The sequence below is a fragment of the Macrobrachium rosenbergii genome, chromosome 13 (assembly GCF_040412425.1).
Source record: "Macrobrachium rosenbergii isolate ZJJX-2024 chromosome 13, ASM4041242v1, whole genome shotgun sequence".
Lineage (NCBI taxonomy): Eukaryota > Metazoa > Arthropoda > Malacostraca > Decapoda > Palaemonidae > Macrobrachium > Macrobrachium rosenbergii.
In genome coordinates, this window is record NC_089753.1 from 27,982,969 (window position 1) to 28,055,057 (window position 72,089).

The window sequence follows — 72,089 nt, forward strand, 5'->3', positions numbered from 1 at the left end:
TGCCTTCATAATCATGGACTCCAGCAGAGGACAAAGACTGACACTTCCTCAGACGAATTTCTGTGAGAAGACTACTTTTAACTAACACATAAACTCCAAGTCCTCTAGCCCAAGGCATGAAGAGAAAGTGTTGTTTAAATCTGAGTTTTTTTCCTCGATTTACTTCTGCCATTTTGCTTTACTGCTTTTTCTTGGTTTTTTAAAAGCGGTCAGCTCAAAATGCTCGTTCGGGAAGATTGGGAATGGGAATACTTGAGGAATGGAATGGAATATAAAATTTAGGCCATGGGCCAAGAGCTGGGACCAATGGTGAGGTTATTCAGCGCTGAAAGGGGAGTTGAGAGTAAAGAATGTTTTGAAGGTGTAACAGGACGAAAATCTTGCAGGTGCACTATGAAACAGTTGTTAGGAGAGGGTTGAGGAAAGTAAGATGGAAGGAAGAGAATATGAACGGAGGTACAGTAATAGCAATGAAAGGGGTTGCAACTAGGGGATGAAAGGATGCTGCGAAGTAATGCCTTCAGTGCTCCCTGTGAGGTGCACTGAACAACAATAAATGTAATGGCAAATGATGAAGAGGTCATGCACAGTAGTAAACAAAGATACTAATAAAGATAAGTTTTCTAACGAGAAAGCAGCCCTGTGTCGATGGAGCGAGTATTCCGAAAAATGGCAGTGACAATGTAACAGTGTCTGACCAGGAAGTGTAAGGTACTTCTTGAACATGGAAAGGTTACATAAGAATTTGAGAGGGGAAATATTATTGTTATTAACTTGTGTTTAGATCTTTTCAATGGAATATTTAGAAAATGGCAGTGACAGAGTAACAGAGTGTCTGACCAGGGAGCGTAAGGTACTTCCTGATCATGGAGACGTTCCAAAGGAATATGAAAAAATGAAATCTGTTTTTAAATTGTTAGCATTCATACTTTTTGGTGAAGAAGCATGCTTATGCTGGCATGTATAGACAGGAGAGTGACTGGTTTGTGTAAATTTGGGGTTATTAGGTAAGAGAATGCTGCCTCCAAGGCTGTTTGATATACTGTATGAATAGAATGGTGGGAGAATTTAGTAAATGGATTAGAAAATGGGGTTTCAAATTTTCTGAAAGCAGCAAGGAGCAGCTGATGTTTGCAGGGGATACAAATAATGAGTGATGATCGTAAGGAAAAACTGCAAAGACTGGCAAGTGTGTCTATAAGTAATTGTAAAGGGAGAAGAAATTATGAAATCATCATGGTACATGAAAGCCAAAAACATGTACCAGTGAAATTCTGATACCAAAGGAGGATATGTGGAAGTGGTAGTAGGTATTAGTAGGTACATTCTGACAACATGCATTTTGAGTAAGGAAGGTAACAAGGCAACAGGTCCGCAAGAGAAAACTGCACACCTATGGAAGCATAAACTGGTACGTAAGAATAGGTTGCTGAGCCATGTCTCCTGTATAGGAGAAATGTGTGGATGGAGATTATTGAAGAAAAACGATATAAGATGGTGAAAGGAGTAATGGCTTGGGAACTACTGGCTCGATGGCATCAGCCTGCTGTTGGAGGGAAGGGACCCCAGTGGTTCTCAACCTTTTCATTACTACGCCCCCTTCAAGTTTCCTTCCCTCCACGGCCCCCTTGCATCTATGAATAAAATTCCCTCCCAGATTTAAAAGAAAATGAAAAGAGAGAGAGAGAGAGAGAGAGAGAGAGAGAGAGAGAGAGAGAGAGAGAGAGAGAGAGAGAGAACGGGGTGTTTTTATTCTTCTGGGAATGAATTAGTGAGCTACTTGACACTGCTTCTTAGCGAATCTTGTTAAAGAGAATAACGAATATAATTAGAGAATTTTTTTTATTTTTCATTAGGGCTCGCGTCCCCCGTGGAAACTGCTGACGCCCCCAGGTTGAGAACCACTGTTAAAAAGCTCCAGGGAGCACCGAGAAGAGGTGGAAAGCAGAGTCAACATGGTGGGGTAGGGGTCGACAAGTTGCTGGGTGATGCAAGCCATTAGGTAAATAAAGCAACTGACGGCGTTTGAGATGTAACAATGGTTTCAAACTCTCACGACTTGGAATTTTAGAGAGATGAAACCAGCAGTTTTTGAAAACATATCACAGGAAAATCGTTTTATGGCTTTTGATAACATTGACAGACTGGCAACAATACCAGACGCACATAAACGAAAACTTTTTGAAGCAAATCTTTATTCAAAAGTATAAAAGAATTTATTTTTGTCGCTGCCAAGAATAAAGCGGCCCGCGCAGTGTTGTTGCTGAAAGACGTACACAATACCCCCAGATTTTTTGTTTGTTTCATTCAAGACTAAGAAAGGAATTTTGTTGTTTCTCTTTTTGTTAAAATTTTTTTTTGTGCACCTCTTTTAAAAATTTCTAATCAGTCGTATTCGGAGGAGAAAGGGAGATGGTTCCTAAGAAAGAGAAATGAATTTAATTTTCGGGACTTTGTGGCTTCTACTAAATCTCGCATACACAGAAAACGCGTAGTTTATGAAATAAACATAGGTTTGCGTGTTAGTGTATTCTAAGTGCACCCACTGGCACACAGAATATGTATATATGTGTGTGCGTGTGTGTGTATTTGTGTGCATTACAGGCGTACCCACTGGCACATAGGGACGCATTGCAAGCGTGCTCCCCTGGGGGTGAACAAACAAAATTGCACAAAACATTATCCTAACTTGGGAAGCCCGTAACGCATCAACCTCGGCAAAAAGTTGCCCTACGGGATAAAGCGAGGGTTTTGACCTCTATCCGTTTCTTACGAAGCTCGAGATTAAAAAAAAATCCTCTCGTTGGCAGTTCTTTCTCCAGAGGCGAGGCACGCAGGAACGAATAAAAAATATCATTCAACAAGGAAGTCTTTCGAAAGGATAACTCGACAGGATTCTTGTAGCCATTATTGCCCACCAAACGCAGCCGTGATCAGTCTTTTGAGAGACGGAGGCGAAAGAAAGTAGGGCGGAGGAGGTCGGTCCTGGAATGACCTCAATTGGCAACCGGAGCCCAAAGGAACGGCCCGAGTATAAATACCGGCAGCTTCGGAGTCCCGGACAAGCTGAGTTCTGTGCCCTCGTCGTCCCAAGAAGCAGCAAACGACTCTCTCCTGGTTGTTCATCATGAAGCCGGTGAGTTGCAGGTGGCGTTAGTGGAACCTCGTTGATTTATACACAAGAGTCTCCTTGAACAGTTTTCACAGACTCTGAAACAACTAGATTTCTCTACAGGGAATACTGTAGTCTCTTTGTCCCACAGTAGTCAGATTCAGTCTTTGCAGTTTTTCGAAAATTCAACTCCCCTTACCCCAAATTCACACAGGCAAATTTATATACAAGCACACACACACGCATACACATACAGTATATGGCTGTGTGGTTTAAGGCGTCACTGTAGTCCTGAGTTCTTGTTCTTCCGTGGTTCGAGCCGGGTGTTAAAGGACATTTGTAGTTTAATGCTTGTATGTGAATCACGGTGATGTGATAAAATTCATTCACATATATATATATGTGTGTATATATATCCATACAAGAAATCTGAGGTCCTATAAAAACACAGTTCATATAAGAAATACTACATTTCTTCCATCCTGACCACTTGTCAATCCACAGATGATCAAGACAGAGGAATCAGCCTTAACATTTTTCTTTCAATTTTTGCTTCTCCTTGACTTGTCCATCAGAAATATTCTTATACATGGGGCGACAAAGGTTCCTCACCTCTCTCCAAATCCTCCCTGAGGGGAATATTTTATTTTCCCTTATTGTCGAGTCATCTCAGATTCCTGAAGGGAATGGAGGTGTCCTGATTCAGAGAGAGAGAGAGAGAGAGAGAGAGAGTGTTTTGAGGAGCTGGACTGGATCAAATTATTTTGCCCAGACGTTTAATGGAATTTACTGTAAGTTCACCAACTCACTTCAAAGTGGCGTTGTAAGGATTTAATATTTTGTTCATTTTGTGCTTTTTCTGTTAATTTCAGGAGTTCGTTTCCACTTCTAGGAGTCATCCTCAATAGCAAATTCATTTTTGAGAAACATATCCTATCTACACATCTTTAGGTCGCACAAAAAAATCTTGTGTACTAAAAAATAATATTATACTACTTCGGGAGACATACAGGTGTTCGCCACTACCTTCCTAAATAATGATATCAAAACCTGGTTGAATACAAGCCACGACTCACTCGCTGGCTGGCACTTTGCCAGTCATCGTAAGGGTACCAAGCACTGGCCGAAGATGCATTTTCCACTCACGGTTGTCGACTTGTTTTCCTCTCGTTTGTGACATGTATGCAACAGACTACTGGCGTGTTTACATGTTTCGCCGTAGAGTGGACGCATCCTAACTCTCATGAGGAAATGTTTTTGTTCCTTTGTACTGACATATTTCGAATATTATTTCCCAGTTTGAACATCGGCAGATAATCTTAGTATTAATTTCTGGCAGTGACATTCAGTTAGTTCTTTGCAGTTGCCGCAAAATATCCTGATAATTTTGATCATCCTTTGCATTTCTCTGTGAGATTCATTCCTGCTAAGACCAATTTGTGGAATACTGAACTTCCTCAACTTTCAGCTGGATTGTCAGAATTCCAAAGTTTTTCACTTCATACTTTATTTATCTTGTATACATAGTAGTTGGGTTTATTATCTAATTTGTTTTTCCTTTATTTCTCTTTCTGAACCACAAATTAACGATTAGAGATGATTTTCCATTCAGTCTTGAGGCAAGATCTTATCCTGAAAGATGGCAAAGAGATTTTAACATTTGAGTCGCGGTTTAGCATGAAATGAATGCATGTCATCTCTGTTGTTTACATTCGCGAGACGAGGCTTTCTTCTTCTTCTGTGGTAAACTAATGATTCATTGTCTCATCGGCAGGTCGTCTTCGCCCTCCTGCTCCTGATGGCTCTCTTCGCCATGATGGAAGTGGCTCAAGCCATGCCGGAGCCAGAGCCGGTGCCAGATCCCCACCGTGGGTTTTATGGATACCGCCCCTGGGGCTTCGGTGGCTACGGATACAGGCCATATGGCGGCTTTTGGGGTTGATCCACTTGCCTGACGAAGAAGGTCACGGAAGGTGCTCTGTCGTTGCCGACGATCGCAAGTTCCTTCCTCTGGAAAAATCAATCGGTTTTTGGAAACTCCAGCAAACAAAGTCTTCTCTCGAAATCCAAACACTGTATTGTCTCTCGTCTCTTCTAATAAACGCTCATGCTTCTCACTGCCAATTTTAATACAATGATCCTTTTTGTAAATATGTAGTGCGCGACTAATTTATATATATTTATATGTAAAACCTATCACCTTCCAGAAGGTTTATTGCAGGAAATGATAGAAGCACAGAAACTGGAAAAAGAAGAAGAAAATAAGCAAAGAGGAATAGAGTAAACAAGAGAAGTAAAAGGAATAAGTAAAGTGTAGCAAATAAGGACTGCTGACAACTGTCTCACATGAATTTGTCCATCAGAATGGGATACACTGGGATTAACTGAACATATACAAGAGAAAATAAGAAGCTGTTATGTAAATAAGAAAAACCATCGTATTGTTTTCGATAAAAATGAGCCAATGTTGCAAGGGAATTGTTTGTGGTGATTATATAATATATATATATATATATATATATATATATATATATATATATATATATATATATATATATATATATATATAATATATATATATATATTCAGAGGAAGACGGACAAAAACCACACATCACTAGGCTGTCTTTTTTATTTTGTAGCCAACGTTTCGTAATTATCTGCAGAATTACATCCTCAGGGCCGTGCATAAGTTAAGTATAGCTTAGTTTTACCAGACCACTGAGCTGATTAACAGCCCTCCTAGGGCTGGCCCGAAGGAAAAGATAAAAAAACAATTATAACTACAGTCTTAGAATACATTTAAAATATTACAGAGTAAGAATGAAATAAACAAAAATAAAAACACAACCAACCTAGAGGTGAGACAGCAAGGAACTAAATGGAAAGAAACCATTAGCAGATGTGTGAGTATTTAAGGATGGTACGAGTTGTTTTATAAATAACGACTCTAAGATTGTAAATCTTGAGGGTGGCAGTATAACCGATGACACTCAACTCTTTGTTCTCAATGGAGGTTTCACATTGTTTTGAACGGTTACTGATATCTGAGTGCTCTGGGTTCGAGATTCTGCTACCTGTGCGGAAACTAACTCCCCGATGTGAGTCAAGGCGCACCTTAAGAAGCCTACTGGTGGATCCCACGTAAATCCCTGAAATACATTTAGGGCAAATATATTTATAGATGACATCAGAGGACGTATAAGGACACAGCTGATCCTTTATTTTAAACAAAGAGCCAATGCTTAGAAGATTTTCGGGAATTAATTTGGGTGATATGGCTGGGAAATGCTCTTGGATAATTTTCGTAAACCTTTTTTGACGGGTTAAGTCACTGATGTATGGGAAGGTCGCACAGAAATCAATTTTTTGCACCGTAAGGACTTCAGGTCTTCTAGAGAAATGTTTATTTTGTAATTGACTTAACTTTCTTCATACTAGCCTGGGTGGAAAACAGTTGCCTTTAAAGAAGTTAACTGGAAATAAAAATTATTGTGAAAGGCATTCCAGATATATATATATATATATATATATATATATATATATATATATATATATATATATATATATATATATATATATATATATATATATATATATATATTGTGTGTGTGTGTATAGTCTGTGCATGTATGTGTATTTTTTTTTCTCATCTGGAGAACTTTCTTTGGAAGTACACGAAGGGAAACATAAAACCTTGCGAAGCAAAACAAAGACGTAATTGAGAAAATATTGTGAAGAAAAGAAAAAACCACTGTATCATTTTTATTTTCTGAGATATGTCCTAATCGAAGGTCAGGGTAAGGTCAGGCAGTTAAGGCTTGTCGATAACAGCAGCTACGGTCTGTGAAGGGCTTTGGTGCCCTTGATGGAATATTCTCCTCACGCCTGATAAAAGAGATGTGCAGAGAGGAGTGTTAAATATACTGTTATTATTATCATTATTATTATTCAGAAGATAAACACTATTCATATGGAACAAGCCCACCAAAGGAGCTACTGACTTGAAATTCAAGTTCCCAAAGAATATTAGGGTGTTCATTTGAAATAAGTAACAGAAGGTAATAGGAACTACAGAGAGAAGAGATCAGTTATTAGAAAGGGAAAAAAGATATTAACTGATTAATGAAATAAACAGATAAAATACTGAGTAAAATACAAGGAGAGTTGGTTTCGATTAGTAATACATTGCCTCTTTGCTTGAACTTTCGAGGTTGACCATCGAATTCAGCCGGGTAGTAATTAGACGGGGTCACCAGGTGCCCTCTTTGATGAAGGGGGCCCAACAGGTTGAAGGGCGCGGTCCAAGAGGTGGCAGTTGTGGTCTGCTATGTTGTGTGGACCAGAAGCAAAATGAAGAGATTCAGAGTGGCGAGAAGAGATAGGAAGTGATGACAAGAGGATGCTGTAAAGATCTGGATAGACCAGAGATACTGGAAAGCGCTGGAAAGACCAGTGGGTAATGGAAAGCACTGGATAGATCAAAGGGTGCTGGAAATCCCTGGATAAACCAGAGGACGCTGTAAACATCTGGATAGACCAGAGGGCGACTGAACATTCTGGAAAGACCAAATGGTGCTGGAAATCCCTGGAAAGACCAGAGGGTGCTGGAAAGCGCTGGATAGCTCAGAGGTCGCTGGAAAGCGCTGGATAGACCAAAGAGTGTTGGAAAACGCTGGATAAACCAGAGGATGCTGTAAAGGTCAGGATAGAACAGTGTGTGATGTAAAATACTGGAAAGCGCAGGATAAACCAGATGGTGATGTAAAACGCTGGATGGACCAGAGGGTGCTGGAAAGTACTGGCTAGATCAGAGGATGCTGGAAAGCGCAGGACAGACCAGATGGTGATGTAAAACGCTGGATGGACCAGAGGGTGCTGGAAAGTACTGGCTAGATCAGAGGATGCTGGAAAGCGCAGGACAGACCAGGTGGTGATGGAATACGCTGGATAGACCAGAGGGTGCTGGAAAGTACTGGCTATATCAGAGGGTGCTGGAAAGCGACTGATAGGCCAGACGGTGATAGAAAATGCTGGATAAACCAGAGAGGGTGGTGGAAAGCTCTGGATAGACCAGAGGGTGCTGAAAAGTGCTGGATAGAACAAAAGGGTGCTGAAAAGTGCTGGATAGACCAAAAGGGTGCTGAAAAGTGCTGGATAGACCAGAGAGTGATGGAAAGCTCTGGATAAACGAGAGGGTGCTTCAAAATGCTGAGCAAACCAGAGGGTGCTGGGAAGCACTGCTGGATAGCCTAGAGGGTGCTGGAAAGTGCTGGGTAGACCAGAGAGTGTTGGAAAACGCTGGATAAACCAAAGGATGCTGTAAAGGTCAGGATAGAACAGTGTGTGATGTAAAATGCTGGAAAGCACAGGATAGACCAGATGGTGATGTAAAACGCTGGATGGACCAGAGGGTGCTGGAAAGTACTGGCTAGATCAGAGGATGCTGGACAGCGACTGATAGGCCAGACGGTGATAGAAAATGCTGGATAAACCAGAGAGGGTGATGGAAAACACTGGATAAACCAGAGGGTGCTGATAAGTATTGGATAGACCAAAAGGTGCTGAAAAGTGCTGGATAGAACAAAAGGGTGCTGAAAAGTGCTGGATAGACCAAAAGGGTGCTGAAAAGTGCTGGATAGACCAGAGAGTGATGGAAAGCTCTGGATAAACGAAATGGTGCTTCAAAATGCTGAGCAAACAAGAGGGTGCTGGGAAGCACTGCTGGATAGCCTAGAGGGTGCTGGAAAGTGCTGGGTAGACCAGAGACTGCTGGAAAGTACTGGGTAGACCAGAGAATGCTGGAAAGTGCTGGACAGACAAGAGAGTGCTGGAAAGCACTAGGTAGACCAGAGGGTGGTGGAAAGCGCTAGATAGAACAGAGGGAGCTGGAAAGCGCTGGATAGACCAGATGGTGATGGAGAGCTCTGGATAGGCAAGAGGGTGCTTTAAAATGCTGGACAGACCAGAGGGTGCTGGGAAACACTGCTGGATAGCCTAGATAGTACTGGAAAGTGCTGGGTAGACCAGAGGGTGATGGAAAGCACTGGATAGACCAGAGGATGATGGAAAGTGCTGGATAGACAAGAGGATGATGGAAAAACACTGGATAAACCAGAGGGTGCTGATGGAAAACACTGGATAAACCAGGGTGAGGGTGCTGATAAGTATTAGATAGACCAGAAGGTGCTGAAAAGTGCTGGATAGAACAAAAGGGTGCTAAAAAGTGCTGGATAGACCAAAGGGTGATGAAAAGAGCTGAATAGACCAGAGAATGATGGAAAGCTCTGGATAAACCAGAGATGGTGCTGGATCAAATGATGGAAAGAGCTGCTGAACAAACAAGAGGGATGCTGGGAAGCACTGATGGATAGCCTAGGATAGACCAGGGGTGCTGGAAAGTGCTGGGATGAGACCAGAGGGTGCTGGAAAGTACTGGGTAGACCAGAGGACCAGAGAATGATGGAAAATGCTGGACAGAGGGTGATGGAAAGAGCTGATAGACCAGAGTGCTGGAAAGCGCTGGATAGACCAGAGGAGATGGTGGTGGAAATGATGGAAAGTGCTGGATAGACCAGGGATAGATGATGAAAGCCCTGGATAGACCAGGGAGCTGGAAAGCGCTGGATAGACCAGATGGTGATGGAGAGCCTGGATGATGGAAAGCGCTGAGAGGGTGGAAAGAGCTTTAAAATGCTGGACAGACCAGAGGGTGATGGAAAGAGCACTGCTGGATAGCCTATAGTGTTGGAAAGTGCTGGATAGACCAGAGGGTGATGGAAAGCACTGGATAGACCAGAGGATGATGGAAAGTGCTGGATAGACAAGAGGATGATGGAAAGCGCTGGATAGACCAGAGGATGATGGAAAACACTGGATAAACCAGAGGGTGCTGATAAGTATTGGATAGACCAGAAGGTGCTGGAAAGTGCTGGTTAAATTACAGGGTGATGGAGACCACTGGATAAACATGAGAGTGCTGGAAAACACCGGATGGACCAGATGGTGATGGAAAGCGCTGGATAGACCAGAGGGTGATGGAAAGCACTGGATAGACCAGAGAGTGCTGGAAAGCGCTAGGTAGACCAGAAGGTGATGGAAAGAGCAGAATAGACCAGAGGGTGATGGAAAGTGCTGGATAGACCAGAGGATGATGGAAATTGCTGGATAGACCAGAGAATGATGGAAAGAGCTGGGTAGATCAAAGAGTGATGGAAAGTGCTGGATAGACCAGAGGGTGATGGAAAGCGCCGGATAGACCAGAGGGTGATGGAAAGCGATGGACAGACCAGAAGGTGATGGAAAGCACTGGATACACCTGAGGATGATGGAAAGTGCTGGATAGACCAGAGGATGATGGAAATTGCTGGATAGACCAGGGGATGATGGAAAGAGCTGGGTAGACCAAAGGGTGATGGAAAGTGCTGGATAGACCAGAGGGTGATGGAAAGCGCCGGATAGACCAGGATGAGAGCTGGGGGGTGATGGAAAATGCTGGACAGATGGATGATGAAAAGACAAGAGGGTGATGGAAAGCACTGGATAGACCAAAGGATGATGGAAAGCGCTGGGTAGACCACAGGGTGATGGAAAGGGCTGGATAGACCAGAGGGTGATGGAAAGCAATGGATAGACCAGAGGATGATGGAAAGCCCTGGATAGACAAGAGGATGATGGAAATTGCTGGATAGACCAGGGGATGATGGAAAGCGATGGATAGACCAGGGGATGATGGAAAGAGCTGGGTACACCAAAGGGTGATGGAAAGCGCTGGATAGACCAGAGGATGATGGAAAGCCCTGGATAGACAAGATGATGATGGAAAGCGCTGGATAGACCAGAGGATGATGGAAATTGCTGGATAGACCAGGGGATGATGGAAAGAGCTGGGTACACCAAAGGGTGATGGAAAGCACTGGATAGACCAGAGGGTGATGGAAAGCGCTGGATAGACCAGAGGGTGATGGAAAGCCCTGGATAGACAAGAGGATGATGGAAAGAGCTGAAGAGACCAGAGGATGATGGAAATTGCTGGATAGACCAGACGATGATGGAAAGCGCTGGATAGACCAGACGATGATGGAAAGCGCTGGATAGAACAGAGGATGATGAAAAGAGCTGGGTAGACTAAAGGGTGATGGAAAGCTCTGGATAGACCAGAGGGTGATGGAAAACGTTGGACAGACCAGAGGATGATGGAAAGTGCTGGATAGACAAGAGGATGATGGAAAGCGCTGGATAGAACAGAGGATGATGAAAAGAGCTGGGTAGACAAGAGGATGATGGAAAGTGCTCGATAGACCAGAGGGTGATGGAAAGCGCTGGATAGACCAGAGGATGATGGAAATTGCTGGATAGACCAGGGGATAATGGAAAGAGCTGGGTAGATTAAAAGGTGATGGAAAATGCCCGATAGGCCAGAGGGTGATGGAAAGTGCTGGATAGACCAGAGGGTGCTGGAAAGCACTCGATAGAACAGAGGGTGCTGGGGAGTACTGTTGGATAGAATAGAGGGTGCTGGAAAGTGCTGGATGGACCAGAGGGTGCTGGAAAGAGCTGGGTAGACCAGAGGGTGCTGGAAAGCACTGGATAGACCAGAGGGTGCTGGAAAGTGCTGGATAGACCAAAGGGCGCTGAAAAGTGCTGGATAGACCAGAGGGTGGTGGAAAGCGCTGGATAGACCAGAGGGTGCTGGAAAGCACTGGATAGACCAGAGGGTGCTGGAAAGCACTGGATAGACCAGAGGGTGCTGGAAAGAGCTGGATTGACCAAAAGGTGCTGAAAAGTGCTGGATAGACCAGAGGGTGATGGAAAACGCTGGATAGACCAGAGGGTGCAGGGAAGCGCTGGATAGACCAGAGGGTGCTGCAAAGTGCTGGATAGACCAGAGGGGGATGGAAAGCTCTGGATAGACCAGAGGGTGCTGGAAAGCGCTGGATAGACCAGAGGGAGATGGAAAGCTCTGGATAGACCAGAGGGTGAAGGAAAGCTCTGGATAGGCTAGAGGGTGCTGGAAAGGGCTGGATAGACCAGAGGGTGCTGGAAAGCGCTGGATAGACCAGATGGAGATGGAATGCTCTGGATAGACCAGAGGGAGATGGGAAGCACTGGACAAACCAGAGGGTTCTGGAAAGCACTCGGTAGACCAAAGAGTTCTGGGAAGCACTGCTGGATAGACTAGAGGGTGCTAGAAAGCGCTGGATAGACCAGACAGTGCTGGAAAGCGCTGGATGAACCAGAGGGTGCTGGAAAGTGTTGGGTAGACCAGAGGGTAATGGATGGACCTGAGGGTACTGGAAAGCGCTGAATAGACCAGAGAGTGCTGGAAAGTGCTGGATAGACCAGAGAGTGCTGGAAAGCGCTGGGTACACTAGAGGGTGATGGATAGACCAGATGTTGCTGGAAAGCGCTGGATGGACCAGAGGGTGCTGGAAAGTGCTAGATAGACCAGACGGTGATGGAAAGTGCTGGATAGACTAGAGTGTGCTGGAAAGCGCTGGGTAGACCAGCGAGTGATGGATAGACCAGAGGGTGCTGGAAAGTGCTGGATAGACCAGAGAGTGCTGGATAGACCAAAGAATGCTGGAAAGTGCTGGGTAGACCAGAGGGTGCTGGAAAGTGCTGGATAAACCAGAGGATGATGAAAAGCACTGGATAGACCAGAGGGTGCTGGAAAGCGCTGGATAGACCAGAGGATGCTGAAAAGCGCTGGAGAGACCAGAGGGTGCTGAATAGCGCTGGATAAACCAGAGAGTGCTGGAAATCGCTGGATAAACCAGAGGGAACTGGAAAGCGCTGGATAGACCAGAGGGTGATGGAAAGTGCTGGATAGACCAGAGGGTGATGGAAAGCAATGGATAGACCAGAGAGTGTTGGAAAGAGTTGGACAGACCACGAGGTGACGGAAAGCGCTGGATAGACCAGAGGATGCTGAAAAGCACTGGATAGACCAGAGGGTGCTGGAAAGCGCTGGATAGACCAGAGGATGATGAAAAGCGCTGGAGAGACCAGAGGGTGCTGGATAGCGCTGGATAAACCAGAGAGTGCTGGAAATCGCTGGATAGACCAGAAGGAACTGGAAAGTGCTGGATAGGCCAGAGGGTGATGGAAAGTGCTGGATAGACCAGAGGGTGAAGGAAAGCAATGGATAGACCAGAGAGTGTTGGAAAGAGTTGGACAGACCACGAGGTGACGGAAAGCGCTGGATAGACCAGAGGGTGCAGAAGGCATTTGATAGATGGCGTCAGTGAGGTGCTGGAAGAGAGGGGCTTGGTACACAGGAAGCTCCAGAGAGCACAGAGCAGAGCTGAAAAGGTGTCATCAGATGATGATGATGATTTAGTGTTATTATTATCCAGCCTTAACTTGGCATTTGAAAGATAAATCTGACAGTGACTTGTTTTGTTTTTCTCTGGAACCACGCCCATGCAAGGTAGAGGGGAATGGCACAGTATGTGTGTGTGTGTGAGAGAGAGAGAGGGCCAAAGTGCAGCTGATGAGACTATCCTGTAGATATGCCTGCATGAGCAGAAGACCCTCATTTCAGATTTACTATTTAAAGAGTTAATTTGGCCGCCAAAGTTATTTACTATCCTTCTCACTTTAATATATATCAATGATACATACACAAATTTATATATATATATATATATATATATATATATATATATATATATATATATATATATATATATGTGTGTGTGTGTGTATATATATATATATATGTATATATATATATATATATATATATATATATATATATATATATATACATATCTATATATTTATGTCTGTATGTGTCTGTGTGTATACGCATTACAGGCGCATGAACTAGTTTACAAAAATGTAACTACAAGAGGCGTTCTTCGAGAAAAAAAAAAAGCAAACCAGCGCAAAACATAACCTGGGAAGCCCCTGTTGCTTCAGCCTTTGGAAAAAAGTTGTCCTACAGGATAAGCCAAGGTTTTTGACCTGTTTCTCTCTCCAGAGGCACATAATAACGAATTAAATATTATTTAACAAAATGCCGTCGTTAGCAGGATTAGTAAATAAGATTCTTGTGGCCATTATTGCCCGCCAAACGCAACTGTGATCAGGCTTGTGAGACGCGAGGGGAGAGGAAGAAAGTAGGGCGGAGAGAGATCGGTTCTGGAGCGACGTCGATTGGCAACCACAGGGCAGAGGAACGGCCCGAGTATAAATGCAGGCGGCTTCCGAGTCCCAGACAAGCTGAGTTCTGTGCCTTCGTCGTCTCAAGACGCAGCAAACGATTCTCTCCTGATTGTTCATCATGAAATCGGTGAGTTTGACTCTGTTGCAGTCACTTGCACCACATGGCGTCAGTGGGACCTCGTTGACTGATGCACGAAAGTCTCCCAAAACAGTTCTCATAGATTCTGAACCGACTAGATTACTCTACAGGGAATATTGTTATTACTCTCAACTTGTGATATATGTATGCAACAGACTACTAGTGACTTCTTTAGGCCAGGTTTTAGTGTAGTGTTGACTTACCCTAACTCTCCTGAGGAATTTTTTATCCCTTTTCCCTGACTTATTTCGAATATGTCTCCCTGTTTGGTCATCAGCTTGTGATCTCAGTATTCCTCTCTGACACCGTCGTTCAATGAGCTCTTTGTACAGACTGCAAAATATTCTAATAATTCTTCTTTTCATTTGCATTCAGACCTTCCAAGACCATGTTTTCTGTGAGGTCTATTGCTGCTGTGACCAAACTGTGGAAGAATGATCATCCTAATCTTGTAGCAGAATCGCTGGAACTTCAAAAGTCAAAGCTTGGTCCTAAATCCTTTTCTTGTTGAAAAAGTTAACATGAGTTTCACTTTACAGTTTATTAGTTATTTATTTTATTTATAATACTTTACGATGTTGTTCGTTTAACTATTATATCCCTTCCTACACCAAAAATTAACGCTAAGCGACAATTTTCCTTCAGTCATGAGGCTCAATTTCATCCTAAAAATAGCTGCTTAAATTTTGAAAACGTAGTCTCAGTTTAGCATGAATTCAATATATATCATCTCAGTTGTTTACATTCGCGAGACGAGGCTTTCTTCTTCTTCTCCTTTGGTGAATTGATGAACGTTTGTCTCATCTGCAGGTCGCCTTCGCCCTCCTGCTCCTAGTGGCTCTCTTCGCCGTCATGGAAGTGGCTGAAGCCATGCCGGAGCCAGAGCCGGTGCCAGGTCCTCATGGGTTTTACCGCCCATGGGGCTTCGGTGGCTTCGGATACAGGCCATATGGCGGCTATTGGGGTTGATCCACTTGCCTGACGAAGGAGGTCACGGAAGGTGCTCTGACGTTGCCGACGATCGCAAGTTCCTTCCTCTGGAGAAATCAATCGGTTTTTGGACACTCGAACAAAGTATTCTCTCGGAATCCAACATTGTATTGCCTCTCGTCTCTTCTAATAAATGCTCATGTTTCTCGTTGCTAGTTTTAATACAATGCTCCTTTTTAGTAAGTATGTAGTACCTGACTAATTTATAAGTATATATATATACACATACACACATATATATTATATATATATATATACGTATATACATAAATTTCTGACTCACATCAGGATCGAACCCACGTCTTTCAATTGAAAGGCAAGACTTGTATGACCTAGAGGGCAGCGCCCTTGCCTTTCAATTGAAAGCCCTGGGCTCGATCCTGACGTGAGTCAGAAATTTATTTCTATTCCACACGTGACCGTGTGTTGATTATTTCTATACACACACACATGTATATATATATATATATATATATATATATATATATATATATATATATATATATATATATATATATATATATACATATATATATATTATATATATATATATATATATATATATATATATATCCATTTAACAATATATATATATATAGGCTAAAAAAGTGATATATATTATATATATATATATAAAAGCACTATATATATTTAAAGAAAAAGCATTTATATATAAAGAGCGGAACAGAAGAAGGAGGTCAGGGCCAACATATATATAGATACCTATAACACCCGGATATATATAAACTATATATATTATAAACAAAGCAAATTGGAAGTAACTGGTGCAAGGTTAATTCTTCTACGTATCAGGTTCTCCACTTTCTTCATCCATTTAACAATAGGCCGGTGTTTCGTATCTGTCGATAAATTTTCCAGGCTGAAAAAGTGATGAACTTAAACAGTAACTGTGTATAAACAGTAAGAGGTATACACATATACTTAAAGCCATGTTAAAGGACAATTTAAAACAAAAAATCACGAGCTATAAAAATTTGTTCAAGGAAAAAATATTTAAAAAATGGAAGCCATTTCATCCTTAGTTAAAGAGTTACCAGGAAGGAAGGAGAGAATTATCGGTTTCAATCTCAATGGTAAATTTATCAGTTCTGGTGCTGTGTAGAAATGTTCCAAAAATGCGTCAGCATGGTAGTCAAATCTAAAAGGGCAAATGTATCATCAACGAGGGTGCTGGACGCTTATAAAAGAGATGGACGGAAATCAGAGGGTGATTCATCGATAGCTAGCTCCTCCAGGAGTTCATAAGAGGTTGGCAACCCAAAGGACTGCCCCAGGGTGCCATCCTGATAGGCTCTTTTGTTTAAAAACAGTACCATTAAAAGCGCTATGAAGGCTGTGTCCAGCACACAGCCAATTCTAGGAGTGATTTAAACTGAGTTTAAAATTGATTAAAATAGGAAAACGCGGGAATATATTAGTTGGAAATAACTTTTTAAAATTATGTCGATAGTCTCAGCTACAGGAACATTTGAACAACGATTCTACGTAAAACAACCATGAACAAATCAGGGTCTTGCCTAATGATGCTGGCTGAAGGTGGTCGAAGAGTCAAAGACTTATTATTGGTAAGGGGCTGAATTTAGGACAAGGAATTTGGCTATTTTATAGCTGGAAGATTAATGGATAGAGAATGGGTTGGAAAGCACTGGAATTCTTCCTTGTGACCATTTTAAAGCAGTCCATACATAACCCAGAGGGTGATGGAGATCCAGTTACCAGGAGGTCCTGATAAGAGGTATTGTCATCTATTGTTTTGTTTTGTTTAACCAGAGTTCTAAGGAATCTGTTAATTTTGTCTTCTGGTTTGGTAAAGTGCACTGATAGACCAGAGGGTTGTAAAGGTCAGGTTCGATGGGTTTATTTAGTAAATTTCGTCGTGGACATAAAATGCCGTTCATTTTCTGTATGTAGCTGATGGAAAGCCTGGATCAAGAATTACTGTGCCTTTGCCCTTGTCTGGACGAGTGATTATTATATTTTCATCTTTTGGAAAGGGATATACTAGGTCTCTAAGAATATCGTGGCTTTTTTGCAAAGAAAGGGGCCCATCTGAGGTTTAAGATTGTTGAAGGTACTGTGATAAGGGCTGAAAATTAAATCTGATCTTCAAAATTCTCATTGTTACAGAAAGGAAGTGCTAATTATCCTCTGAAAGAGCATTTCCAAGGTAGAAAGAACTGTTGGTAGTTTGGTCGGTAGTTCAGGAGAGCAAAGTCCGGTCCTAATGATAATAGAAACTCTTCTCTCTTTGACAGGGTGCGTTGGAAAAATTAAAAAACAGAACGAGTATTATTATTAAGAGAGGAACGGTGATGCCGAGGTTTCAGGACTAGTTTCTTGAAATGTCTTTCTTCTGTAATTTGAACGAAAGAGGCAATAAACTTATTGAACAAGCTATTAAAAATGATAGAATCCAGCAACGTCAGTGAGTCACCAGTAGTCCTATGTCTAGTCATAATGTCATGCACACGGTTCAAAACAGATCTCTGGTCTTAGCTCGTATTTCCAATCTCAACTTGTTAGTGATTACAGAAGAGATTCCTAGTGGCGTCAGCATGGTGCGCTCAACTTGAATTATAAAGAGAGGCTTTGTACAGAAATTTAATGAATTTCGGGATAACGTTATTAAACTGGCAATACCAGGAAGTTGAGGTCCAGGTTTATCTTGTTATATGCTGGAAAGCCAGGAGGCGACCAGAGGGTGATGGAAGGTGCTGGATCGACCAGAGGGTGAAGTCATCCACCCCGCTGGATAGACCAGAGGGTGAAGAGAGCGCTGGAAAGACCAGAGGGTGAAACTTCAAGCGCTGGATGGTGTTGGTGATTACAGGTCGCTGGACAGACCAGAGGGTGATCCGAGATAAAAAGAATGGAAGACCAGAGGGCAGACACTGGAACAACAGACAAATTGAGCAACAGGAAGGCGTTCTTTCTTCTTGTCCATTTATTTTTAGGGTGATGGAAAGCTCTGGATACATCTTCCAGAGGGTGAAAGCGGATGAACTTAAACAGTACTGGATTAATACCAGAGGGTGATGGAAATACTGGATAGACCAGAAGGTGATGACAATTAAAAGCTGAAAAACCAGAGGGTGCTGGAAAGTGCTGGGTGGAACACCAGAGGTGCTTAAAAAATGCTGGATAAATATTTTGCTGAAAAGACACACCAGAGGGTGCTGGAAAACGCGGGATATGCCATAGGGTGCTGAAAAACGCTGGATAGGCCATAAAAAAACTAAATAAAGCAATAGACCAGAGGGTGCTGAAAAACGCTGGATAGGCCAGAGGGTGATGGAAAGTGCTGAATAGACCAGAGGGTGCTGGAAAGCCCTGGATAGGCCAGAGGGTGATGGAAAGTGCTGGATAGACCAGAGGGTGATGGAAAGTGTTGGGTAGGCCAGAGGATGCTGGAAAGTGATGGAAAGCGTTGGATAGACCAGAGGGTGATGGAAAGCGCTGGATTGGACCAGAGGGTGCTGGATAATGCTGCAGAGTGCTGGAAAGACTAACTCCCTGGATAGAGAGGAGAGGGTGACTGAAAGTGCTGGATAGACCAGAGGGTGATGGAAAGCACTGGATAGACCAGAGGGTGCTGGAATGGATAGACACTGGAAGCAAACCAGAGGTGCTGGAAAGTGCTGGATAGACCAGAGGGTGCTGGAAAGCGCTGGATAGACCAGAGGGTGATGGAAAGTGCTGGATAGACCAGAGGGTGATGGAAAGCACTGGATATATCAGAGGGTGTAGGAAACTGTTGGATAGACTAGAGGTTGATGGAAATTGCTGGACAAACCAGAGAGTGATGGAAAGCGCTGGACAGACCAGAAGGTGCTGGAAAGCGCTGGATATATCAGAGGGTGTAGGAAACTGTTGGATAGACCAGAGGGTGAAGGAAAGCACTGGACAGACCAGAGGGTGATGGAAGACCAATCATTGAGGGACTGGATAGACCAGAGGTGATGGAAAGCACTGGATAGACCAGGTTAATGGAAAACACTGGATAGACCAGAGGGTGATGGAAAGCATTTTAGAAAGGGTGCAGGAACACGAGCTGGTTAGACCAGAGGGTGATGGAAAGCCAGTAAAAGTGATAGACTATAGAAGGTGCTGGACCAGAGGTGCTGGAAGATAGACCAGAGGGTGCTGGAAAGCACTGGATAGACTAGAGGGTGATGGAAAGCGCTGGATAGACCAGAAAGTGACGGAAACCGCGGGATAGACCAGAGGGTGATGGAAAGCACTGGATATACCAGAGGGTGTAAGAAACCGTTGGACAGACCAGAGGGTGCTGGAAAGCGCTGGATAGGTGGCATAACTGAGGTGCAGGAAGAGAGAGGCATGGTACACAAGAAATTCCTGAGAACACAGAGCAAAGCTGAAAAGGTGTCATCAAGTGAATGAAGCAGATGAAGATGATGATGATGATAGTGTCTTAGCTTAAACGAAGGTGTCATTATCATCCAGCCTTAACTCGGCATTTTAAAGATAAATCTGACAGTGACTGTTGCTTTGTTTTTCTCTGGAACCACGCCCATGCAAAACTAACCATGAACAAATCAGGTGTGTGTGTGTGTGTGTGTGTGTGTGTGTGTGTGTGTGTCGAGAGGGCATTAGTCAAAGTGCAGCTGATTATATGGTGTAGATATGCTGCAATGGGCATAAGACCCTGGCTTCAGGTTTTACTGTTTAGAGAGTTAATGTGGCTGCCAAAGTTATTTACTGTCCTTGTGTATTTTAGGCAGTCCATAAGAAAACTCAATGATACATCAAGTTACTGCTATAAGGTCCTGATATATTGTATATTGTATATATATTATATTATATATATATATATATATAATATATATATATATTTATATATATATATTTGGTATATATATATATATATATATATTACATAACTTTATAAATGTGTCTGTATGTCCTGTGTGTATTCGCATATAATGGCACATGAACTGGTTTATAAATATGGAACTTCGAGAAGTTTTCTTCGAGAAAAAAAAGCAAACCAGTGCAAAACATAACCTGGGAAGCCCCTGTTGCTTCACCCTCAGCAAAAAAGTTGTCCTTTGGACAAAGCAAGGTTTTTGACCATCTGTTTTTCTCTTGTTGTTGGTACTTTTTCTCCAGAGGGCACATAATAACGAATAAAATTATTTAATAATGCCGTTTGACAGAAAGATTCTATGTGGCCATTATCCCCGAAAACGCAACTGGTGAAAGAACTGTCTTGTGAGAGACGAATGGAGGGAAAGAAAGTAACGAGAATAGAGATCGGTTCTGGAGCGACCTCAATTGGCAACCAGAGACCAAAGGAACGGCCCGAGTATAAATACAGGCGGCTTCCAGGTCCCAGACAAGCTGAGTTCTGTGCCTTCGTCATCTCAAGACGCTGCAAACGATTCTCTCCTGATTGTTCATCATGAAATCGGTGAGTCTGACTCTGTTGCAGTCACTTGCACCACATGGCGTCAGTGGGACCTCGTTGACTGATACACAAAAGTCTCCCAAAACAGTTCTCATAAACTCTGAACCAAATAGATAACTCTACAGGGAATATTATTGTTAATCTCAACTTGTTAGTGATTACAGAAGAGAGTCGCTAAAATAGTTCTCATAGACTCTGAACCGACTAGAACACTCTACAGGGAATATTGTTATTACTCTCAACTTGTGATATATATATGCAACAGACTACTAGTGACTTCTTTAGGCCAGGTTTTAGTGTAGTGTTGACTCATCCTAACTATCCTGAGGAATTTTTTGTTCCTTTGCCCTGACTTATTTCGAATGTGGTTCCCTTTTTGGTCATCAGCAGGTGATCTCAATATTCCACTCTAGCACCGTCGTTCAATGAGCTATTTGTACACAATGCATAATATCCTCAGAATTCTTATCTTCATTTGCATTCAGACCCTCCAAGACCATGTTTTCTGTGAGGTCTATTGCTGCTGTGACCAAACTGTGGAAGAATGATCATCTTAAACTTGTAGCAGAATCGCTGGAGCTTCAGAAATCAAAGCTTGGTCCTAAATCCATTTTCTTGTTGAAAAAGTTAACAAGAGCCTCACTTCACAGTTTATTAGTTATTTATTTTATCTATAATATTTTCAATGCTGTTCATTTAACTATTATATCTCTTCCTAGACCAAAAATTAATGCTAAGCGACAATTTTTCTTCAGTCATGAGGTTAAATTTCATCCTAAAAATAGCTGTTTGAATTTTGAACGCGTAGTCGGCAGTTCAGCATGAATTTACCATACTGTATATCATCTCAGTTGTTTACATTCGCGAGACGAGACTTTCTTCTTCTTCTTTGGTGAACTGATAAACGTTTGTCTCATCTGCAGGTCGCCTTCGCCCTCCTGCTCCTAGTGGCTCTCTTCGCCGTCATGGAAGTGGCTGAAGCCATGCCGGAGCCAGAGCCGGTGCCAGGTCCTCATGGGTTTTACCGCCCATGGGGCTTCGGTGGCTTCGGATACAGGCCATATGGCGGCTATTGGGGTTGATCCACTTGCCTGACGAAGAAGGTCACGGAAGGTGCTCTGTCGTTGCCGACGATAGCAAGTTCCTTCCTCTGGAAAAATCAATTGGTTTTTGGAAACTCCAACAAAGTATTCTCTCGGAATCCAACATTGTATTGCCTCTCGTCTCTTCTAATAAACGCTCATGTTTCTCGTTGCTAGTTTTAATACAATGCTCCCTTTTGTAAGTATATAGTACCTGACTGCTTTATAAATATATATAAGTATATATATAGGCAAATTGGAGTAAAGGAAAGGCGTTCTATTTTCTTTAAGTATTTAATAATATGCCGACGTTTCGTATCTCTCGATACATTTTCCAGGCTGAAAAACCGAACTTACGCAGTTACTGTGTATAAACAGTAGAAGGTATACACGTTACACACTTGTGAAAAACATGTTAAAGGACAATTTAAAAATGGACAACCTTAAAAGCACTTAAAAGATATTTCAAAAAAATATTTAAATAAAAAAGAACGGAACACCAGAAGAAGGCCAGGGCCAACACGAAAAGCACAAGACACCTACCCACAGAGGTAGAGTAAAGCAACCTGACACAGACAAGGAGAGGGGACAAGGAATTCATTTTAAAACTGTAAAAACACGAGCTTTAAAAATTCGTGCCAAGGCCAGTAAAAGTGTTCTTCCTATAAATACCTGTAGGGAAGCCAATTTCCTCCTTAGTTACCTTTATGTCAAGGAAGGGGAGAGAATTATGGGTTTCAATCTCAGTGGTAAATTGCATGTACTGATTTTGTGCATTTAAATGTTTCAAAAACGTGTCAGCATGGTAGTCAAATCCAAAAAGGGCAAAGCACTGCATAGACCAGAGGGTGCTGGAAAGCGCTGGATAGACCAGAGGGCGCTGGAAAGTGCTTGTTAGACCAGAGGGTGATGGAAATCACTAGTTAGACCAGAGGGTGGTCCCAAAGGACTGGATTGAAATCACTGCTGGATTTGTTGGAAAGACCAGAGGATGCTGGAAATTGCTGGATAGACCAGAGGGTGCTGGAAAGTGTTGGATTGATCAGACCAGAGGTGGTGGAAAGCACTGGATTAAAAGGGGGCTGGAAAATTAGTGGAAGACCAGAGGGTGCTGGAAAGTGCTGGATAGACCAGAGGATGCTGGAAAGCGCTGGATAGACCAGAGGCTTCTGGAAAACACTGGTGACCAGAGGGTGCTGGAAAGTGCTGGATAGACCAGAGGGTGATGGAAAAGTCAATGGTTAGACTTAGGATGCTGGAAAGTGCTGCAATAAGACCAGAGGGTGCTGGAAAGCACTGGATAGACCAGAGGGTGCTGAAAGAATGGGTCTGGGGTGCTGGAAAGCACTTGTGTAGACCAGAGGGTGCTGGCTGGGTAGATCCAGACTGGTAAGACCAGAATTGTTTTGGGGCTGGTTTAGAGGGTTCTGGAAGGCATCTGGATAGACTTCTGGAGGGTGCTGGAAAACACTGGTTAGACTAGAGGATGCTGGAAATCACCCATAAGAATGCCGCTGATTTTCTGGATAAACCAGAGGGTGCTGGAAAGCACTGGATAGACCAGAGGCCGCTTGTCTGGACCAGAGGGTTATTATATTTTCGCTGGATAGACCAGAGGTGCTGGAAATCGCTGGTCTAGACCAGAGGAAAAGCCCTGGGTAGACCAGAGATTGCTGGAAAGTACTGGTTAGACCAGAGGGAGCTGGAAAGTGCTGGTTAGACCAGAAATGCTGGAAAGCATTGGTTACACCAGAGGATGCTGGAAATCCTCTGGATAGACCAGAGGGTGCAAGAAAGCGCTGGATAGACCAGAGTGGGTTCTGGAAAGCAAAGTCTGGTTAGACCAGAGGGTGCTGGAAAGTACTGGATAAACCAGAGGGTGCTGGAAAGCACTGGATAGACCAGAAAGCGCTTGATAGACCAGAGGGTACCGAAAAGCACTGGATAGACTAGTGGGTGCTGGAAAGCGCTGGTTAGACCTGAGGATGCTGGAAAGCGCTGGGTAGACCAGAGGGTGCTGGAAAGCGCTGGTTAGACCAAAGGGAGCTGGAAAGTGCTGGTTAGACCAGAGGGTGCTGGAAAGCACTGGTTAGACCAGATGGTGCTGGAAAGCACTGGATAGACCAGAGGGTGCAGGAAAGCACTGGTTAGACCAGAGGGTGCCGGAAAGCACTGGAAAGACCAGAGGGTGCCGGAAAGCACTGGATAGACCAGAAAACGCTTGACAGACCAGAGGGTACCAGAAAGCGCTGGATAGACTAGTGGGTGCTGGAAAGCACTGGTTAGACCAGAGGGTGCTGGAAAGTGCTGGTTAGACCAGAGGTTGCTGGAAGGCGCTGGTTAGACCAGAGGGTGCTGGAAAGTGCTGGTTAGACCAGAGTGTGCTGGAAAGCACTGGATAGACCAGACGGTGCCGGAAAGCACTGGTTAGACCACAGGGTGCTGGAAAGTGCTGGTTAGACCAGAGTGTGCTGGAAAGTGCTGGTTAGACAGAGGGCGCTGGAAAGCACTGGATAGACCAAAGGGTAACGGAAAGGATAGAACAGAGGGTGCTGGAAAGTGCTGGATATACCAGAGGGTGCTGGAAAAAGACTGGGTAGACCAGAGGGTGCTGGAAAGACCTGGATAGACCAGAGGGTGCTGGAAAGCGCTGGATAGACCAGAGGTTGCTGGAAAGTGCTGGGTAGACCAGAGGGTGCTGGAAAGCGCTGGTTATACCAGTGGGTGCTGGAAAGTGCTGGTTAGACCAGAGGGCGCTGGAAAAGGGATAGAAAAAGACAACCTGGAAAGACTGGATAGACCAGATATTGCCAGAAAAATATTTATAGACCAGAGGGTGCTGGAAAGCGCTGGTTAGACCAGAAAAAAAAAATAAAAATGGAAATTAAATAAAAAACTAAAAGACACAGGCAGTGCTGGTACTCGATAGACCAGACTGACACAGACAAGCAATAGACCAGAGGGTTCTGAAAGCGCTGGATTAGACCAGAGGGCTGAAACAAAGGAAACCAGCTGAACAAAGACCAGGATGAACAGCTGTGATGGAAAACATTGGGTAGACCAGAGGATGATGGAAAGTGCTGAATTAGACAAGAGGGTGCTGGAAAGTGCTGGATAGATGGCACCACTGAGGTGTAGGAAGAGAGGGGGCATTGTACATAGGAAACTCCAGAGAGCACAGAGCAAAGCTGAAATGGTGTCATCACGTGAATGAAGCAGATGATGATGATTATGATGATGATGCTGGTGTCTTAACTTAAACCAAGGTGTCATCATCATCCAGCCGGATCTCGGCATTTGAAAGGTAAATCTGATAGTGACAGTTGCTTTGTTTTTCTCTGAAACCACGGCCATGCAAGGTAGAGGGGAATGGCACTCTGTGTGTGTGTGTGTGTGAGAGAGAGAGAGAGAAGAGAGAGAGAGAGAGAGAGAGAAGAGATTGAGGGCCAAAGTGTAGTTGGTGAGACTATCCTGTTGATATGCTGCATGGGCAGAAGACCCTCATTTCAGGTTTACCATTCAAAAAATTAATCTTGCATAAAATTTACTATCATTTCTCACTTTAAGGAAATCAATGATACTACAGGTGGGGGTATAAATTATATAATTTGTTAGAGCTCTATAATAATCACTGATGGGTATATATATATATATAAAATAATATATAAAATATATATATATATATATATATAATATATATACATAAATGTGTGTGTGTGTGTCTGCGTCTGTGTGTATACGCATCATAGGCACGTGAACTGGTTTTCAAAAATGGAACTACGAGAGGCGTTCTTCGAGAAAAAAGCAAACCAGCGCAAAACATAACCTGGGAAGCCCCTGTTGCTTCACCCTCAGCAAAAAAGTTGTCCTACAGGACAAAGCAAGGGTTTTGACCTCTGTTTCGCTCTTATGAAACCAATTTATCCTCTAGTTGGCAGTTTTTTCTCCAGACGCACACAAGAACGAATAAAATATTGAATAATGTCTTTGACAGGATTAGTAAATAAGATTCTTGTGGCCATTATTGCCCACCAAACGTAACTGGAGAGTCTTGTGAGAGACGAGGCGAAATAAAGAGAGGAAAGAGAATAGAGATCGGTTCTGGAGCGACGTCTATTGGCAACCAGAGACCAAAGGAACGGCCCGAGTATAAATACAGGCGGCTTCCAGTTCCCAGACAAGCTGAATTCTGTGCCTTCGTTATCTCAAGACGCAGCAAACGATTCTCTCCTGATTTTTCATCATGAAATCGGTGAGTTTGACTCTGTTGCAGTCACTTGCACCACATGGCGTCAGTGGGACCTCGTTGACTGATACACAAAAGTCTTCCAAAACAGTTCTCATAGACTCTGAACCAAATAGATAATTCTACAGGGAATATTATTGTTAATCTCAACTTTTTAGTGACTACACAAGAAAGTCGCTAAAATAGTTCTCACAGACTCTGAACCGACTAGATTACTCTACAGGGAATATTGTTATTACTCTCAACTTGTGATATATGTATGCAACAGACTACTAGTGACTTCTTTAGGCCAGGTTTTAGTGTAGTGTTGACTTACCCTAACTCTCCTGAGGAATTTTTTATTCCTTTGCCCTGACTTATTTCAAATATGTCTCCCTGTTTGGTCATCAGCTTGTGATCTCAGTATTCCTCTCTAGAACCTTCGTTCAATGAGCTCTTTGTACAGATTGCAAAATATTCTAATAAAATTCTTCTCTTTATTTGCATTCAGACCCCCCAAGACCATGTTTTCTGTAAGGTCTATTGCTGCTGTGACCAAACTGTGGAAGAATGATCGTCCTAATCTTGTAGCAGAATCGCTGGAACTTCAAAAGTCAAAGCTTGGTCCTAAATCTTTTTCTTGTTGAAAAAGTTAACATGAGTCTCACTTCACAGTTTATTAGTTATTTATTTTATCTATAATACTTGACAGTGTAGTTCGTTTAACTATCATGTCCCTTCCTAGACCAAAAATTAATGCTAAGCGACAATTTTCCTTCAGTCATGAGGTTAAATTTCATCCTGAAAATAACTGTTTAAATTTTGAAAACATAGTCGCAGTTTAGCATGAATTTAGCATATATCATCTCAGTTGTTTACATTCGCGAGACGAGGCTTTCTTCTTCTTCTTTGGTGAACTGATGAACGTCTGTCTCATCTGCAGGTCGCCTTATCCTGCTCCTGGTGGCTCTCTTCGCCTTCATGGAAGTGGCTGAAGCCATGCCGAGCCAGAGCCAGTGCCAGGTCCTCATGGGTTTTACCGCCCATGGGGCTTCGGTGGCTTCGGATACAGGCCATATGGCGGCTATTGGGGTTGATCAACTTGCCTGACGAAGAAGGTCACGGAAACTGCTCTGACGTCGCCGACGATCGCAAGTTCCTTCGTCTGGAGAAATCAATCGGTTTTCGGAAACTCAAACGAACAAAGTCTTTTCTCGGAATCCAAACATTGTATTTACTCTCGTCTCTTCTAATAAACGCTCATGCTTCTCGTTGCTAGTTTTAATACAAATCTCCTTTTTGTAAGTACATAGTACCTGAATACTTTTAAATAAATATATATATACAGTATAATATATATAAAGATATAATATATATATATATATATATATATATATATATATATATATATATAGATATATATATATATATATATATAGACACTAAACAACAGACAAATTGGAGTAACAGAATGTCGTACTATTTTCTTTAAACATTTAATAATACGCCGACGTTTCGTATCTCTCGATACATTTTCAAGGCTGAAAAAGCAATGAACTTAAACAGTAGTTGTGTATAAACAGTAAAAGGTATACACATTATATACTTGTTAGTGCCATATTAAAGGATAACTGAAAAAAAGGACAACCTTAAAAACACTTAAAAAAGATATTTTTAAAAAAGCATTTAAAGAAAAAAGAATGCAACTGCAGGAGGCCGAAAAGCAGGAGGAGGCCTGGACAAAACGAACTGCAGAAGACACCTACCCAGACAGTTAGTGTAAAGCAAACTGACACAGACAACCAATGCAGGGAGAGAGAGAGAGAGAGAGAGAGAGAGAGAGAGAGAGAGAGAGAGAGAGAGAGAGAGAGGGGGGGGGTCAGTATAAACTAATAGGTTACAGTAGGTACGTCAAGCGATGAACACCTGGGTGGAAGTTGACTGGTGATTAAGGGCAGGGACAGTTAATTTAATCATAATAGATTCAAGCCTGGTTAATTCTTCTACGTATCGGGTTCTCCCCACTATACTAAAATCCTTAGCATTTATATGTCTTCCAAATTTTGCTGTGATTTCTTACACTGGACTGCTTGGGACTGGACAATCGCCAGCCTGTTCTAAAACGAACTTCCTGATGAGACGAGATTCGGACTTTTACCAGCCTCCTGGTACAACCGATGTAAGTGCCAAGATCACATCTAGGACGATTATATTTATAAATCACACCAGAAGTAAACAAGTGGCTAATCCTGTCCTTGACATGGATAAGAGACCCAGTGGTTCATGGGTTTATTGCGATTAGCTTCAGATTAAGAACGTTGAATAGCCTGATACATTTTTTCCGAAATCTATAGTCATGTAAAAAAGGAAATCTTGCATGCAAACATAATTTGGGGGCACTATGGACTAAAGGTGGGGGGTTAAGGACTAAAGGTGGGGGGTTAAGTTTCAAATTAAGCAATTTGTTGAGGGCTCTATGGACAATCACTGGTGGGTGGTAATTATTCTTAAAATAATATGTGAGGATAATCACCTCCAAATGAAATGCTGGAACAACTTGAAGTCAGATTAATGACTCTATGAAGGAAAGTGACCAAGGAATTCATTTTAAAATTGCAAAAACACAAGCTATAAAAATTCGTGCCATGTCCAGTAAGTGTTCTTCCTATAAATACCTGTATGGAAGCCAATTTCATCCTTAGTTACCTCTACGTCAATGAAGGGGAGAAAATTATGGGTTTCAATCTCAATGGTAAATTTCATGATCTGGTGTTGTGTATTTAAATGTTCCAAAAACATGTCAACATGGTAGTCAAATCCAAAAAGTGCAAAGAACTGGATAGACCAGAGGGTGCTGGAAAGCACTGGATAGACCAGAGGGTGCTGTAAAGTGCAGGATAGACCTGAGTGTGCTGGAAAGCATTGGATAGACCAGAGGGTGATGTAAAGAGCTGAAGAGACAAGAGGGTGATGGAAAGTGCTGGATAGACCAGAGGGTGACGGAAAGCGCTCGAAAGACCAGAGGGTGATGGAAAACACTGGGTAGACCAGAGGATGATGGAAAGCACTGGATAGACCAGAGGGGGCTGGAAAGCTCTGGATAGACCAGAGGGTGCTGGAAGGTGCAGGATAGACCTGAGTGTGCTGGAAAGCACTGGATAGACCGGAGGGTGATGGAAAGAGCTGAAGAGACCAGAGGGTGATGGAAAGTGCTGGATAGACCAGAGGTTGATGGAAAGTGCTGGGTAGACCAGAGGGTGATGGAAAACACTGGGTAGACCAGAGGGTGATGGAAAGCGCTGAATAGACCAGAGGGTGATGGAAAGCACTGGATAGACCAGAGGGTGATGGAAAGTGCAGGATAGACCAGAGTGTGATGGAAAGTGCTGGATAGACCAGAGGGTGTTGGAAAACGCTGGATAGACCAGAGCGTGCTGGAAAGTGTTGGATAGACCAGAGAGTGAAGGAAAGTGCTTGATAGACCAGAGTGTGATAGAAAACACTGGGTAGACCAGAGGGTGATGGAAAACACTGGATAGATCAGAGAGTGATGGAAAACACTGGGTAGACCAGAGGGTGCTAGAAAGCATGGGATAGACCAGAGGGTGATGGAAAGCGCTGGATAGGCCAGAGTGTGATGGAAAACACTGGGTAGACCAGAAGGTGATGGAAAGCGCTGGATAGACAAAAGGGTGATGGAAAACACTGGGTAGACCAGAGGGTGATGGAAAGAGCTGGACAGACCAGAGGGTGATGGAAAGTGCTGGATAGACCAGAGGGTGATGGAAAGTGCTGGGTAGACCAGAGGGTGATGGAAAACACTGGGTAGACCAGAGGGTGATGGAAAGCGCTGAATAGACCAGAGGGTGATGGAAATCACTGGATAGACCAGAGGGTGCTGGAAAGCGCTGGGTAGACCAGAGGGTGATGGAAAGCACTGGATAGACCAGAGGGTGCTGGAAAGCGCTGGATAGACCAGAGGGTGATGGAAAGCGCTGGATACACCAGAGGGTGCTGGAAAGTGCTGGATAGACGAGAGGGTGCTGGAAAACACTGGATAGACCAGAGGGTGATGGAAAGCGCCGGATAGACCAGAGGGTGATGGAAAGTGCTGGTTATACCAGAGAGTGATGGAAAGCATTGGATAGACCAGAGGGTGGTGGAAAGCGCTGAATAGACCAAAATGATAGACCAAAGGGTGCTGGAAAGCGCTGGATAGACCAGAGGGTGCTGGAAAGCGCCAGATAGACTAGAGGGTGATGGAAAGTGCCAGATAGACCAGAGGGTGCTGGAAAGCGCTGGATGGACCAGATGGTGCTGGAAAGCGCTGGATAGACCAGAGGATGCTGGAAAGTGCTGGATGGACCAGAGGGTGCTGGAAAGTGCTGGATGGACCAGAGGGTGCTGGAAAGCGCTGGATGGAGCAGAGGGTGCTGGAAAGCGCTGGATAGACCAGAGGGTGCTGGGAAGCGCTGGATAGACCAAAGGATGATGGAAAACACTGGGTAGACCAGAGGATGGTGGAAAGTGCTAGATAGATGGCATCACTAAGGTGTAGGAAGAGAGAGGCATGGTACACAGGAAACTCCCGAGAGTAAAGAACAAAGCTGAAAAGGTGTCATCAGGTGAGTGAAGCAGATGATGATGATGATGATGATAGTGTCTTAGCTTAAACGAATGTGTCATTATCATCCATCCTTAACTCTGCATTTGAAAGATATATCCGACAGTGACTGTTGCTTTGTTTTTCTCTGGAACTACGCCCACGGAAGATAGAGGGGAATAGCTCAGTGTGTGTGTGTTTGTGTGTGTGTGTGTTAGAGGGCCAAAGTACAGCTGGTGAGACTATCCTGTAGATAGCCTATGCTGCATGGGCGTAAAACCCTCATTTCAGATTTATTATTTAAATAGTTAATTTGGCTGCCAAAGTTTACTATCCTTTCTCACTTTGAGGAAATCAATGGTACACACACAAACTTATATATATATATATATATATATATATATATATATATATATATATATATATATAATTTTATATATATACCTATATATATATGTATATATATGTATAACTGAATCACGAAAATATGGAACATGATGAATATATAAATAAAGATAAAATCCACGAAGGATACGGAAACACTGGAGTGCTGCGAGGCCTTTCGACACTAGTCCTTTACTTAGCAGACTGAAGGAATATAAAAGTATGTTTACAAAGAAAGCTCATATAAATGACAGAAGGAGATTATAAAGGAAACATATGTACCTGGAATCCAACACAATTGAAGAATTAATACCACTGCCAAAACAGGATTAAATACTTAAGAGGTTTTTACAAAGGATTAAGATCAACCGTTCAGGAGCAGGGACAGGACAATTAAAAGATTATACAGGTTCGTGACTGACCACCTAAAAATTTTTAGTACAACACAATAATTCTCTCTCTTTTTTTTTTTTTTTTTTTGTAAACAATAGTAACTTTTTGCAAGATGAACATTTTTACAAAAAAAAATTATATTAAACATACGGATATACAGAAAATATATATCAAGTAGCTACCTTGTAATTAAGTCAGTGATTTTATCTTTTAGGTCATTCTTGAACATTTTTCTAATACAGGGGTCAAAATAATACATGCCAGGGCTAAGATTAAAATTACAACTGGAAGTAAGCTGGATAATAGCGGATCCAATAGATTTCTTGAGGAGAAATTTCGATCTGGCAATCACTGAACTTTCAGTCCAATTTATCCTGTGAGAGTTTTCACTTAAATGAATGAATATAGCATTGGATGCTTGTCCAGTTTTGACTGAATACTTATGTTGCTTAATACGTACATCTAAATCTTTGCTAGATTGGCCAATATAAAATGAAGGGCAATCCAAACATGGAATTTTATATATTATGTTGTTGTTTTCTTTAGGGCTATTTTTATTAACATTCTTTTTTGTGTGTTATTATAAGAAAAAAAACGAGGTTTACATTAAAAGGTTTTAACAATGATTTTATGTTTTCAAAACCACTAAAATGAGGCAAGCTAAGAATGTTCTTAGGGGTTTCTTTCTTCATGTTACTTTCACTATAAAACTTTTTGTGGGCTTTGTTATAACAAATATCTAGTATATGTGAAGGATAACATAAATCTGTCCCTATTTTTCTTATGTATTCAATTTCTTTATCCAAATACTGGGGACTGACAATGCGCAAGGCTCGTAAAAACATAGAAGAAAAAATTGATATTTTGATGTTGAGGTGATGGCCTGAATAAAAATGGACATAAGTTAAGTCGTTGGTTGGTTTCCTATAAATACTGAATTTAACTTGAAATGGTTCTCTATGTATTAAAACATCTAAGAAAGGGAGGCAATTGTCTTTTTCTAATTCTAACGTAAACTTAATGGATGGTACCTGGTTATTCAAATTACAGAGTAAATCATTTACATCAATACCAGCAGGCAAAACAGCTAAAATATCGTCAACATACCTATACCACTTTAAAGGAGTATAAATGACATTAGGTATATATCGTTTTTCAAAGAATTCCATGTACAAGTTTGAGAGGAGTGGGGATAAAGGGTTGCCCATTGCCATACCAAATATTTGTTGGTAAAAAGCACCATTGAATGTAAACTTACAATCACAAATGCACAACCTAGTGAGAGAAATGATATGACTTACAGGTAGAGGTAATTCGTGATGGATTAATTCATTACTAAGATACTCTAAAATGGAATCTATAGGAACTTTAGTAAAAAGGGAACAAACATCAAAACTAACGAATCTATCAGTGGGGCAAAAAGTGATTTTGTTTAATTTATCAACTAAATCTAGGCTATTATATACGTGAGAATCTGAGATAGTTCCAAGTAACGGAGACAAGAGTTTGGTAATATATTTCGAAAGTTTATATGATATTGAGCCAACAGTACTGATAATAGGCCGCATAGGATTGTTTTCTTTGTGTTTTTACTAATCCGTACAAGTAAGGTAACGAGGGAAATTTTACCCACAACTGACCTATTAGTTCTTTTTTATCTTTAAGGATTTTTTTCACTGTGATGTTGAAACTTTTTATGACTTGATCAAGGGGATTTTTTGTTAGTATGTTAGTATGTTAGTATGTAGTCAACTTTATCTAAAATTACAATACGATTCGATTTATCAGCTTTTGTGATGTGGATTGTATTGTCTTTTTTTTTTATCTTTTTTAAGGTCGGCCAAGCTTTTCTTATACCGAGCAGGGAAATTGCTTTCATGCTTAACATTCGCAGCTCCATAAATGATACCTTTAACTATATCAATATGATTTTGAGGAATATCACAATGTTTTTCAAATACACGTAGGGACGACGCAATCGTTAAAGCCGAGGGTCTGTTAGATACAAAAAAGGATAAACCATATCCAAGCGCACTCACAACATTTTCACTTATTTGTTTACTTGATAAATTTATAACACAGTCATTGCGTGCACTATTGGTCCAGTCACTGCTATCGATAAGATTTTTTAGTTTTCTGTCGAGTTTTCTTGTTAGGGCATCTGTAGTCCTACGAAGTTTTCCATAAATTTCTTGTCGCAGCGAGTCCTTCCAATTATCCGGGATAGAATGATTAAATGAAATTCTGGCTTTTTTTAGTTCCTTAAATTTTTCTTTCTTCTCTTGCTTTGCGGCTGCTATGTGGCGTTTTAACATCATGGCACTGAATTCGTTGAATGGGTGATTGTCATATCTTCTTAAACGGCGTGGTAGCAAAGATTTAGGGAGCACTTGTTCAGACAGACACTTCTTCAGGAACTTGAGTTGAATTCTGGTCGAATGCGCAGCCGAAAGAGACTTGGAGAAGGTAGCGACTACGCAGACCCTACTAGATGATGATACGACATACAAAAAACTAACAAAAAATCCCCTTGATCAAGTCATAAAATGTTTCAACAGCACAGTGAAAAAAATCCTTAAAGATAAAAAAGAACTAATAGGTCAGTTGTGGGTAAAATTTCCCTCGTTACCTTACTTGTACGGATTAGTAAAAACACAAAGAAAACAATCCTATGCGGCTTATTATCAGTACTGTTGGCTCAATATCATATAAACTTTCGAAATATATTACCAAACTCTTGTCTCCGTTACTTGGAACTATCTCAGATTCTCACGTATATAATAGCCTAGATTTAGTTGATAAATTAAACAAAATCACTTTTTTGCCCCACTGATAGATTCGTTAGTTTTGATGTTTGTTCCCTTTTTACTAAAGTTCCTATAGATTCCATTTTAGAGTATCTTAGTAATGAATTAATCCATCACGAATTACCTCTACCTGTAAGTCATATCATTTCTCTCACTAGGTTGTGCATTTGTGATTGTAAGTTTACATTCAATGGTGCTTTTACCAACAAATATTTGGTATGGCAATGGGCAACCCTTTATCCCCACTCCTCTCAAACTTGTACATGGAATTCTTTGAAAAACGATATATACCTAATATCATTTATACTCCTTTAAAGTGGTATAGGTATGTTGACGATATTTTAGCTGTTTTGCCTGCTGGTATTGATGTAAATGATTTACTCTGTAATTTGAATAACCAGGTACCATCCATTAAGTTTACGTTAGAATTAGAAAAAGACAATTGCCTCCCTTTCTTAGATGTTTTAATACATAGAGAACCATTTCAAGTTAAATTCAGTATTTATAGGAAACCAACCAACAACTTAACTTATGTCCATTTTTATTCAGGCCATCACCTCAACATCAAAATATCAATTTTTTCCTCTATGTTTTTACGAGCCTTGCGCATTGTCAGTCCCCAGTATTTGGATAAAGAAATTGAATACATAAGAAAAATAGGGACAGATTTATGTTATCCTTCACATATACTAGATATTTGTTATAACAAAGCCCACAAAAGTTTTATAGTGAAAGTAACATGAAGAAAGAAACCCTAAGAACATTATTAGCTTGCCTTATTTTAGTGGTTTTGAAAACATAAAATCATTGTTAAAACCTTTTAATGTAAACCTCGTTTTTTCTTATAATAACACACTCAAAAGAATGTTAATAAAAAATAGCCCTAAAGAAAACAACAACATAATATATAAAATTCCATGTTTGGATTGCCCTTCATTTTATATTGGCCAATCTAGCAAAGATTTAGATGTACGTATTAAGCAACATAAGTATTCAGTCAAAACTGGACAAGCATCCAATGCTATATTCATTCATTTAAGTGAAAACTCTCACAGGATAAATTGGACTGAAAGTTCAGTGATTGCCAGATCGAAAGATTTCTCCTCAAGAAATCTATTGGAGTCCGCTATTATCCAGCTTACTTCCAGTTGTAATTTTAATCTTAGCCCTGGCATGTATTATTTGGACCCCTGTATTAGAAAAATGTTCAAGAATGACCTAAAAGATAAAATCACTGACTTAATTACAAGGTAGCTACTTGATATATATTTTCTGTATATCCGTATGTTTAATATAATTTTTTTTTGTAAAAATGTTCATCTTGCAAAAAGTTATTATTGTTTACAAAAAAAAAAAAAAAAAAAGAGAGAAAATTATTGTGTTGTACTAAAAATTTTTAGGTGGTCAGTCACGAACCTGTATAATCTTTTAATTGTCCTGTCCCTGCTCCTGAACGGTTGATCTTAATCCTTTGTAAAAACCTCTAAAGTATTTAATCCTGTTTTGGCAGTGGTATTAATTCTTCAATTGTGTTGGATTCCAGGTACATATGTTTCCTTTATAATCCCCTTCTGTCATTTATATGAGCTTTCTTTGTAAACATACTTTTATATTCCTTCAGTCTGCTAAGTAAAGGACTAGTGTCGAAAGGCCTCAGCACTCCAGTGTTTCCGTTTCCTTCGTGGATTTTATCTTTATTTATGTATGTATATATATATATATATATATATATATATATATATATATATATATATATATATATATATATATATATGGTCTGTGTGTGGATACGCATTATACGCACATGAACTGGTTTACAACAATGGTACTACTACAGGCGTTCTTCGAGAAAAAAGCCAACCTGCGAAAAACCCTCACCTGGGAAGCCCCTGTTGCATCAGCCTCAGCAAAAAAGTTGTCCTACAGGACAAAGCAAGGGTTTTGACCTCTGTTTCGTTCTTATGAAACCAATTTATCCTCTAGTTGGCAGTTCTTTCTCCACACGCAAACAAGAACGAATAAAATATTACTGAATAATATCTTTGACAGGATTAGTAAGTAGGATTCTCGTGGCCATTATTGCCCACCAAACGCAGCTATGGAGTGTCTTGTGAGAGACGAGGCGGAATAAAGAAAGTAAGGGGAATAAAGATCGGTTTTGAAGAGACGTCTATTGGCAACCAGAGACCAAAGGAACGGCCCGAATATAAATACAGGCGGCTTCCAGGTCCCAGACAAGCTGAGTTCTGTGCCTTCGTCATCTCAAGACGCCGCAAACGATTCTCTTCTGATTGTTCATCATGAAATCGGTGAGTTTGACTCTGTTGCAGTCACCTGCACCACATGGTGTCAGTGGGACTTAGCTGACTGATACAAAGTCTCCTAGAACAGTTCTCATAGACTTTGAACCGACTACATTACTCTACAGGGAATATTTTTATTTCTCTCAACTTGCTCGCGATATGTATGCAACAGACTACTGACTTCTTTAGGCCGGGTTTTAGAATAGTGTGGACTCACCCTAACCTAACTCTCTTGAGGAATTTTTTGCTCCGTTGCCCAGACTTATTTTGAATATGGTTCCCTGTTTGGTCATCAGCAGGTGATCTCCGTATTCCTCTCTAGCACCGTCGTTCAATGAGCTCCTTGTACAGAGTGCATAACATCCTCATAATTCTCATCTTCTTTTGCATTCAGACCCTTCAAGACCATGTTTTCTGTGAGGTCTATTGCTGCTGTGACGAAACTGTGGAAGAATGATCATCCTAATCTTGCAGTAGAACTGCTGGAACTTCAAAAGTCAAAGCTTGGTCCTAAATCCTTTTCTTGTTGCAAAAGTTAACATGAGTCTTAATTCAAAGGTTATTAGTTATTTTATTTATAAAACTTTACGATGTTGTTCTTTTAACTATGATTTCCATTCCTAAACCAAAAAGTAATGCTAATCGACAATTTTCCTTCAGTTATAAGGTTAAATTTCATCCTGAAAATAGCTGCTTAAATTTTGAAAACTTAGTCGCGGTTTAGCATGAATTTAGAATGTATCATCTCAGTTGTTTACACTTGCGAGACGGCGACGTCTTCTTCTTCTATAAACTAATGATCATTTGCCCCATCTGCAGGTCGACTTCGTCCTCCTGCTCCTGGTGGCTATTTTCACCGTCATGGAAGTGGCTGAAGCCATGCCGGAGCCAGAGCCTGTGCCAGGTCCTCACGGGTATTATGGATACCGCCCATGGGGCTTCGGTGGCTTCGGATACAGGCCATGGGGCGGCTTTTGGGGCTAATCTTCTTGTCTGACGAAAACTAAGGAAGCTGCTCTGTCGTTGCCGACGATAGCAAGTTCCTTCCTCTGGAGAAATCCTCCGGTTTTTTTTGGAAGCTCCAACAAACAAAGTCTTCCCTAGGAATCCAAACATTGTACTGTCTCTCGTCTCTTCAAATAAACGCTCATGTTTCTCATAAACCAGTTTCAATACAATGCTCCCTTCTGTCATACGTAGTACAGGGCTAATTTGTAAGTATATACATAAGTGTATATATACTTTATTCCCTAAAATAGGCGTTATAAATTTACAAAATGTTCAAGAGGCGCCGAAAGTCAAGTTTTTCATAGGCCTACCCTAACCCCAGAAAGAGGTTATCTTTTGCTAAACAGTAATCAGAATGACAGGATATGACCACAAAATGAATATGTAAATTATACTTAGAGGTACTAAATAAAAACAAAAGTATCATCTATTAGTATAAAGTTCATAGTATTAAGTTATTTTCAATCTACCCAAACGACGGTGCTACTTTGGCTTGTTATTTATGCGTCACCTACTCCAAGGTGCTAGTACTAAACATGGCGGAAGCTCAATGGGACGCCATGTTTAGTACTAGCCCCTCGGGGATCAAAGCATTATACACACACATTTTCATACTGTGTGGTCGACAAATTATATCAATAAACGATATCATTGATTCCCGAGGGGCTAGTACTAAAACAAGGTGTCCCATTGAGCTTCCTCCATGTTTAGTACTAGCCCCTCAGGGATCAAAGTATTATACACACACATTTCCATACTGTATGGTCGACTAATTATATAATATATAAACAATATCTTTGATTCCCGAGGGGCTAGTACTAAGACACGGCGTCCTATTGAGCTTCTGCCATGTTTCTTTAGTACTAGCACCTCGGAGTAGGTGGCGCCTAAATAACAAGCCACAATAGCACCCAAACGACTTCGACTGGGAGCATTCCTAACCGACAAAGGGAAAATTGCAGTCTGTTAAAAGGGTTTCCCGGTAAATCTTACAATATTCTAGAAAGACAATTATAATCTAACCCTCATTAACTAATTGTTTTGGCTGGGTTCAGGAGTTTCAGATAAAATTTGTTGCGTTCAGTAAGAATAAAATAGATTACAGAATTTAGGCCACGGGCCAAGAGCTGGGACCTCTGAAGCCATTCAGCGGTCAAAGGGATGTTGACAGTAAAAAGGTTTTAAAACCTTTCGCAGTTACGCTACGAAACAATTGTTAGGAGAGGACTGAAGAAAGTAAGATGGAAGAGAGAGTGAATATGAATGGAGATACAGCAAAAGGAATGAAAGGGATTACAACAGATGGACCTTAAAAGTAACGCCTGCGGTTCACAGCGTGAGGTGCACTGACGGCAGAAGGTGAAAACCACAGTATAGCCAATTACTGACTGGGATATTTCACTGTAGGTGCAATCTGGAAGTTATGTGTGAACTTTGGGTGCAAACTTACTGCATCTACGTAATCTGCATATACTTTAAATTAAAAGTGCAGAATCTATAATTTTTGGTGACGTTTAAAAACATTTTTGTTTTCCAAGATGTTGCCATACAAAAGGTATATAAATATATACAGTATATACATACATATATATATCGTATACTGTATATACTGTATATATATGTGTGTGTGTGTGTATATATATATATATATATATATATATATATATATATATATATATATATATATATATATATATTATGTTATGTATATACATACATGCATTATATATATAATTTATATATATATATATATATATATATATATATATATATATATATATATATAGAGAGAGAGAGAGAGAGAGAGAGAGAGAGAACATAATAGATAAAAAGCTAATTAAATTTCTTAAGGGTTGCATTTTCAAGGGAAGTTTACGAAAACATAAATCTATGACAAATGCTGCATGCTAAATCAGAAGTAATTCAGTAGGAAATTCAACAAACATAGAAACTGAAAGAAGAAAATAATCAAAGAGAAATATAAAAGGTAATAATAACCATTAGAAAATCTCAAAGAGAATTTTGTGACAACCGAACCTTCCCTGACGCGAATCGAACCAAAGCTTTTTTAGGCTTGGAAACTGGATGACAGACAGTGACTTGACGCACTCAGCCACCAAGACGCCAAAGAAATTGATTTAGTTTCTTGTGGACTTAATCCTGTCGATTTATATATCTTTACGTAGGATCAGTGATAGCTAAGTGTCGAGTGTGTAACTCACTGTCACGTGTGCGATGGAAGATTGTCAATAAGCAATGCACAAGAGAACTTTATACTTTCAAATAAGAACTCCCAAATATCCCATTAATTGGGGAAATTAGATTCTCATTCCCCAACTCTTGATCATTTTTCTTTGCAAACGATTTGTAACAATAACTAATTCAGCTACGCTCAACAAAGACAGTGTTGTCAATGCCTCTGGCTATGCGGGACAGTGTTGCCAGTGCGCTGTGCGTCGACGACCTTCGACGGTTATCGAGCCTCTTACCATCCACCCATGGGTGCGCCCAACCCACGGCCATGCGTCATGACTGGCCCTCGCTGAGGTCACGGCCCACCGGGTGAAACACCTCGGCCATCGAACCCTTAGGGAGAAGCGAGTTATTTTGGCATGTCAGTGCGTGAGGTTGGCAACACTGCGTGAACGCGTTACCTGTTCTCAACCGGTTTGATTTATATTTTTATTTTTCAGGCGGTTGAGAGATGAGTTGGGGGAGGTGGGTGGAATGATGGGGTCGATACGCCCACTCCCCTCCCTCTCCGCCCCGAAATGGGTTGAAATTCCGACCCTCGCCACAAAACTTAATCTATTGCATATTTATGTGTACGTATATGTGCATATCATTAGGATTATAGAATTGACACTTACCGCAAATGTGATGTCTTGGCGTCTTAAGATAACGAACGTTTGACTTGAAATTCAAACTTCCAAAGAATATTATGGTATTCATTCGAATGAAGTAACAGAAGGTAAAAGGAAATATGGAAAGAAAAAATATCAGTTATTAAAAAGTAAAAATAAATTACATTAATAAATAAACTGATAAAAATATAATTAAATGATAAATTGCAAGGTGAATTGCTGAAGGGTAGGAATGCACTGCATCTTCGCCTGAACTTCTGAAGTTCCAATTGCACGACGTCCTCAGCAGGGAGACAGTTCCACAGACCAACGGTGTGTGGAATAAAGGACCTTTGGAACTGAGGAATAAAGGACCTCTGGTATTGGGAAATAAAAGACCTCTGGAATTGGGGAATAAGGAACAAAGGAAAAAAGGAATAAAGGACCTCTGGAAATGAGAAATAAAGGACCTCTGGAACTGAGGAATAAAGAACCTCTGGAACTGAGAAATAAAGGACCTCTGGAAATGAAAAATAAACGTCCTCTGGAACTGAGGAATAGAGGACCTCTGGAAATGAAAAATAAAGGTCATCTGGAACTGAGAAATAAAGGACCTCTGGAACTGAGGAGTAGAGGACCTCTGGAAATGAAAAATAAAGGTCATCTGGAACTGAGAAATAAAGGACCTCTGGAACTGAGGAATGGAGGACCTCTGGAAATGAAAAATAAAGGTCATCTGGAACTGAGAAATAAAGGACCTCTGGAAATGAAAAATAAAGGTCATCTGGAACTGAGAAATAAAGGACCTCTGGAACTGAGGAATAGAGGACATCTGGAAATGAAAAATAAAGGTCATCTGGAACTGAGAAATAAAGGACCTCTGGAACTGAGGAATGGAGGACCTCTGGAAATGAAAAATAAAGGTCATCTGGAACTGAGAAATAAAGGACCTCTGGAAATGAAAAATAAAGGTCATCTGGACCTGAGAAATAAAAGACCTCTGGAACTGAGGAATAGAGGACATCTGGAAATGAAAAATAAAGGACCCCTGGAACTAGGGAATAGAGGACCTCTGGAAATGAAAAATAAAAGACCTCTGGAACTGAGAAATAAAGGTCCTCTGGAACTGAGGAATAAAGGACCTCTTGAACTGAGAAGTTCGACCGTGAGGCACATTTACTCCATACCGGTGTTGCTGTTAAGCAAATAATTTCTAATGGAAAATACGCCATTGTCGACTTAGATAGATGTTTAACGTTTGAGTGCTGAAGAAGAATCATTATAAACAAGTAATAAATGCGCGGAAGTTTCCTCGGCGCAATCAAATTTTCTGTACAGCGTATAATCACGCCCACCGAAAATAGATCTATCCACGGCCCATGAAACTTTAACCACGGCCCGGTGGTGGTATATCCTATATCTATGGCTAACTCTAACCTTAAACAATATAAAAACTACTGAGGAGGCTACAGGGCTGCAATTTGGTATGTTTGATGACTGGAGGGTGGATGATCAACATACCAATTGGCAGCCCTCTAGCCCCTGGAGTTTTTAAGATCTGGGGGCGGACAGAATAAAGTGCAGACGGACAAAGCTGACGTAATAGTTTTCTTTTATAAAAAATTAAAAACGAGAAAGGTATGATCTGCGGAGTTTAGGCCAAAGGCCAAGCACTGGGGCCTATGAGGTCATTCAGCGCTGAAAGGGAAAATGAGAGTAAAAAGGTCTTAAATGCGTAACGGTAGGAAAACTTCGCAGTTGTACTATGAAACAAGTGTTAGGAGAGGGTGGATAGCAAGATGGAAGAAAGAGAATATGAATGGAGGTACAGCAAAAAGAATAAAATGGGTTGCAGCTAGGAGCCAAAAGAACACTACAAACACCCTATAGTAATGCCTACAGTGCACCATTTGAGGTGCACTGACGGCACTTCCAACCCCTCCCCCTAACACGGGGATTAATTATAACATCAAATCTGCCATTCTCAAAATATTCGGTACTTATTTTCGGGGTGATTTGAAACACTTCATCATAATTTAGCAACATTCCCACAGGGAACATCTTATATTTTTCCGCCATGTTTCTTTTTGGTGCGAAGGACTTGGCACATTTGGTATATATCGAGTCTGACCGAAACCCGTTGAAAATGAACGGAAGCTATTGGAAATTTCCCTTGTGGTTTGAAGCAATGTTTACGGGAAAATAATTCGGTATCTGTTAGTTTGGGAATTAATATCTGCTTGTTCTAAAGTTGCGTTTTGTTCTGCAGTTCCCCTCTGTAACACTAAAGCATACCTATACATGTATATATATATATATATATATATATATATATATATATATATATATATATATATATATATATTATATATATATATATATATATATATATATATATATATATATATTATATTTTAAATTTATACATGTATATATATATTTATGTATATATATTTATGAATATATATATATATATATATATATATATATATATATAATATATATATATAATATATAAAACATATATTTACATATTTATATATATATTTTTTAGTCTTTTACTTGACCTCCATTCCCTACCCCCATTTCTTCAACCTTGCTGTCCAACACCTCTAACTATGACTTCTTATTGCAACTGTTGGGTTTTCTCCCAGTTCCACCTTTAGAGCCTTGTACTTCAGCTCGTTTATTTTCCAGATCTCTTTTATTTGGCTGTCCAACCAGTCTAGCTCTCTCTTGTCGCTTTCCGAAGCGCTCATTGGCCGAAAGTGTCCCCAACTCAGTGGCGTGCCTGACAGCCTATCAATTTTTCATACAAATCAATTTTTTTGGTCTGTTTAATTTTAACTGTTCCATATTTTTGTGTATCTGATTTTTCAGCAATACCGGGTGTTTCGAAATTAGAGTCCCCCCTCCACAGAACAAATGGAAAGCTATGAAGTTTTCTGCCATAGCCTATCTCCAAGTACATTATTTTAAGTTTCTATTAAACTATTTTTTATTTTACATTTCTTGCAATTTCAGACTGAGTGGCGTAGTTAGATACAGCCATGGCTAACGACTCGGAGGAAATCAGATGGATTGACCGAATCCGGGCTATAACCTTCAGAGAGGCCAGGGGTGCTGGCGCATCCTTCATTTCACGTTCCTGGATAGCTAAATACACTAAAAGAGATGAATCCTTTGTTAAAAGAAACTGGAACAAAAATCCATATGACTGTCACTGCGAAAAGAGTGAGAATCTTGGAAGGCCTGAAGTCCTTTCTCAGGAGTCAAAAGACATCATAGCTGAGCAGTGGGTAGACCAAGAAAGTCTTTTTGTAAATTGGCGCTTGAACTAGAAACAAAAAGGGGAAAGAAGAGAAGTTATAGTGCTGTATATCGTGAGTTGAAAAAATCTGGTATCTAGCCATTTCATGTTATCAGCAAGCCTAACATCACTCAGCAACAGAGAGAAGACCGTGCATGGTTTTGTGGTTCATTTCTTAAAGATTGGGATGAAGTTGACTTTCTCCATGTTGCCACATCAAATGAATTCTTCATTTACACAGTCAGGAAGCCAAATTATAAAAATGACATCATTTGGGCTGCAAAGTTGGATGATATCAGCGATGACGTGCGCTATCGCCAAGTTGTGAAATTTCCTGAATGTTTGGGATTTTTCTGTTTCACAGCCAAACAGTTGATGTGGATCATCAAAGAAAAACGACAGTCATGGAATGGCGAATACTTCAGAGAAACTGCTTACTGGTGGAGTATTTCCTTTCCTCAAAGATCCTGAAAATGTGTTATCTGTTGAAGAAGTCACATTTTTGCATGATAAGACACCATGTTTCAAGGCTCTTCAGACACAGGAGCTGCTTTGAAACAGTGGTATCGATTTCTTCTCGTCAAGTGAATTTCCAGGTAGCTCCCCTGACCTTAATGTGTGTGAAAACATTGATAGTATCTTAAAGGATCGTGTTGAAGCACGCACAGTGAACTCTGATGGTATATCAAGCCTTGACGACCTGCGAAGAGAGGTGACCGAAGTGCTCAGGGAAACGGAGTTTGAGTCTCAGCCTTTTTGCGATGTGCTGAAATCATACCCCTCAAGAATGCAGGCTGTGGTACAAGCACATGGAGGCCACACAAAATATTAAATACTCAGAGAGAAACTTAAATAAATACCTGTTCTGAATTACTTTTGTTTTTGTCCATACCAATTTTAGCTTATGCTGTAGAAAGGGGGGGAGCTCTAATTTTGAAACACCCTGTATATTCTTACTAAATGCTCTTTACGTTTCCTTATGCTTTAAAACTGTGGTTCTCAACCTGGGGGCCGTCAGCAATTTCCAAGGGGGCACGAGCCCTAGGGAAAAATAAATCCTCTAACTATATTCGTTATTCTCTTATCACGAGTCGTTAAGAAGCAGTGTCAGGTATCTCACTAATTCATTCCCAAAACTCTCAACCTGGGGGGCGTCAGCAATTTCCAAGGGGGGCGCGAGCCCTGGGGAAAAATGAAAAATTCTCTAACTACATTCGTTATTCTCTTAACACGAGTCGCTAAGAAGCAGCATCAGCTATCTCACCAATTCACTCCCAAAAGAATAAAAACACTCCTTCTCTCTCTCTCTCTTTTCTTTTTTTTTATCTTCCTTTAAATCTGGGAGGGAATTATACTCCTAGATGCGAGGGGGGGGGGCGTGGGTGGAGGGAAGGACCAACTCTCACAGGGAGCGTGGCAATAAAAAGGTTAAGAGCCACTGCTTTACAATGACATAAGTATATTTTGAAGACTAAATCAATAGTGTGTGAAATATACAGATATAGAAATATTACTGACTTCCTCACGCTTCAAAATTACAATAGTATATCGTGAAGGTCACAGAAGTAATGTGTGAAATATAGAGATATAGAAACATAAAAATATAGAAATATAGGAATATAGAAATATACCAACGGCAAGTAGCCAAGACGGCTTAGTAAATCACTGAAAGGTCTCTTATGGAAAAAGGATACAGGGCTTGCAACCTCACCCAATATGAAACAGCTACGCATCACATTTATTAAATAACAAAAATGAAGGAATTTTGAATTAAAACTTTGTTGTTAGAAACATGAGAGTTTATTGGATGCAACAAAGGACAACAAACCGTTTGGATTTTGATGAGAGATTTATTAATTTATTTATTCATTTTTTGACCGTTCTAAAACCTGCTTGACTGATTGAGTGATCGATTTCTCTCTCTCTCTCTCTCTCTCTCTCTATCTCTACAAAACCTGACCATAACCTGACATTGCCTGATTGGTTGATCAATGTTCTCTCTCTCTCTCACTATGTATATATATATATATTATATATATATATATACATATATGTAAAAGGGGAATAAGTGTTTGTGATAACTGGTGTTAACTTTTAGAAAAATTCCGTCGTCATCATCATCATCATCATCAAACGTCCGTCGTTGAATTATCCCCACAGTCCTCCGTAGCCTCCGTAGCCTCCGTAGCCTCCGTAGCCTCCGAAGCCGCCGCCGTATCCGCCGTATCCAAAGCCGTATCCGAACGGCCTGTAGCCGTAGCCTCCGAAGCCGTAGGGACTTCCGCCGAAGAAGTGGCGTCGGTGAGGCTCCGGCTCGGGAGCCGGGGCGCTTCGAGCCACCTGCATCACGCCCAGGAGAGCCACCAAGAGGAGGAGGGCGACGGCGACCTGCAAATGATGAGATGAATGAACGTCATCCGTTTGCGGAGGAGGAGGAGGAGGAGGAGGAGGAGGAGGAGGAGGAGGAGGAGGAGGAGGAGGAGGAGGAGGAGGGTGAAGAAGAAGAAGAAGAAGAAGAGGAGAGGAGGAGGAGGAGGAGCAGGAGGAGGATGAAGAAAAGAAGAAAGCCTCGTATTCAAAATGTAAACAACAGACATGATATCATAATAACTTTTATTATTATATATTCAGAAGATGAAGAACCCTATTTATATGGTACAAGCCCAAAGGGGCCACTGACTTGAAATTCTTCAAGCTTCCAAAGAATAATATGGTGTTCATTACAAAGAAGTAAAAACGGTAATCGGAGATACAGAAAGAAGAGTCCAGTTATTAGAAAAAAAAAGATAAATTAACAATTAAGTAAATATATAAAACCGTAAGTAAATTATTAAAATACAAGGAGAATTGTATTAGGGTAGTAATGCATTGCATCTTCGCTTGAACTTCTGGAGTTCCAATTGCACGAAATCATCGGCAGGGAGACTGTTCCGCAGTCCAACGGTGCGAGGAATGAAGGACCTCTGGAACTGAGGAATGAAGAACCTCTGGAACTGAGGAATGAAGAACCTCTGGAACTGAGGAATGAAAGAACCTCTGGAACTGAGGAATGAAGAACCTCTGGAACTGAGGAATAAAGGATTTCTGGAACTGAGGAATAAAGGCCCTCTGGAACTGAGGAATAAAGGTCTGAGGAATAAAGAACCTCTGGAACTGAGGAATAAAGGACCTCTGGAACTGAGGAATAAAGGTTTCTGGAACTGAGGAATAAAGGCCCTCTGGAACTGAGGAATAAAGGCCCTCTGGAACTGAGAATAAAGGTCTCTGAACTGAGAAATCTGGAACTGAGGAATAAAGGTCCTCTGGAACTGAGGAATAAAGAACCTCTGGAACTTAGGAATAAAAGTCCTCTGGAACTTAGGAATAAAAGTCCTCTGGAACTGAGGAATAAAGGACCTCTGGAACTGAGAAGTTCAAGATTAATCCAGTGAAGGATATTGCATTTCCTTTATTCTGTGGGGACTCCTGCAATATATCTGCCAGGATTAGAAATTACAAAGCTGTCAGGTACTGAAACTGGGGTATATGAGGGGATATGTAGTTTCCACAAAAAAGTAAAGCTCTTGTGGCATTCAGGGAAGATATAGGAAATATCCTCTGTGAAGACAAGAGAGGTATAAAGGGGCACCTCAATCGAAAAGTAGATTTTTTGAAACAGATAGCCATGGGCGTAAAGTGTCAGAATGAAACTGGTGGAAACCAGTAATCTAGTACAAGTAAGAGAAGCCTGGATACAAGACGAATGAAGGAGGAGGCAAGGTCAGGAATAAAAGCCGAAACTAGGCAGTGGGATAATGATAAGTAGGAAGAAGAGTTAGAAATGTACAAGAAATGTGAACGAAAAATTAAAGAAGAATATCATCAAATTTTTTTTTTTCAGAGGACGAACTAATACATTAAAATTCAATGTCATCAACAGACACACGAGAAATGTGTCAACTTCAGTATTTGTTAATATGCTGAATAATATCCAAATAATTTTTTGTTATTTTGCCACAAACGTGGAAGAAAGAGAAAGACGTGAAATACTTGGAAAACTGAAGAGATATTCGAAAAGAAAAGAGAAACCTTAAATCACACGTGGAGAAAAAGACAAAAATAAGATAAATGGAGTAATATCCCAAACCAGAAAACAACATCCCACGGAGCCGTTGCAAAGGCAAGACCTCAAACCTGTCCCTGAACCGGATAAGCGCCTCTTAAACATTAGGCAGAAGAATAATTCTCTCGAGGAAGATAAAAAGAGGAAGAGGAAACGAACGAGGAAATATGACAGAGATTACACAATTCAAAAATAAATCAGGTTATGAAGAAATGGAAAATTGTGACCAAAAGTACTTGAATGCTATTTTGTGACTGGCTATCAATTCTGCGGTGTAGGAAGAGCAGGAAATTATCTACATTTGAAATCAAATTTTTTGAGCTACAGCAGATGTCTCTTTTGAGAGTAGCTGCATAAAGCTTAGAGCAACACAATTAAGGAAAATGTCTTTGGAAAGCAAAGCAGTACAAATAATCATAAGTAATGATGAAACCTCCTGAAAATAATCGAGATACGAAAGAAAGCAAAACGGAATACTATTACGAAGATATTAAATCCACAGAAAGTGAATTGGTGAATTTACCATATCTCAGCATCTTCCTCTGAACCTCTGGTTTGATGATTGAGACAATTTCTCCAAAATCTCCTGAGTTCTGTGAATCAGGACAACTCCATTCACTTCGTGAACTTTGAAATGATTCAGGGAGGAAATGAAATTGAAAGATTTCCTCTCATGGATGATTTAGAGAGAAAGATGAAGACTCTTCGGTATGCCTCTTATGAAAATAACTTTTGAGAATATCTGAAAATGTAGAACCCTCTGTAGAAAATGGAAATATCTGAGAATATCTGAAATGTAGAAACTTCTGTACCCCTCTTATGAAAATAACTTTGACGTTAAAGTAGGGAAAAGGTAGATAATTGAAATATCTGAGAATGAATGATATATTGTGGTCTAAACAAATATAAAATGATATAACAACATACACACAAACAAAAAGCCTCTTAACATACGCAAACCTCCCCAGAGAGAACTTAGGTCTAAGTGGGAGCATCGGGTAGGCACAAACGGTCCCCTTTGCGAGCAAACCGAAATGACTCACCTTATGCATGGTGGATAAGTGTCACGTTAATAGCGAGCTGCTGCTTCTCGAGACGATGCCAAAGAACTCAGCGTCCCCGGAACTGTGAGGGAACAAGTATATATACTCGAGGCACCCCTAGCAGGTTGGGTCTAGTTGCCAGTCAACGCATTATTTTTGGGGGGACAACCCGTAGAGCTTTTTCGTCGCAAATTCTCTGCTACATTCGCGGCCCGTTTGCGCAGCGATGTTCGAACCGATCTGAGAAATAGGTGAGAATATGCTGTGGTTTACTCATATCTCCATGTTCGTTCGTTTGTCTCCCTCGGTGACTGAACTGCCGGCGGACGAAAATTCGACGTTTCATGGGCGGGGAAGTGGTGAGGTCGAAAGCCTTGGTTTAGCCCGAAGCACATTTCTTCTTTTTTTTTTTTTGCACAGATGTTGCGACGCGGGTTTCCCGGGCTAGGCTACGACTGCGAAATTACATATTCATTTCTGCCTATTTTTTTTTTTTTTTTTCATTTGTCGCGTGATCTTTCAGTCGTGTTTCCTTTTACGTATATGATAATACTAACAAACTCAATAATAATAATAATAGTAATGACGACGGAATCCACAATGATGTCACTGTCAATGTATCCTAAAAAACATATATATATATTTTTTTTAAATGTGTAAATTGCAATGCGGATTTCCCGGGCTAAAACTACAAAATTATATTCCCTTCTACCTACTGCTTTTTCCATCTATCTGTCAGTCGTTCACGTCCATTTAATAATATAATAATAATAATAATAATAATAATAATAATAATAATAATAATAATAATAATAATAATAGCATGAGTATTTTGAAATTGAGAAACAAATCCATTGTTAGGCGAGTTTTATATTATATGTACCCATACATAGCTGAGTTTTGTTTCTCCAATAATAATAATAATAATAATAATAATAATAATAATAATAATAATAATAATAATAATAATAATAATGTGAATATATACTAAAAAAAATATTATTTCTTAAAAGATATATTTACACTGACATCATTTAGGGTTTCTTCACAATTTTAGTGACCCGTGCGATTATGAGATTTTTGTAGATAATAATAATAATAATAATAATAATAATAATAATAATAATAATAATAATAATAATAATAACAACACTTTATTTCAACTCTTGGCCCCATGCAATATACACATGCAAGAAAAATACATTGTGAATGCTATATTAAAAGCAATTCTATTATTATTATTATTATTATTATTATTATTATTATTATTATTCAGAAGATGAAGAACCCTATTCATATGGAACAATCCCACTAAAGGGGCCATTGATTTGAAATTCAAGCTTCCAAAGATTATTATTATTATTATTATTATTATTATTATTATTATTATTATTATTATTATTATTATTCAAAAGATGAACCTTATTCATATGGAACAATCTCACTAAAGGGGCCATTGATTTGAAATTCAAGCTTCCAAAGATTATTATTATTATTATTATTATTATTATTATTATTATTATTATGCAGAAGATGAAGAACCCTATTCATATGGAACAATCCCAATAAAGGGGCCATTGATTTGAAATTCAAGCTTCCAAAGATTATTATTATTATTATTATTATTATTATTATTATTATTATTATTATTATTATTATTAAACAGAAGACGAACCCTATTCATATGGAACAAGCCCACCAAAGGGGCCACTGACTTGAAATTCAAGCTTCCAAAGAATATTATGGTGTTCATTAAAAAGACGTAACTCTAGAAGGTAAGAGGAAGCACAAAAAGAGGAAATCAGTTATCAAAAAAAAGAAACAAATTAACAAATTAATAAACAGGTAAAAATGTGATTAAATTAAAATACAAGAATAGTTTTAGGAGTGTACTGCGTTCAATTTACGCCTGAACTTTTGAGGTTCCAATTGTGAGGAATAAAGGACCTCTGCAACTTTGGAGAAGTTCGACAGCCAGGCCCATTTGGTTATGAATAAGGTAGGAAGTGAACTAAAATTACACATGCATTCACACAAGCACAACAAATTATATATACATATATATATATATATATATATATATATATATATATATATATATATATATATATATATATATATATATATATATATATATATATATATATATATATATATATATATATATAATACATATATACATATAAACTCTCATGCTGGCACTGAGTGTTCCATATTCCAGGCTTTCAAGAACCTAAATAACCTAAACTCTCCCTTGTGTTCATTAAAATCATATGCTTTTCACAGACACTTTTAAAATCTTTTCCCAGTCTTGGCAATTTCTTTTTACTGTCATCAATTATTATTATTATTTTTTGTCATCTCATCTACAGCCAACATTTACTGAACGAATCTGGACTTCCAGTCTACCCATCATTTACTATCTTCTCTTATCAGCCATTCATTTATGAGGATCGAACCCAGGTCTTTCTACTGAAAGGCAAGGACGCTGCCCACTAGACCATACAAGTCATAAAAGAAGTTGGAACCTGATAGCAACTACACCCAAGGAATTACCTGGGCAAGCTAACTACTTGCATACTAACGTGCTTTCCCCAACTTCCCGACTCAGCTGGTATGCAAGCAGTTAGCTTGCCCAGGTGATTCCTTGGGTGCAGTTGCTCTCAGGCTCCAACTTCTTTTATGACTTGTATGGCCTAGTGGGCAGCGCCCTTGCCTTTCACTTGAAAGACCTGGGTAAGATCCTGATGTGAGTCAAAAATTTATTTCTGTTCCACACGTGATTGTGTGTTGATTATTTATATATATATGTATATGCATATAGTCTGTCATTACACTTTATTTCTCCCTCTCCAGATTTTATGAAATCCCAAATTTTTCCTCTTAAATTGTTAGTGGCATATTTAATATATATATATATATATATATATATATATATATATATATATATATATACATATACATATATAAAAAACAAGGTAATTTCACGGACGCGAAGAAATAATACTGTACAATCAGTCCACATGAAGGATGAGCCTAGTCAAGGTCCGGCAGAGGACATGAAATGGCTGGGTTGAACGTAACTTAATAATTTCAGAACTTCCTCAGTGTGGAGTGAATGTATACACACATACACGTATATATATATGAGTATATATACATATATATGCGTACATGCGTGTATATACCATCATATTATTCACTAGACGAACCCTATTCTTATGGAACAAGCCCACCAAAGGGGCCACTGACTTGAAATCCAAGCTTCCAAAGAACATTAAGGTGTTCATTAGGAAGAAGTAAGAGGAAGTAGAGGGAAATACAGAAAGAAGAGATACCACTTATTAAAGAAAGAGAAAACAAATTAATAAAGAGGTAAATAGATAAAAATGTATCAAAATGCAAGCAGGATAGCATCAGGGTAGTAAGTAAAAAAATCTACATATCTCTTTGACGAAATACGCTACGTCACTTTCCAGACAACGCCAAACCATCGCGAACCAGTTTGGCTCAGAAATTCTGACGTTCGGCCAAAACAAGGAAGTAACCAAGCAAGCAAGCAAGCAAGCAGGCGAGTCTCACGACTGAAGAGGCGTTGATCTCACAATGACCCGAAGGAGGGGAGAGCGCAAGCACGTCGCAAAAACATGGCCCCAAGCGCACGAAAATTCGCGGAAGCACTCAATACAGAGGTCCTTCTAGAATGACCCTGTTAGACACACCAAAATGAATAGAGAGAGAGATGCGACACTAGAATTTAATATAACGTTGAATATTAGGGCACAAATGACTCACCTAGAGATTTGAGGCTTGTTTTGAATATGATCTTGGATATCAGGGCACAAATTAACTCTTCGAGATTGCACATTTTAATTTTTCTTGAGGATAATTCACACTCAAAGGGAATTTGTACACGGTTGTGCTTTCAACTCTGTCAGGATTTGAACCTGTGCCTTTTGTGAGGGGGGGCAGTGACACAGAGGTGACAGAGACTCAGAAGATAATCGCTCTCTCTCTCATCTCTCATATATATATATATATATATATATATATATATATATATATATATATATATATATATATATATATATATATATATATATATATATATATATATTATAGCAGCAATTGCCAGTTCAAAAGTCAGATAGTGGAATCAGCCTTGACTAAACAAAGAAATGCTATGAATCTCTCAAGAGGCGCCTGGGATTCAGATAAAATCTTCCTCCAGCCAGCCATCAAGAAGATTAAAGAGAAATTGTCAACTGGGGTGACTTACCGGCGGAACTGTGGATCTTCTGGTGTAAATACTACTTTTCTGTAAATTTTTCTCATTCACTATTTGCCTGAGGAGAGAGACAGTTTGGTCTCTGAAATATAGCATTTATTTTCCACATTTTGGCGTTTTTATGGGTTCCCTTAGATTTGATATATATATATATATATATATATATATATATATATATATATATATATATATATATATATATATATATATATATATATATAGTATACTGTGTATACATAAATACCTTTATATTGTCATCTAAGAGTCGACCACAATTAAAAAGCCTAAAACAAAAATAACAATTAGGCTGAACTTTACTCCTGATACCTGGTGAACAGGAAACTCAGTCTGACTCTGAAAAGAAACTTGGACTTTCTCCAGTCTATGGTGTGACCAGTTGACCCACCTGCGTACGGAAAAAAAAACTACGATGTCTCTGAACCATATCTTAATTGATTAAGGTTGATATATGAGAGCAGTGCCATTACGGTAAGGCACAAGACCTGCTGATCTAATGAAAATGGGAAAGTACAATTGGGATCTTTCCTAGATAAGTGACCCCCAGGGGAGGGTTTTAACCCTGTATGCATCTACCTTTGCGGCGTGTTTAGTACAAGCCCATTGGGGGTTACCATAAAAACATCAACAGAAGACTGTTAACATCATAAAGATGACTCCCAAGAAATATTAGCCCAAGATTACGATCCCCGAAAACCTTTGGGGGTCACTATCTAGGAAAGATCCATACAAATGTTTTCCTGCCAATCACCAGCCTCAGACGGGAAGTCAGTAGTAGCCTGACTTAGGATAAACACAGTCTGGTGGGCTGGACTCTGACGTCATAGTCCGGGATGAGCAGCTAGCGACAAATTTTGTGCCTCCCGTGGGTTGGCCCCCCTTTCTTTGGACCTTGTATGGACCCAGGTTTAATATGCTCTATTAATCCTGGTGTGGACCCTGAATTAAGAGGCTCTAGTAATCCTGGTATGAACCCAGGATTAATATGCTCTGTTAATCCTGGTATGAACCCAGGATTAATATGCTCTGTTAATCCTGGTATGAACCAAGGATTAATATGCTCTGTTAATCCTGGTATGGACCCAGGATTAATATGGTCTAGTAATCCTGATGTGGACCCAGGCTTAATATGCTCTATTAACCCTGATATGGATGTGACCTTTCAGTCTTCGTGCGAAGGAATCGCCCGGTCTCCCTTGCATACTCTCCATTTCTGGTTGTCTCTAGTTTGGCGAACTGGCGTAAGCCACTTTTTCCTTTCTAAGAAAACAGTCTTTGAAGATTTTGATACTGTTCACAATAGAATAGAGTATAGAGTTTAGGCCAAAGGCCAAGCTCTGGGACCTATGCAGTCATTCAGTGCTGAAAGGGAAATTGACAGTACGAAAGTTTTAAGGGTGTGACGGGAGGAGAAACCCGAAGATGCACCACGAAATGATTGTTAGGAGATGGTGGAAAGTAAGATGGAAGAAAGAGAATATGAACGCAGGTAGAGCAAAAGGAATGAAAGGGGTTGCAGCTAGGGGCCGAAGGGACGTTGCAAAGAACCTCGAGTAATGCCTACAGTGCACTGCATGAGGTGCACTGATGGCACAAGCCCCCTACGGGGATTTTTGTAAAATAAGTCAATTTCAATCTCATCGACTGTCGTCCCAAAATGTAAAAGTTTCGTCGATGGTTCTAAAGCCCCGTACACACTATGCATCATGATGCGCGCAGTTTTGAATGGATGTGTTCAAAAACCACTTTTTCAACACGAAGTTGCATTACCAACGTGTTGATGGGACGAAGCCATTTCAAAAGTCTGTGCAGTGATGCATCAGCAGTCGGAGTGGTAGGACGTCCGCTCAGCTCCAGCGCCGATGGCGCAATCACATTTTATTGAATAGCATTTTTATTCTGAGATCCATTTGCTCATTAACCTTATCTGCATTTACTTTCTTTCGGAAGTTATTTTTCTTGCTGAAGTCCTTACTCCCTTTCTTCTGATTTTCCTTACGAGGCTTCTCTTTCTTTCTCTCACCATCCTCCTGAGGACCTGATCTATCCTCCTGTAGTCCTGCACAGTCTTCCAATCTGTCTTGCAATTTCTTTTTCAACTAAGTTTCTCATTTCCTATTTTCACCACTCTTATTCCCTCTTCCTAAACCTGAAGTCACTCACTGACGACTGAGTTTATCTTGAAAAAAAAAAAAAAAAAGGTAGTAAGAAGCTCATTTTCTCTCTCAAAAGTATATTTTGTAAATATTTTTCCTTGAAAATCGTTTTCTAATGAATTCCCTTTCCGAACATATTTCTACAGGCTCTTATCTCATGTACCCCAAGAGCTCTGCCATCCCAATATGCCATCTCTCTCTCATTTACCTATTTGAGCACTGGCATGCTCTAAAAAACCTGCAATGCACAGATTCAAACTCTTCAAGAAACTCTTGTACTCTAATTCTCTTTCAATCCTGGCCTACACACATTCTCTAACAGAACTTTCCTATTTGCCAGGCTCAATCTTACCCCATATAATCTTCATACTAACAAATATGTACTCTTAATCCCTGATCAGAGTTTCATTGATTCCACAATCAATACAACTTCCCAAGCTGTACACTTTCAGCTATCCTCAACACACTGACCCTTTATTCTTATCATTCCCGCACAAAATGCCTTTTTTTCACCTCTATCTCACTCAGTGCCAAACCAGGCAGCTTCCCTTCTTAAACCCATCAACTGTCATACATTCCTTATCTTCCGCACCACATTAATATACATTTAAACCAGGAAGATGCCTAGAAATACACGATGTGGGGTTACAAACCCTATATATACCACGGCTGTTTCATGACTTTCACACTGTGCAGAGTAGTGGGAATGTTGTTATTTTCTAGCCATTTAAGAGAACTGAGAATCTGACGCTATTCGTCTCTTGTGGAGAACCTCGTCTGCCATTTACAGGCATTTATTTTCACCACATCTATCGCGCGAGAACAAGTGAGCAGTGTTTGCAGTACAGTTTGGCCGCCAGTCATTTTATTCAACACCACTGCTGCATCACGTGGCTGATACATGATGCACAGTGTGTACGGGGCTTAAGTCATTTTTAAAAAACTGACTCAGAACTTGTTTCCAAATACCCCTATATATATAAGCAGATCGTTGGTTTTGCTTTCACTTTAAAACTATATATATATATATATATCGTTGGTTATTCATGGGCTTGCTCATTCCATCGTTCTCTGAATGAGTAGAGGGAAATTATTTTCACTCATCCGCCTGTGTCAAACACGTTAGATTTCGTACAGAAATTCATAAACTAAAGAAACTGCCCTTTCCAGGAACTGGAACCGGAATATCAAATTTAGGCCACAGGACAAGCGCTGGGACCTATGACGTCATTCAGCGCTGAAAGGTAAATCGAGAGTATAAAGGTTTGACAGGTGTAACAGGAGGAGAACCTCGCGGTTGCACTATGAATAAATTGTCAGTAGAGGGTTGAGGGGAATAAGATGGAAGAAAGAGAATATGAACGGAGGAGGTACAGTAAAAGGAACGAAAGGGGAAGTAAGTAAGTATACCTTAGTTTAACCAGACCGCTGAGGAGGAGCTGATTAACAGCTCTCCTAGAGAGGGCTGGCCCGAAGGATTAGACTTATTTTACGTGGCTAAGAACCAATTGGTTACCTAGCAACGGGACCTGCAGCTTATGGTGGCATCCGAACCACATTATACCGAGAAATGAATTTCTATCACCAGAAATAAATTCCTCTAATTCTTCATTGAACGCGAGCCTAGGAGAGTGCTAGCCGAGTACGATATCGACCCATCTAATGAGGAACTAGGAATGAAATGGGGGCTTCATTTCCTGGGTATCTGGGAGAAGAATTGGACGAGATTCGTTCTGACCTGTCCCAGCTACTCTGCCATCAACTAAGTGAATAAAATACAGTATAGAATTCCACAAGCAGCAGACGAATGTATTTCGAATCGAATTGAATTGAATATACAATTTATGCCAAAGGTCAAGAAATGGGACCAACGAGGTCATTCAGCGCTGAAACGGAAATTGACAATAAGAAGGTTTGAAAGATGACTATGAAATAACTGTTAGGAGAGGGTTGAGGAAAGTAAGATGGAAGAAAGAGAATATGAGAGGAGGTACAGTAAAAGAAACGAAAGGGGTTGCAGCTAGGGACCGAGGCGCGCCGCAGAGAGCCTCAAATAATGCCTACTGTGCCCCGCATGTGGTGCACTGACGGCACTACCCCGCTACGGGGGAATGTGTTTCAGGAACTCATCAAATCCAGGTAAGAAAAGTCACTTCAGACCCGATCATCCTACATTTACCAGCACAAAAAATATTAGCAGTTCGGCTTAGTAATGCACCTTTAAATCTGGACCCACTATGACAGGTGGCCCAGGCAATGACGTCACACAGGCCCACCGCGGGCGGGACGCACTCACTGCTGGCTCGTCGATACGACAGACCCCCATCCTTCGTCTTTGCACTGATAGTTGAATTGAATTGAATAGAATACAGACTTTAGGCCAAAGGCCAAGCGCTGGGACCTATGAGGTCATTCAGCGCTGAAAAGGGAAATTGACAGCAAAAGTTTTGAAAGGCGTAACAGGAGGAAAACCTCAAAGCAGTTGCACTATAAAACACTTGTCAGTAGAAGGTTGAGGAGAATAAGATGGAAGAAAGAGAATATGAACGGAGGAGGTACAGTAAAAGGAATGAAAGGGGAAGTAAGTAAGTATACCTTAGTTTAACCAGACCGCTGAGCTGATTAACAGCTCTCCTAGAGAGGGCTGGCCCGAAGGATTAGACTTATTTTACGTGGCTAAGAACCAACTGGTTACCTAGCAACGGGACCTGCAGCTTATGGTGGAATCCGAACCACATTATACCGAGAAATGAATTTCTACCACCAGAAATAAATTCCTCTAATTCTTCACTGAACGCGAGCCTAGGAGAGTGCTAGCCGAGTACGACATCGACCCATCCAATGAGGAACTAGGAATGCAAGGGGGCCCTTCCTTTCTTGGGTGTCTGGGAGACGAATTGGACGAGATTCGTTCTGACCTGTCCCAGCTACTCTGCCATCAACTAAGTGAATAAAATACAGTATAGAATTCCACAAGCAGCAGACGAATGTATTTCGAATTGAATTGAATATACAATTTATGCCAAAGGTCAAGAAATGGGACCAACGAGGTCATTCAGCGCTGAAACGGAAATTGACAATAAAAAGGTTTGAAAGATGTGACTATGAAATAACTGTTAGGAGAGTGTTGAGGAAAGTCAGATGGAAGAAAGAGAATATGAGAGGAGGTACAGTAAAAGAAACGAAAGGGGTTACAGCTAGGGACTGAAGGCACGCCGCAGAGAGCCTCAAATAATGCCTACTGTGCCCCGCATGTGGTGCACTGACGGCACTACCCCGGTACGGGGGAATGCGTTTCAAGAACTCATCAAATCCAGGTAAGAAAAGTCACTTCAGGCTTCAGGCCTGATCATCCTACATTTACCAGCACAAAAAATATTAGCAGTTCGGCTTAGTAATGCACCTTTAAATCTGGACCCACTATGACAGGTGGCCCAGGCAATGACGTCACACAGGCCCACCGCAGGCGGGACGCACTCACCACTGGCTCGTCGATACGACAGACCCCCATCCTTCGTCTTTGCACTGATAGTTGAACTGGATTGAATAGAATACAGAATTTAGGCCAAAGGCCAAGCACTGGGACCTATGAGGTCATTCAGCGCTGAAAAGGAAATTGACAGCAAAAGGTTTGAAAGGTGTAACAGGAGGAAAACCTCAAAGCAGTTGCACTATGAATGATTTATTAGTGTCAGTTATATTTTGTTAAAAAAAAAAAAACTGCCTCACGGGTTTCTATCGGTAGCGAGGGTAAGAATTCTATATTTCTTTTGTTTCAAACAATATCTTGACGTAGACCGTAATGAGGATTAACTCAGAATACCTCAGACATTCAATAAATGAAAAGCAGTTTGTTCTCGAGTAACATTATATATATATATATATATATATATATATATATATATATATATATATATATATATATGTATATATATATATATATATATATATATATATATATATAAATATATATATTTATTTACAACAGAACTAAATGTTCAACTGTCCTTGGTTTACAACCTGTAAATCCTTCTTTCAATAAACAGTCCAGTCAGATATGGTTCAGAGAACTTCAGACTTCCGTACTTAAAGACACACAGCTAGCACAAACTGGAAAGACGCTGGAATCTTTCGAAAAATCAACTGCCTGGAACCCGCCCGATCCTCCCGAAGCACTCGGGCATGGTGGGAGCCAACGAGGACCATAAACAGAACGAAAGTCTCTAGCGACCACCCGTCAATTCTGTAAATATCCCGGTTACCTGTTCGCTGTCCGTATCCACGAGTTGTGAAGAATAAAGTACAGTACTACAGTATGAAGAGATGTGTATTCTTTGTAGCAATTTGAATTTGTGGGTATTTTAACTGGGCGCGCGCGCGCACACACACACACATATATATAGCCTATATAACTCAGAGCTTATTAAAAACATAACCATCCCTTGATATGACTTCGTAGCGTAAACACGTGAAAGAAAAATACGGCAGAATTTCAATTAAAACGGTGAGAGAGAGAGAGAGAGAGAGAGAGAGAGAATTTTACTCTCCTACAGAGACAAGCTGAGTCATAGGTTGCGGACACACATACACACACGCACACATATACACATACGATACCTATAAATGCGCGCGCGCGCGCGTACACACACATTTATATATAGCCTATATAACTCACAGCTTATTAAAAACATAACCATCTCTTGATATGAATTCATAGCGTAAACACGCGGAAGGAAATTACGGAAGAATTTCAATTAAAACGGTGAGAGAGAGAGAGAGAGAGAGAGAGAGAGAGAGAGAGAGAGAGAGAGAGAGAGAGAGAGAGAGAGAGAGAATTTTACTCTCCTACAGTCAAGCTGAGTCATAGGTTGCCCACACACACACACACACACACACACACACACACACACGCATACACACACTGTAATTCAACTCAGCTGTCAAACGCGCACCAGAATTGCGACCCTTCTATATCCTCAGGTGTCCTAGTGTTACGTCGGGATATCCGGAAGGATTTCTGCAGGCAGGCATGTTATGAGGCGCAGTTTCCACTCACCCCCAAAAGCACCCGCTCCCCCAACCACCGCCCCTTTTTGCGCATTTGCCCTAACACGTGCCCAAAACGAACGAACGAAAATATAACCGTGAAATGTCAAAGCAGGTGGCGGTGTCCGAATCCGACGAAAATGGTAATGCATCTAACGGAATGGATTTTAATCCCATTTCATCTTTTTGGTCCGTTTCGTACATCCAGATAAACTTTTTTCATTTAATCAATGATTCCTATGACATTGAAAAAGGACTTTGGATGTGGCTTGGTCAAATCGTGCTTGGACACTCTAAATTGAACGTTCGTGAGAAGTGAGTTAAAAAAAAAAAAAAATTACTGCTTCCTTGTCATAACTGCTTCCTGCATTAACTAATCCCAAATTCCCAGATGAAACCTGTCGCATCGAACGGGATTCCACAATAAGAGTAAGTATACAGAAGTCGTTCTTTGTAAGCGAACGCTTGTATACTTGTACCGTGAGCTGCCAAGATTGGCTGGTTCCTCCCTGGAAGATGGGACATCTGCTCGAAAAATTATCATTATTCATTATATAATGATTCGTTTAGAGACATTAATATGTAATAAGGCTATATATACACACACATATATAAATTAATTATATATCTATATATATATCTATATGTCAGCTAAGGAAAGGTCAATCAAATCGAATGGCCTAGCACCACGCCGTCGTTTCCCCTTCCTTTGTGGCATTGCCTTTATTTATATGTTCATCACGTTCCATATTTTCGTGATTCAGTTATATATATATATATATATATATATATATATATATATATATATATATATATATATATATATATATATATAATATATAACTCTCCTTTATTATATGTTCTGATATTTTCATGATCTTATCACTGAATGAATGCTATTGCTCTATATCTTACAGTCAGCAATGACCATTAAAATCCTGAAAATAATCACCATCTCAAACTGAGCGTTCTAAGGGCAGCAAATGCCCCTGCCTGCAAGTAGGCGGCATTCAAGTTTGTCCGGTTCTCTGCGGGCACCAGGCTTCCCACATCCTCTCTTTTTCTTTTTTTTTTTTTAGTTTTTGGCATCTGACAAGAACCAGTTTCTGTAGTGCATGATGCCATTCTGCCAGAATTGCAGTAGGGCCAGTTTTTGTGTAGATGAACTTGATTTTTTTTTTTTTGCGGGGAGGGTTCCGCAATGTGACTCGCTCCCGTTTTTCTTTTTTTCGTGTGTGCATGTCCTTGTTTAAGTTCGCTCGTTTCCATGCTCAATATTATATATTTTCAGAGGCTTGGCATTTGAAACCTTAATTCTGAGGGGTGTAGCAACAAGCGTGCATGCCATGTTTGTCTAAAAGCATACGATTGTTCTTTCAACAATAAATTTTGTCCCAGACAAGGGGCGTCTCTAAAGGGCCACAACACAAGCCATGGTCCCGAATCGTGGATGAATCCCCTGTGCAGGAAATTTCCACGGTAAAACCTACTTCATGCTCTTACAGAGAAGGCTCATCAGCTGTTTCAAGGTCGTTCTCTTATCCTACCAACTCACGTTTCCGAATGGTTCACTTTTCATCCACTTATCTCCCATTCTTTCCACATGGCCAAACGATTTTAAAGCCCACCTATCCGAATAGTTCATCTTAACAGCTTCAGCCTTTTTGCTTTCATTTGCATTCATCATCCACACCTCACTTCCATAAAGGAGAGTTTCCTCAGAAATCCCTTCGTACTTTCCCACACTGGCCTCCAGTGATAATTCAGTTCTCTAGTTCTCTTCCTTATCTTTTGCACACCACCTGCTACCTTACTCTTGCTCGTGTTTATTCTTAATGTCATCTCTTGCCAACGCTTTTAAACTTTCATTAGTTTCTGCAGCCATTTTTCACAATCTCCATTCAGTGCTGTACCATCTGCATTCATCAGATATTCGTGACTTCTTCCCTTAGGCCATCACTTTTCATGCAGATATTGAACGGCTATAGAGATAACAAACCCTTCTCTCAGAGCCACTTTCACGCCAAACCAGTCACTCTCCAGTCTGCATATTCTTCCAAGTTTTGCTTTCACCATAAAATTCACTCTTAAAACTACTTTTCTTCCTCGTCAATCCTATAAAAAGATTTTTTTTTCGAAGTCCATGTACTGCATGTAAAATCGTCTCCCTTGACTTTCAGAGTTTTCACGCAAATATATAATTACACATACATGCATAAATATACATAGACAGTAATATATATATATTATATATATAATACATATATGTATAAATACATAAATATACATTTGCACATTTACTCACATAAACACACATTATATATAAACATATACACATATATATGTGTCTGTATGTATATAAACATTCATCCAGCCTATGATGCAAGCAAATAACGATAAAAAATGTAAAAAAAAAAAAAACTTAAAAGAAACTGACTTTTTCGTGTCTTGTCGCATTTAAGATAAAAGGTCGGTATTTTACCTTTGAAATTTATACATCAGTTACGCAAAGGGGATATTAACAATGTCTATCGCTCTAGTTGTTGTGAAGACTGGAAATATGAAGCATAATTTTTCTATAACTTTGAAATTTAATCTACTACTTGCAGATATTCTCTACCGCTTGCATTTGCCAGTTCCCATACCCATATCCATACCTATACCCATACCAATACCCATACCCATATCTGTACCATACCCATACCCATATCTGTACCCGTACCATACCCATATCTGAACCACACCCATACCCATTGATCTGTACCATACCCATACCCATTTCTGTACCATACCCATACCTATACCCATACCCATACCCATACCCATACCCATATCTGTACCATGCCCATACCCATATCTATTACATTAAGATAATAGATTTTATCATCGTCTCTGTCAATTGCAGAGTGGAAGCTTTTAAAAACACGAAAGTATCTCTTTGAACGGAATTGATTATATTTATAAGAATATAATTAATTCTGGGGCTTAGGATCTAATGTAAATATCTATTGAATTGTTTGTTACCTCAATGCAATGGAAATTGATCTTGCTTTCCCACTTTTTCTCTTATTCACGAGTTATTTTGACTTCAATTCCGTTAAATTGATCATAATTTTTAGCTTTTTCTTTTATTATTTTTATTATTATTATTATTATTATTATTAAGCTGAAACCTATTCATATGGACCAAGCCCACCAAAAAGACCACTGACTTGAAATTCAAGCTTCCAAAGAATATTAAGGTGTTCACTAGGAAGAAGTAGGAGGAAGTAAAAAGAAATACAGAAAGAAGAGATACCACTTATTAAAAAATAAATAAATTAATAAATAGATAAAAATGTATCAAAACGCAATCAGAATAGTATTAGGGTAGAAATGCACTGATTTTCGAGTTATTTTGACCGCCTCTTTAACGTGTGACCTGACTTGACCGAAAAAACTCTTTGGCCCTCACCTTGGATTAAAGCAACGAAATCCTGCGGAATTTCCCTATAAGTCTGACCTCTCAAAACCGTTGCTTGAGCCCTTCCTTGAAAAGCACTGCGAAGCAGTTGGCAACTGCACCAAACAGAAAGCATTCTGACCATTATTATTATTATTATTATTATTATTGAAAATACTCATAGCAGCATAAGTCTTGAAGTGGAGAAACAAATCCACAGTTATGCTTGGGTACAAACATATTTTTAAACATTTCGGGAATCTGTTCGATTCCCCTTTTATTTGTACCCATACATAACTGTGGATTTCTTTCCCTATTATTATTATTATTATTAAACAGAAGATGAACTATCCATATGGGACGAGCCCACCAAAGGGGCCACTGACTTGAAACTCAAGCTTCCAAAGAATATCTTCTATTATTATTATTATTATTATTATTATTATTAATTATTATTATTATTATTATTATTATTATTATTATTATTATTATTATTAAACAGATGAACCCTATTCATATGAGACAAGCCCACCAAAGGGGCCGCTGACTTGAAATTCTTCAAGCGTCCAAAGAAGATTATGGCGTTCATTCGAAAGAGGCAACAGAAGGTAACAGGAATTACAGAAAGGCATTAGAAAACTCCTTGAGCGACTTCGGAAACCAGGAGGCGTTTATGGCGACGTCCAGTTGCATTATTCAAGGCGCAGTTGCGCTACGTGTCGCTGGGACGATCGCATTTTGACGTGGGCTGAAGCGTGGTCCGTTTATCTCGCGTCTTTCAGGCTCCGTTTGGTTCCCCGTGTCACCTTCAACCTGGGATACCTGAGGTACTTCCCGTTCGCGTTTGGTTCGCCTTCAGTTCTGAAAGGAACAAGTACAAAATGCGCCGGAGTTTCTTCGGCGCCGTCGAGTTCTCTGTACAGCCGCTACAGCGTACAATCAAGGCCACCGCAAATAGATCGATCTTTCGATAGTCTTGGTATAAAATGAGCCGCGATCCATGAAAGTTTAACCACGGCCCAGTGGTGGCCTGCGTTGTTGCGTTACCAGAAGCACGATTATGGCTAACTTTAACCTTGAAAAAAAAAAATAAAAACTACTGAGGCTAGAGGGCTGCAATTTGGTATGTTTGATGACTGGAGCGTGGATGATCAACATACCTATCTGCAGCCCTCTAGCCTCGGTAGGTTTTAAGATCGAGGGAAGACCGAAAAAGTGCGGACAGAATAAAGTGCGGACGGACAGACAAAGCCAGCACAATAGCTTTCTTTTACAGAAAAATAAAATGTAAACAAATGATGTACGAAAACGACGCAAATCTCTTATTTACAGAAAAGGGGACCTGTGAGACGAAGACGGCTTGAATGGAATTGGAATTGGAATATGAACTTTAGGCCAGAGGGCCAAGCAAGTGCTGGGACATATGAGGTCAATCAGCGCTGAAACGGAAATTGAAAGTAAAGAGGTTTGAAGGGTGTAACAGGAGGAAAACCTCAAAGCAGTTGCACTATGAAACAATTGTTAGGAGAGGGTCGAGGAAAGTAAGATGGAAGAATAAAATGAAAGGGGTCGCAGCTGGGGGCCGACGGGACGCCTCAAAGAACCTAAGTAGTACCTGCAGTGCATACTATGAGGATCACTGACTGCACTACCCCGCTCTCCCCCACCCAAAACGGGGAAAGAGGGTTTGAAGAACTGTTAATGAGATCCTACCTCTACCAAAGAATGCGACAGAGGCGTCCACCTAAGGGGAACGTGGAACGAAGCAGATTCCATTATTCATGTTATGTTCTGCTCGAGACGAAAGCGTTTACTTTTGGCTGCGGTGAATGCAGCTGTCCTTTTTTGGGGCTTTATTCTCAGAAATATTGCATGGAATATATTATTATTATTATTATTATTATTATTATTATTATTATTATTATTATTATTATTATTATTATTATTGGTGAAATCAGATTAATAAATAATAAGATAAAAATATAAGTAAATGATTAAACTACAAGGAGAATTGTACTAGGGTATTAATGCGTTATTATTATTATTATTATTATTATTATTTGGGAAATCAGATTAATAAATAATAAGATAAAAATACAAGTAAATGATTAAAATACAAGGAGAATTGTACTAGGGTATTATTATTATTATTATTATTATTATTATTATTATTATTATTATTATTATTGTGAAATCAGATTAATAAATAAGATAAAAATGAAAGTAAATTATTAAAAAACAAGGAGAATTGTATTAGGGTAGTAATGCAACATTATTATTATTATTATTATTATTATTATTATTATTATTATTATTATTATTATTGGTGAAATCAGATTAATAAATAATAAGATGAAAATATAAGTAAATGATTAAAATACAAGGAGAACTGTATCATTGTAGCAACGCATTGCATCTTCGCTTGAACTTCTGAAGTTCCAATTGCACTTAGATAACGTTCAAGTCCTTTTTTCCCTCTCAGTAAGTCTTTCAAATGTAAATATACATTAGAAATATATATATACAAACAAGAGCTTTCGAGAACCTGCTCGATTCTCCCTCTCAGTCTGACTTGAACACTAATGCAGTCGTGTAGTAAAAAATAAAAAAAATAAAAAAAATAAATAACAGTTTAAAACGAGTTGTTAAGACCGGTTTTCTTATGTCAACAACGCATTTTAAATTATGTTTTTTTTTTTTTTTTCAGAACTGTTTGCTTCCTCGTGCAATCTTTAAGGATTTATGTCAAGAACATAAATCAGCCAGGGCAAGTTTTATACCAAACAAGTAAAACATGCGCCGGAGTTTCTGTACGACCGCTACAGCGTATAATCAAGGCCACCACCGAAAATAGAACTGTCTTTCGGTGGTCTCGGTATGAGCTCTGTATGAGCCGAGGTCCATGAAACTTTAACCACCGCCCGGGGGTGGCGTATCCTATGTCGTTGCCAGAAGCACGATTATGGCTAACTTTAACCTCAAATAAAATAAAAACTGCTGAGGCTAGATGGCTGCAATTTGGCATGTTTGATGATTGAGGGTGGATGATCAACATACCGATTTTCCGCCCTCTAGGCCTCAGTAGTTTTCAAGATCTGAGGGCGGACAGAAAAAGTGCGGACAGAAAGACAAAGTCGGCACAACAGTTTCCTTTTACAGAAAACTAACAACTGAAGCTGCATTACAAGCGAATAATGATGCATATGGCATTGTCACCTACGTTTTCTATCTATCTGATGAGAACAATTGTCGTTCATCTTAAAACTCTAGACAAAAGCAAATATAAACAATTAATGCTGTACAAAGTACTAAAAGGCTACTGGTACACATGTACTAAAGCACCAAATATGTCTGTACACTAGGAATGGAACGGAATATAGGATTTAGGCTAAAGGCCAAGCATTGGACCTATGAGGTCATTCAGTGCTGAAAGGGAACTTTAAAGTAAAAAGGTTTGAAAGGAGTTACACTATGAAATAGCTTAACTGTTAGGATTGAGGAAAGTAAGATGGCAGAAAGAGAATAAAAACCAAGGTGCAGTAATAGGAACAGTTTACCCTTGAAGTAAAATCCTCCTTGGACCAAAATCCCACTAGGACAAAACCTCTAAGAGAAAATCCTCCTGGTGAAAAATCCCTAAGATTAAATCACCCAGTGAGAGTAATCCTCCTAAAATAAAATCCTTTTGGGAATAAAATCACCAAGGATAAATTCCCCTTGGGAACAAAATCCACTAGGACAAAACCTCTAAGAGAAAATCCTCATGGTTCAAAACCCCTAAGTTTAAATCCCCCAGTGAGAGTAATACTCCTAAAATGAAATCCTTGTGGGAACAAAATCCCCAAGGGTAAATTCCCCTGAAAACAAAATCCCACCGAGACAAAACCACTGAGTGAAAATCCCCCTGGTACAAAATCCCCTAAATTTAAATCCCCAGTGAGTGTAATCCCCATAAAATATAATCCTTTCAGGAACAAAATCCCCAGGATAAATTCCCTCTGGGAATAAAATCCCCATGGACAAAACCCTTAGGTGAAAATCCTCCTGGTGGAAAATCCCCTAAGATTAAATCCCCCTGTGAGCATAATCCCCAAAATAAAATCCTTCTGGGAACGAAATCCCCGAGGATAAAATCCTTTTGGAAACAAAATCCCCCAGGACAAAACCCCTAAGGGAAAGTCCTCCTGGTACAAAATCCCCTAAGATTAAATCCCAGTGAGCGTAATCCCCCGAAAATAAAATCCTCCCGGGAACAAAATACCCCAAAATAAGTTCCCCACGGGAACAAAATCCTCCAGGACAAAACACCTAAGAGAAAATCCTTCCGGTACAAAATCCCCTAAGATTAAATATCCCTGTGAGCGTAATACCCATAAAATAAGATTCTTCTGGGAGCAAAATACCCCAGGATAATATCCCCCTGGGAACAAAATCCCCAAGACAGAAAATCCTCCTGGTACAAAATCCCCTAAAATTAAAACCCGTGACCGTAATCCCCCTAAAATAAAATCCTCCCAGGAACAAAATCCCCCAAGGACAAAACCCGATTGTGTACCCTCCTGGTACAAAATCCCCTAAGATTAAATCCCCCTGTGACCCTAATCCCCATAAATAATATCCTTCGGGAACGAAATCCCCCAGGATAAAATCCGCCTGGGAACAATATCCCCCACTACAAAACCCCTAAGAGGAAATACGCCTCGGAACAAAATCCCCTTACGTAATCCCCCTACTCTATTAATCCTTGTAGTAAACACTGCGTCCCGCCGAGCTTTCCTGCGCAGAACCGTTAACAAAAGGCGGTAAATTTCCCGAAATATCTCGGTAAAATTTTCAAGTGATCTCAACTGTGCTGCGTCATATACACCGTTTTCTGTATTGCCCAGTAAAAAAAATTTCGTTAGGAAACAATATCTTTAAGCGGAGCTTATGTTAGAATTACTTGGTAAAATCTCTTGTTTCCTCTATCTATTTATTATAGATTAACTGACATAGGCCTAGTATTTTACATCAAATGGGATGTATTAGCATGCTAATATATCCACCAACTAATAATACATTCTATTCAATATATAGTAAATGTTTTCTGTCATTAATGCAAATCATCTGTTCCTGTAAAAATTGGGAAACTTTAACAATTCTAAGCTAGACATCATTATTCAGAAAATAACATACTTGATAGGTTATGTTCTTAATTTACAAATCTCTAAATCCTGTTAATTCACATTCTAAAATATAATGAAATTCTCCTGGACCTATAACGAAGAAAGTTTTGTTGACAATAATGAGGGGATTTGGTTGTCCGAATACCCAAGTGCTTAGGCCTAACTACCTCTATTCTTGCTTAACCTATTGAAGATACCTTTGCCAGTGGAACGGATTCACGAGTATTTGAATTCACACCACCGCCATACGGCATTTCGGGAACAACATGAAAATAAGGCGTCATTTTCCAGTCCCGATAAACGGAAATAAAGGCGCATTTATAAGGTTAGTTTACAGGAAAAATACGTATATATAATGGACTGGGATTGAGTCGCCTCACCTTTCCACTAGAGTTAAGTAAATTCAATTCAGTTCGCCCCATGATCAATATTACAACTTTGTTCAGTTACTTTAACTTTCAAGAACTGGTTTTCCTTCATAAATTATCTTACAGAGAACGCCTACCATCTTTTTGTCCGTGGCGTAACACTCAAGACTTTTAAAATCAGTACGTTACCGCCTAAACCCGAACCAGCGTACACTACAGCCAAAACATATGTAACGCATTACAAACTAACTACTTTACCTTGGGCACAGCAACCTTCAATTTGTCTTAATCCATACACGCTGATGTCCTGTTGAGATTCAGACCACTCTTCCTGTTTACATCCATTGAAGAGCCGTTTGCTTGTTTACCTATTGGCACTTTGGTCTGCGATACGCGGGAGCCAGTATATGATGGCTCAGACCACTGTCTGTATTACAGACTTTCTTTTAGACAGGGGTTCAGATCTCCCCTTTCTAAACAGCGATTTTCACGAATAAGAGAGCACAGTGTAGTTCCTTTCACTCACACCGTGTTTACAATACTGTCTCCGGATTTCCGAGTCTTTGTTTACAAAGAAAGTGACGACGGAGCCGAGTGACAACTATCGTCCATAGCGGACATTTAACAAGCATACAAGTCAGCAGTCATTTGTTCTCTTTGCCAATTTTCGTTTCCCGTATCATTTTTGTTTGTATTTCATATTCATTCTTTCATGTTTTAGAAATAATTAAAATTTCTGACTCCTGATGGTTATTATTATTATTATTATTATTATTATTATTATTATTATTATTATTATTATTATTATTATTATTATTATTATTCGGAAGATAAACCCTATTCGTATGGAACAAACCCACCAAAGGGGCCACTGACTTAAAATTCAAACTTCTAAAGAATATAAATTGTTACCCATTCTTCATTCACGTTTTTCATTATTATTATTATTATTATTGTTATTATTATTATTATTATTATTATTATTCAGAAGATAAACACGTATTTATGAGGAACTTGACTTGAAATTCAAGCTTCCAAAGAGTTGCATTATGGTGTATCGAGTATTTTAGTTATCATCAACATTCTTATGGTAAAATAACAGAATTCAGTGGATGATTTGTGGTTACCTCCTCATAAATATGTCGTACAGAGAAAAAAAGATATTAAGCAAATCAAATATGTATGTATGTATATATAAATATATAAATATACATATATATATATATATATATATATATATATATATATATATATATATATATATATATATATATATATAATATTATATATTATATACACATACAGTATATAAGGCTAAGGAATGGGTACAAACACCTGGCTTCTTCATTCTTAGAGATTTTTCTTTCATTTATATATTTACTATTGTATTTGTCTACTTATTTATACTTTCTCTTGTCTCTTTCCTTAACCTTTATCAGAAACTTGTATCATTTGATGCGAATCATTGATAAGGAAATCCTTAGCTATATAACCCGCCCTTCTGCATAATAATAATAATAATAATAATAATAATAATAATAATAATAATAATAATAATAATAATAATAATAATAATAATAATTTAGTCACGAGATCCTCTCATTAAACAGAGTACTGAATGAGATCACTACTTCAGGTGCATTGAAATTTGTGTATATGTATAATATGTGCTTTTATATACTGTATACTTATACACATACATATACATATACATGTATGTATATTATATATATATATATATATATATATATATATATATATATATATATATATATATATATACTGTAAATATATATTATATATATATACATATATATAAGGGAAACTCGTCTATCCTGGAATAGAAAACGAGAACAAATGGGAAGCTTACGATAAGGGAGACTCGTCTATCCTGAAATAGAAAACGAGAATTAACAGGAAGAAAATATCAAGGGAGACTCTCCCATCTTGGAATGAAAAATGAGAATAAAAGATAAACATCATTTGTAAAAAAATAATAGAACAAGGAAACTCCCGGCTTTTATAAACAGATAAATAAGGCAAACTTCGCGGAACTGCCTCTGTCTGAGACTTTAAAGTCTTGCCCCTAGCAAAGCTCTCGGCTCATTACTGCCTGTTTGTGCAACATGAAGTTCCTGAACGAAGTGATTTTGGTCACTTGGATCCTGAGTTTCTTCTCCGGAATTTTCGGCGGGCGTGGAAATCAAGAGGAGGACCACCAGCCCTACCGGTCGCGCCCAAATGTCGAGATCCTGAAGTGGAACAGGGCGGTGAAAACCGATCAGGAGCAGACCCTCCTGAAGAAGCAGTGGCTGGGGAGGATCAGACAACAGATGCGTCCGCTCGGCTTCCAGCGCCGACACCTCGACCTCAAGGGGCACCTGGGCCTCCACTTACACAAGCTCCTGAAGGCCCGGGGGAACGAGGTCCTCCCGTTAACAAAGACCGTCGCGAACTGTCGCTGCCAAAGGCATCCCGTTTTGGTCGCCCTTGATCGCGGGGACAGCGAGGGACCGCGGAAGTTACGGGAGACGAACCTGAAAGAACTTCCCGTGGGACGCGAAGAAAAATTAGAAGAGAAAAGAGAAGTATTGTTGGGAGTAAGTACAGACTCTCTGTTGCGGGGTCTTCGAGAGGCGGTG

At 39.9% G+C, this 72,089-nt stretch overlaps 1 protein-coding gene and 4 long non-coding RNA genes across 5 annotated transcripts; 4 read left to right on the forward strand and 1 right to left on the reverse strand.

The window, feature by feature from the left end:
* The first annotated feature begins 3,001 nt into the window (after positions 1-3,001).
* LOC136844640 (uncharacterized) lies at positions 3,002-5,229 on the forward strand. The gene is made up of 2 exons (XR_010854937.1): positions 3,002-3,136; positions 4,887-5,229. It is a non-coding gene; the product is annotated as an uncharacterized lncRNA (long non-coding RNA).
* An 8,803-nt stretch (positions 5,230-14,032) lies between these two features.
* LOC136844641 (uncharacterized) lies at positions 14,033-15,560 on the forward strand. The gene is made up of 2 exons (XR_010854938.1): positions 14,033-14,410; positions 15,233-15,560. It is a non-coding gene; the product is annotated as an uncharacterized lncRNA (long non-coding RNA).
* Positions 15,561-20,661: 5,101 nt separating this feature from the next.
* LOC136844642 (uncharacterized) lies at positions 20,662-22,112 on the forward strand. The gene is made up of 2 exons (XR_010854939.1): positions 20,662-20,864; positions 21,785-22,112. It is a non-coding gene; the product is annotated as an uncharacterized lncRNA (long non-coding RNA).
* A 14,058-nt stretch (positions 22,113-36,170) lies between these two features.
* LOC136844643 (uncharacterized) lies at positions 36,171-37,821 on the forward strand. Its single transcript, XR_010854940.1, has 2 exons — positions 36,171-36,664; positions 37,478-37,821. It is a non-coding gene; the product is annotated as an uncharacterized lncRNA (long non-coding RNA).
* A 7,775-nt stretch (positions 37,822-45,596) lies between these two features.
* LOC136845082 (keratin-associated protein 19-8-like) lies at positions 45,597-49,104 on the reverse strand. Its single transcript, XM_067114912.1, has 2 exons — positions 48,965-49,104; positions 45,597-46,207 (listed from the first exon to the last, which is right to left on the reverse strand). The coding sequence occupies exons 1-2, from the start codon at positions 48,971-48,973 to the stop codon at positions 45,968-45,970; spliced, it is 249 nt and encodes an 82-aa protein (XP_066971013.1). The 5' UTR covers positions 48,974-49,104; the 3' UTR covers positions 45,597-45,967.
* Positions 49,105-72,089: the final 22,985 nt, after the last annotated feature.